The sequence below is a fragment of the Gastrolobium bilobum genome, unplaced genomic scaffold (assembly GCF_033153095.1).
Source record: "Gastrolobium bilobum isolate Gb01-03AN ecotype WA unplaced genomic scaffold, APGP_CSIRO_Gbil_v1 utg5259, whole genome shotgun sequence".
Classification (NCBI taxonomy): domain Eukaryota; kingdom Viridiplantae; phylum Streptophyta; class Magnoliopsida; order Fabales; family Fabaceae; genus Gastrolobium; species Gastrolobium bilobum.
Window position 1 is genome coordinate 151,485 of NW_026898073.1, and position 54,650 is coordinate 206,134.

Here is a 54,650-nt window from a genome sequence, read left to right on the forward strand (position 1 = left end):
TTTGAGTAAATACTCTTTTTGATCCCTAACAAAAAAATACGGTTTTCACTTTAGTTCCTTACAAAAATAAATTAGTCAGTTAGTCCCTAATAAATTCAAAGTGGACCCATTTAGTTGAAATCATGGTCCTTCACAAATTCAAAAAAGATTCATATTAGTCCCTCAAAAGGACTAAAATGGGTCCACTTTGAATTTGTTAGGAACTAACTGACTAATTTATTTTTGTAAGGGACTAAAGTGGGGATCGTGTTTTTTGTTAGGGACCAAAAATGATGTTTATTCTTATTTTTAATTGTGAGAATTTTATGAGATTTCTCAAATCTATTATCATTTCTCTCTATAGTTCATATATTTAATAAGATAAAAGTATTAGTTAATGTTAAAAACCAATTTCTCTCTATAGTGCAATTGCGCAATCCAATAGGGTTAAAGGTTTGGAGTTTGTTGAATGGTTTAAAAATGGAATGGGCCTAAAAACTGGACCTATTACTTTTAGCTGAACTCATTCATGAATTCATGATTGTGCAATTTTTGTGCTCATGACGTTATGCATCTTTGATAATCAAATAAACAATATATACTTGTTAAATGTGAGAGTTAGGATTATTTTATTTTATTTATGATAAAGTTAAAAAAAAATTAAAATTTCTAATTAAAATAATAAAATTATATAATTAAACAAAAGCTTTACAAGATAAATATTATATTATATAAACCATAATACAATACAATATAATATAAATATAAATACTCAAATCAATTGGATTGGCTACAAAATATATAAATTATTTATTATATATTAATATTGATATTTAGATAAACATCAAATATAAATATATATTGATCGTGCAATACTTGATGTCTATCCAAATGTAAGGGTGCTAAATGAACCAATGGCCTTTAGCTCGACTCGTGAAAGCCTAAGTTTATATGTCTAAAATTTGTTATTGGAACCAAGCTTGAACTTGTATAAAAGCTCGTTTAATAAAAAGGCTTCAGTCTCCAATTCAAAAGTCCGGCCTTAGAGCCTAGAGGCTCTTAGGCTTGCCTAGTATACTGACTTTTATTTTTAATTTATATTTTTTGTATTATTCATAATAGCCATTTCTCTCTCTCTCTCTCTTCTCAACCCATTTCACCTAATTTTATTGGTTAAATAGACTTTTTGAATGATTTTGTTCTATATTATGTTGTTTGAATATACATTGAATTTATGAATCTTTGTGTAATTATTAGTGTTGTGGATCGTATATTCTGTTTGGATAAATTTTTGTTGTCTTATTTTTTTAAAATAGGATAAACCGGACTTTTATTTTTTGTAAATAAGTCAAGCCACATACCGATAATTATATTCATAACAGGTAACAGGCTGACACATTTAAATACAGACTTAACCTTTTAAGATCAAAGTTCAACTCGGCTCGGTCCGTTAACATCCCTATTTGATTGACAAGAAAATAAAATAAATTTTTAAATTTACTTTATATCTAATTTTTTAAATCTTAACTATATTCTTCTTATCTTATTTATTTAAAGTATATATTGATATTTAGGTGGCCATCAAAATTATTTAAGATTGGCTAGAAAATAAAACTAATATTTTTTTGTTTACATATATTTTTCATTCAATTTTGATACTGTAATTCAACTACTCTTATCTTATTTATTTAATTATCATATATTGATATTTTGATAGAAATCAAATATATTTGAGATTGATTAGAAATTAAACAAAATTAACTTTATTATGATTAAATCTACATTTTATGAGTTTACTTTTTCTATATTTTTCCAATATATATTATACTTAAAGCTTTCAAACTAATTCAATATTTCCTTATAATAAAATTAGGAAAAAAGTTAAAAAAAAAAAGAATTAGGAAAAAATATAGTGAACACTCTTTATGATAACATAATGGGAGGTATCAAGCTTGTATAACTGCTCAAATATTATAAGGACAATATTAATAGTTGATTACTTGATTTTGATAAAAATAAAGGAAGAGTAATTTTCCTAACCCCGTGACTGTTCGTTAGGAGTGTTCGTGGTCTGGATTGGATCGGTTTTAAAAGCAAAAATCATCTGATCCAATTCCTTCGGTTTGATCATATAATCATCCATTCGGTTTTGATTTTTTTTCAAATCCGATCCGATCCAATCCAATTTTTTTCGGTTTGGATTGGATCGATTTTCGAATTTTTGAAAATCCTAAAATTTATTTCATTATTATTGTGCAAATAACATCTTTTGTATATATTGTCTTTGTAATTTTTTTTTTTGAAATACAAAAACATTAGTAAACTATAATATAATTTTTTTAATTTTGGCAATGAGATATGAAGCTCTACAAAGATAAAATTTTGTTAATGAGATATGACTAGATTTTTTCTTGGGTTTAGTTGGTGGGTTAATGAGTCTTGGGTTTAGAAATTTTTAGACTATGATTAGGGAAATACCCAAGTAGGTAGAGGGAAATTAATATATCGGATCGGTTTGGATTGGATCGGTTCATCAACTCATTCAAAAACCGATCCAATTCAATTAAAATTTGCGGTTTTTAATCGGTTTTTGATTTTTTGGTTTTCGATTTATTCGGTTATCGGTTTTTCTGTTCAGTCACCGCGGTTTGAATCGGTTTGGATCGGTTGATGAACACCCCTACTGTCCGTGTTGAAGTCATATCATCCTTGGCATATATAAGTATGTGCTTTAATAAATTAGAGATTGTTTTTATGTATATGCAATATTATATATATATATATATATATATATATATATATATATATATATATATATATATATATACAGAGGTAGGATCCTTTGATACCGGTGTCAAATTTTAATTTTGACACCTCATCTCAGAGCCGTTAGATAAAAAAAGATCAATGGTGTCACATGCTTGCAAATCAGAGTCATTAATTTTTTTTTGATCTAACGGTTCTGAGATGAGGTGTCAAAATTAAAATTTGACACCGGTGTCAAAAAATCCTACCTCATTATATATATATATATATATATATATATATATATATATATATATATATATATAGAGAGAATTTAGAGATTTTTATTTTTTAAAAAATAATTTGATATAATAAATTTAGAAAAATTAACTATATTTAAAAATAAAAAATATTTTTATGAAAATTTCAATTTTTATCTTGTTTCACATTTTACAATAAATTATTAGTATAAATTAATATAATAAAATATCATATATATTGTGATACTAAACACTAGAAGCAATTAAATTTGGAGAATGTTATATTTACATTTTCTTTTGTTTACAAATTATATTATATATTTCGAAAAATACATTCATTTAGAAATACATTTCTCAAAATACATAATATAATTTATAAGAGTTTATAAATAAAAAATTTATAAATATAAATATACTTTCCGAATTACATATTGTAATTTATAAAAAAAATTATAAATATAATTCTCTTCGTTGAATTTTATCATATTTATATATTATTAAATGTTGTATTACTAAATCGTATGTTACCAAACCTTGTCATATCACAGAAAACGGGTAACTGAAATTAATGCATTGCCCGCGTAAAGCTTAAAAAAGATGCAAAAGATTCAGAGCAGACTAGCAGAAAAACCTGTGTAAGTGGGGTTGGGGGTACAGTAACAGCGAGTGACTTTAAGTAACTATAACTTAGCAACTTTAGTTATCAGAAGTAGTCACGTGGAGGCAAATAAGATACCGTAATTTCGATATTTGTTGATTTAATATAAAATAATTTATTTACTTTTCAATATTTATTTTTATAATAGAATAAGATAATTTTTATGGTTGAGATTTTTGTGCAGTTGATTAAAAACTGTACATTATTCAAGTCCAACGGACTGAAGTAGAAGGACAATGGCTTCCTTAATTCTTCACTTATTTGTCATGATGATATATCTAAAAAAATAATAAATAATACGATACACGGGAAACAAATTGATATATTGTATTTTAAATAAAAATTTATGAATTTATGACTGTTTTGAAAATAATTACACAATATCACACTCAATTTGGGCATCACCAATCACACCTAATTTAGACGTCACTAAAGAGACAGTCACGCCTAATTTAGGCGTCACTCATCAAGTGTTGATCACATTTTTTTTCAGAAAAAAAATTAACAATTTAATCGTAAAACTTCTAAATGCCATAATTTTTAACTTGGGTATCCGAATTAGTTAATTTTTTTTTATTCCACATAACTTTTCGAGATTTACATAATGACACCTCATTTAACATATTTTATCTTTCACAAACATAATTTGAATTTGCAACAATGAGACTTTATCTTATATCATTAGATTGTGACCCAATAAATTAATAATTAATAATTAATTAATAAGTGTGACCTAATAAATTATAATCATTAGATTGACAAAAATTAACGGTTAAGATTTAATAGTAACAAGTAATAAGAAAAAAAAGGTAGTTTAGTTTAATATAAAATAAAATAAAAAGTAATATGACAATAACATGCCCCCAAATAATACAATAATATAATTTATAAAAAAAATTATATTTGATTAAACTCTCAAATCCTAATAGTGTGTTAAATTATTAAAAAATAAATAAGAGAACATAATAAAAATAGCAAAAAGATCAGTAAAATTAATAAGTAATATAATTTGTATGAATCATTAAATATAAATAGAATAATAATGAAGGTAAGAGTTCTTATTTTTATATCGATATAAATTGTCATCATTAATTTCAGATCACCACTTCTAAGATAAAGTCTCATTGTTAAAAATTTAAATTGTGTTTACGAGGTTATCCAAAAAAATTGTGTTTATGAGAGATAAAATATGTCAAATGATATGTAGATCTCGAAAAATTATGTGAAATAAAAAAAAAATTACCTGATTCGATACGCGAGTCAAAAGTTACGGCCTTCGAAAGTTTTACGATTAAATTATTAATTATTTTTTTTTGGAAAAAAAATGTGACACGTGTCAACACCTGATGAGTGACGCCTAAATTAGGCGTGATTTGTGACGCTCAAATTGAACGTAATATTGTACAATAAATGTGTAATTATTTTCAAAACAGCCATAAATTCGTAATTTTTTATTTAAAATACAATAAATCAATTTTTTTTTCCAACGATACACATACTACCAAGAGAACTATGTTTTTTTACATCTACTTATTTGAGAGAAGAAAAAAATGTGTTTTGAAATTCTTTTCCAATCAAATTATTCTAAAATGAAGTGATATAAGAAAAAAAAATTATTGGCAGGTGATATACATATACCAATACCACTAAAAGCCAGAAAAAAATAAAATTCAGTTCTCTGATTCTCTCTGTCCCTCAACTACAACTAACATAATAGACTACTTGACAGTTCTACTAACTAGCTACTAACAGAAAACTTATATAATAAATGAGACAAGGACAAATATTTTCCTTATGCTAAGTTTTTCATTTTTTTTTTTTAAAAAAAGCTAACAAATACTTCAGTACATGGATAAAGAAATTATTTACTTCTCAAATGGTTGAGATTTTGTGTTGTTGATTTAAAACCGTAAATAATTCAAGTCCTACCACAAAGACTTCGTTATTCTTCACTTATTTTCCAAGTTTTATTTTATTTGTAGAATAAAATTTATCTATCTTAAATCCATAGTCTTCGACTCTTCATTAGTATTTTCTATATATATATATATATATATATATATATATATATATATATATATATATATATCATGATACTATGAAGTTGAAGTATTTGGAATTTAACTATAAGTGAGAAAATTTAACATTAATTAAAAAGGAACTAAATAAGAATTATATAATTAAAAAATTCATAAATCAATAATTTGAGGTTTTAAATTAAAACATGATATCAAATTAATTTATGAGGAATGTTTTTCTCTTTTCACACAAGAGAAAATTTGATTCGTGCACATAAATTAAATTCCATGACAATTTATTTTTTTTCAATTGCTAGCCCTACTTTTTTGTTTTAGTAGGAGACAATTCTTCTCATGTGAAAGGAAAAAAATATTCTCCTTGATTAATTGGGGAATTATTTTCTTATATAAAGGAGAGATAATATAGGAGAAAAAAAAAAATGGATCGTATCTATTCGGTTCATTGCACTTTACGACTGATTTGATTTGAAGTGGGTACGAGATTAAAGCTCTAGACTCCTCTCAAATGTAATAGTGAACAAAATAATTGAGAGTTCCCTAATCGCGTAACCGAGGTTTCAAACAAATTATGAGGATCGGCAAGTGCAACCATGAGCTCACTTATGTTATTCGAGTCACCCCGTCAAGGGTGATGAAATGGTTGACATGATAAATTTTATTTTTTTATGTAAAGTAAAAAAGAGTTAAATTGACGCGTAGTTTTTCACCTACATATTACACAAACGTTCTATGCTTAACCCACCTGTAAGAACCAAGGAAAGGTTGACGGATAAATCGCAACACAATACAGGTAGAATGGATATCTTCAACGATATTTTTATACCGACATTTCAAAAAAAATTGACATGTCATTTTTGATATTTTTCTACACTCTGACATATTCTAATATCTAAAAAAATTAATGGATATTTTATTAAACTGATATAATAAAAAATAAAAATGGATACCGAATAAATTTTACATCTTATGTAAAAGACTTTCAATTTAAAAATATTATAATAAATATTTACATCTTATGTTTCTTTACAAAATTAATGGGTATTATAAATTTAGTTTTACTTTTTTATTAAATTATTGAATATTAAATATAGTAGGCATTACATAAATTAAAAATATTATTTAATATTAAAATGTGTCCTAACATGTTAAAATCTGATATTTTTTAATATTAACGTATTAGAATGTCGTGGTGTGTCCCATATCGGTGTCGTTGTGTCGATCCAACATAGTTTATAGGACAAAAATCTTTTGATTACCGGGTCAGTTATTTCTTATTTCCATTGTTGATTTCTTTATATGTGATGATTATAATTTATTAATAATTAATTATTGAATATAATTTAATAAATTATAATTATTAAATGCACTAAAATTAATAATTAAAATAAGGAATAAGACGTTTACAAAAAAAAGGAATAAGATTTATTATTCAAATCAAAAAATCGTTTCATATCTTTATATATGTATATATAAAAGTATATCATATATTTATATTTATATATGTATAAACACAAATTATACTCTCGATTTTAACTATTGATTTTATATATATTTAACTTTTTTAATATATCAGTTATTAAATATAAACGAATTAATGATTTGATATAAGAATAAATGATATATATATTTTTCCACATTTACTTAAATGAGAAGAATAAAAAAGTTTATTGAATTTTTTTCTTATTTTATTATTCTAAAATGAATTGATATAAAGATGAGAAGAAAATTATTTATAATAAATTTTACCCTAAAAAAATGCTGGCAGATGATATACCAGACAAAGCCAAAAATAAAAATAAAAATAAAATCCACTAATAATTCAGTTCTATCTGTTCCTCAACAACTAACTGAATAGGCTAGACAGTTACACGGACAATTAATTGATTGCTCTACTAACTAGCTACTAACAGTAAACTTATCTAATAAATGAGACAAGGACAAATATAATTCCTTATTCTATGTCTTTTCCTTTTTATTTTTTAATAAGAAAGGCTAACAAAAACTTCAATGCATGGATAATTAAGACAATCACACAATGAAAAGGCTCTGTTAAATATCATAGTTAATTATGTGCAAAAAAAATAACAACTGGTTCCCTAAAGTAACGAATACATATCTCAAGTACTAAGAAGAGGAAGTCACAAATAATTAGAAAAATTATTTGTGTTTTTATCCAACAATTTTATTTTTTAGAAATTTCGTTCATAATTTAATATGTCTTCTTTATCATCAAGAAGCTGAGAAAATTTGATTCTTGCCATCTTAATTCTTTTGAATAAAAATTAAATTTTAACATAAGATAAAATAAACCTATTCATATTTCAAGTTCAAATGACAATGATTATGTATGGAGGTAATTGAAATATAAAGCCTTTTAGTTATCTCTACTTAAAAATTGATCTATAATATGGAACGATAAAACATGGATTTTTTTCTCACAACAATTTCATTTAACAAATACATATTCATTATTTAATTTCATAGAAAAAAATTGGTCAATAACATAGTTATAACTGTACAATCAAATTTGTGGTTGTTTCATAAACTTTGCAAAAATGTTGTTATGATGCATCCCAAGCCACAGTTAGCGTACAAGCTAACTATCATAGCTTCACAAGTCTTTAATAACAAAAAATTCTAATACCAAAGGAAAACACTGATATGAATTTATAGTTCCTATATTTTGAATAAATTTCTTCCTCAATTTTGATAGAACCTCCCCTATAATATCGACATCTCAAAATAATACAATTACTATGAAATAAATGAAACAATATTTGTTTGATCCAGAGGATCGAAATGTCCAATTTGATGATTGGTATGTTTCTGTTGGATCTGAATGCTCTCTCACAGGTATTTATGGGAGAGATACTTTAAAGATCAGCGGATTACTGTGCACTATAATAGATGCTAGACGGCATAGCTAATGTGTGTGGTGTGTGCACAATGATAACTAAGAGAGAGAGTTTAGAATGTATGTACCTGATTGACTTAACATTTTATTTATATATGAGTTACCTGATAGAAATGGACTTCTGGGTCTTTTAAGAATATTGGGAGTCCAATTCTTGATTCATTGTTGTCCCACTAAGATTAGTATAATTAAAGAATCTATCCTTAATTTCTCTCTTAGCATTTAGTTCTTTTTGAGCTTTCTAGAATGTGGGCTTGTATGTCACGTCCATAACAATATTTATTCCAAATCAACTAATCAAACAACTCAAGTTTTAAGAAGAAAACTTAACACTATTGAATTTATATATAGATTACAGGGGAATGTTATATTTACAAACTTTTTATTTATAAATTCTTACAAACTACAGTATGTCTGATAGTCAGACTTCAATTAAGAGTGTATGACCAGTTAGACTAAGTGTTGTTTGTAAAAAAAAATTTGTCAATATAACACTCCCCTATATTAGAACCCAAATTGAATATAAGGAAAATAGGTGAGCCTCCGGAATAGTCCTAGAGCTAATATTTGTAAGTGTTACTCGGTTCAACACGAAAGTCATTATTTGAAACATAATAGAGAAATAGTGTAAGTCACACTCATTGTAATGAAAAATATAATAATCTGGACACAATAATATAAGAGGAAGGTTATATTTACAAATTTTTTGTTTACAAACTTAACTATGTACTAATGGTAGTACATAAACCAATTCATGTACTACTCTTAATACATAATTAAGTTTGTAAATATAACATGCTCCAGAATATAATGTATAAAACATAATTGTTCAAAATAGCGGTGCTTAAGCCAATTCAATGTATATGAAGCAAATGGTGGTAGCTCAGTTGGCACATGGGAGCTAAGCATGTGTTTGATTCTCTCTAGTATCACCTTTGGGAGGAGTTTAAAGCCTTAATCCCGAATCCGTCCTGAATCGGACTAGTCGCGAAGCGATAAACCAATTGGAATATTTTCAAAAAAAGATTTATATGAAGCATAAATTTATACTCTATAATAATAATAATAATAATAATAGTAATAATAATAATAAAAGAGTGGTATATACACTCAAATAGACTTGCAAAGTTGCAATAGGTTCCCGGTTCATAGGGTTAGTTCACCCATATCAATCTCGGTTCCTGCATGAAAATATAAAAACAATAATATATATCAAGCTTTCCATTTGAAATCAAGTCAGGTTCACCAAAGCCAACACATATTTATTTTTGTTAACCTAATTAATGTTTTGATCAAGGTTTTCACAAAATAATTTATAAACAAAAATTAAAATATATTAAAAATATAAAGCATTCAATCAATAATTCATATATTATTCCAAATTTACAAACCATAAAAGTAAACATTGTATATTGACTCCGTGATAAATTTATATTACATTATCTCTTAATGAAATAATAAAATAATTTAAAAAAATTAAAAAATAAATAATAAATCAATTCAAAAGAATTTGTTTAAACATAGAAATTTAAATAAATAATATCTAAAATATTTATTTACATTTTCATTAAAAAATAAAATAATTTAAAGAATAATAATTATAAAAAGCTGATTAGACGAAATAATAGTGGAACAATTCCAGAACCTGTAAGGCGCAAAGAATAGCAGACCATTGTGAATAGAAGAAAACTACATATATAATGAATGACTTTAAGTCTTCAACTCTTTTTTGTAGATGAATTACCTGATAGTGATAGGAGTAGGATTCTTATCGCGTTAGAAATATTGTGAAGTCTTATTCTTTTTCTCCTAGCATAGCAATGTGTCAATAGGGCTGTTACCCTTATCTCTTAGTTGTTTATTTGTCGTGGAGTGTTGAAAAATGGGCCCACTAATTAGGTTCATATATAACAACACTTCCTAGATGGATACGTTTCTATATATATATATATATATTGCTTCCATTCGTGGAATCCTCTCACTCTGTTGTCAAGCTAAATTAATGTAAGGGCTTTAAATTGATTGTGCTGTGTGCAGGTGACGGAATTACATGTTTTTGTGTGTGGGATTAAGATATGAGCCCTTAATGTGACGCTTGTGGTCTGTGTTAATTAAGACTAGAATTTGAGAGAGGAGGGTACGTAGGTGTTCGTACTTCGTACATGATTGATGTCAATGATTAAGATTAAATTAGAGTTATTAATTATAAATCAGAACCATTAGATATAAATAAAATCAACGATTAAAATAAAAAATGCAATTCACATACATAACATGTAGATTAAATGATCTCGATTTCAAGTCCTAAATATACTAAAAACTTGAGCCCTAGATATATACCCATGTTAAAAACTAGGTAAGGAGGACTTTCCCCTGCAATAGATTTTTCCAATTCGAATTTAGATTATTCCAAGTCTGATTGAACACCGATGATTTATATAAAATTTCTTTTTTATTCTTTATTTATTTTAATTATCACACTTATTTTATATTTATTTTTTATTTTTTGTTTTTAAGCAAGTAATGTTAGTCTTACACATTTTTAAATTAATATTAAGTATTACTTTATTATATTTTAGATATAAAATTGTACTTATTTAAATAAGATTAAATTTTTATTTCTTAAAATTTGGGCATAGTCTTTTTAATATTATGCAAAAGTTGATGATAATTAAATATATTAATAAAATAATTTATTTAAATTTTAAAAATAATTTTGAAATTTAAATGGTTTTACAAATTCTGAGTCCAAGTACAACCTTCACAATGACTATTGATTGACTTTATTCTGTATGGCCCATGAGCAATTGAGCACAACTTTAAAGCCGATTGAATTGACCAAAGGTATTGGTGTGGTTAGTCTTACAGGTTAGCGTAGTTGTGGAAGGCGTTAAACCTACATTCCCAAGACCTAGCGCGGTACTTTTAATTATGAGTTAAATTAATCATTTTGTTTACATAAAGTTATAAAGTAATTTGATTTTGATTAATTGTTTGTGTTAATCTTTTTAATACATATAATCTAATGATATATTTTCACATTATTTAATGAATCTGATATTTTAAAAATTATTGAATAAATGTCGATATAAAATTAGACATTTTTTTAAAATAAAGAAATGCATATTAACAATACATACTAAAAAAAATATTAACTAATTTTCTCAAATTACAGCTAACAAGGTTACTTACATAAATCCTTCCCATTACTCATTGATTGCTTGAATCAATAATATTAATGTGTCTACCTACCCATCAACATCTTCTAGTACAATATATGTGATATGTTTTGTAGTGATAATGAGATAACGAAAAAAAAAGGGGGACATCTTAAATATGTGAAATATACCACTTATTTTCATTTTATTCCAATTTCCACTTTTATGAAATATCACACCCCAAGCGATAAATAAATGGACCTAAAAAATTTAGAAAAAAGTTTACCCAAAAATAAATAAATTTAGAAACAAAGTTATAGGATTATTTGTCTATTATAATATATTGAGAGTGATCCTCTCATGTTAATTTTTTTTATATGAATTGATTACGTGAATTTTTTTGTGTGTATCTCTCTCTTCATTAATAATAATTGGATATCACACATTTAATGTATGTGAAGAGAGAGATAGATACAAAAATTTAACATGACCAATTCATATGAATTTTTTTTTTTTTTTGATAACAATTCATATGAAATTTTAATCTAAGAGGATCTATTTCCGAGATATTATAACATAATACAAATAATCCTAAAAAAAAATTTCTAAATTTTTTAAATCCATTTATTTATCGCTTAGGGTTGTGATATTTCATAAAAGTGAATCTTCACATGTTAAAATTTCACATGACTCGATTATGTGAAATTTTTTTGTCAATTTTTGATAATTGGACCTCGCATATTTAATGCATGTAAAGAGAGAGATAGATACAAAAATTATATAACTAAATCATATAAAATTTTAGGGTAATCTATTTCTCATGTTGCTGCAAAAAAAATCTTCTCATGTTATATATTATAACTATGTATTCCGACGAGTAATAATTATACTATTAAAGCTATTTTTTTCTCTCTTCAAAAAATGTACGTTGACGTGAAAAGTGAGCAAAAAATAATTTTAATATTATAACTATATATTCTTCGATGTACATAATTATAATAATGGGTGACGTAAGAAGATTTTTTTTACAGCAATATGAAAAAAAAAAAAAGAGACCCAAAATTTTAACATGAGAGAATCTATTCTCCTCCAATATCTAGTTTAGCCCATCCTCTGTACTCTATATCATGTTCCGGAAGAAAATTTATACTCCTGGCCCAACATTGATTCAGCGATCCTTTACCCAAAACAAAAAATATAATTCCATTTAAATTATTTTCTTTTTTTATAATTCCCTTCTAATCCCTCTCATTTTCTATTTTTGGAAGAGAGTACATGCTCTCGGAGAAAGAAAAAAAAATCACTTCTCGCGTTCACATAACAGTTATTAAATATTGATCTAAATGGGGAATATGGGAATAGGCACATTTCTTGATCTAAATAGACTGAGCGTTCATTTAAGAAGTACATGGTGTAGGTAAATGTGCCTGACACCATTGTTCTCTTAATATCACAATCACAATCACAAATGTCAATCCAACAACAAACAAAACAACAAATATGTTAACCAAAAAATAAAATAAAATAAGTGTACAAAAACAACATCATCAATAGCATTTTCTCCACTTCTCTTCTTGAACAATTCCTTCATTCCCTGCTAGCATCATGTACTTATCTCTTCTTGTGAGTGTAGTGCACTCAAATCCCAAAGCATCAGCCAACTGTTTCTGTATGTAGTTTGCCACTTCACAACTAGACCTTCCTCCAGCACATGTAAGTTCTTTAGGAACCTTTTCAAGAATTTGAATGTGATAACTAGGCCTTGGATTCATGAAAAAGAAAATTGGGTCCAAGCATTTCAAACCGCTTGCTGTGGTCCCATAGAACATGCTGACATGAGCATTCATAGCCACAGGAACAATCTCATCAGCCAATTCAGCAAACAGTGAGCTGAACCTTAATAGATATGGTTCTCTACAAGTTGTTCCTTCAGGACACACAACCAAATCCCCTTCTCTAAGAAGCCTTTGCATGGTATCACCATCTTTTCTTCTGTCCCTTGTTAATCTCACTGTTCTTATAGGGGATATGAACTCAGAAACCTTGCTTAAGCTGTATGTGACTGCAGTTAAAGGCTTTGCCAAACATGTGCTTAGGAAAACTGGATCCAATAGAGTCCTATGAGTGCAAACATAGAGGACCCCTTTGTTTGGCTCTGATTTTTCAGGGCTGCAACCTTTGACACATAGATCTATACCACTCCAAACTCCTAATGGCATTGCCCATTCATAAGGAAGGAAAATACCCAAAAGGATTCTATAAATGGCCAAAAGAATTCCAATTGGAAGCCACATAAACATAAAGAGTGTTGCTGAGGGAGTTGGCAAGAATGCTAGTCTTCCATCATGGAATATTAAGGGTTTTGGGTATTTGTCCCTTGGCATCACTGAGCTTGTACTGCTCTTGCCCTCTTCATTATCGTTCACCACATAAGCTTCCTGTCATTGTCATGTAGCTGGAATTAGACATAGTACATTGATAGAATTAAAACATGTCTCCTAAATTAGAATCTAAATGTAATTAGATTTTTACTATCTTCTACTAACAAAAACTAACATGTCAATAAAGGAAATAATAATGTACAATTGATTAATGTAAAAGGTTACCAAAGTCAAGAACATTTAACACGAGTTAAGAGTAACGAACATTTTGGGTACTCAATAAATATCATAGGACTTAATTTAATCCCTTAAAAAAAAATTGAATTGTGATTTTTCTAAAATTCTAAATAGATTTATGTTAGTCCTTTTGAGGGACTTATGTGAGTCTTCTTTCAATTTTTGAAGGATCACGATTTTGATTAACTAAGTTTATTTTGAATTTAACAGGGACCACGATTTCAATTAACTAGTGTATTTTGAATTTCAATTAACTAATTTATTTTGAATTTCAGAGTGACCACGATTTCAACTAACTGAATCTTCTTTGAATTTTAAAGGGACCACAATTTTAACTAACTGATCCTATTTTAAATTTCAGCCTGACCACGAGTCGATTTTTTTTTTTTTTTTAAGGAATTAAAATTGTGCCGTGATTTTTGTTAAGTACCGAAAGCTACTTTACTCCACGAGTTAAACAGTACCATGAGGGAGCTTATAGGTAACAGTAGCTAAGTAATTCTACAGCATTTCTAACTTGAGATTTACCTTGCAAAGGGAGATGAAAAGATGATCATGGACACTTGAGCTTCCGATCCCAATGTCAGGCTTTCTTTCTCCAAAATAATCCTTGAGGGCTCTATGCTTCACAAGTAAGCCAGAGCCAGATAACAAACCGCTGAAGTAGCAGCCAACAGTGTGTAACTCTGTACCTATAACAGCACCGACACTCAAATACTCCTTGAGAAATCCTTCTACCATCAATCTAGGCACACATGTGAAGACAACTTTGGACCCTGCTGAAGCCAAAACCTCATAAGCCTGGAGGTTGAGATTCTCCAAATAAAACTTTGGTAACACTGCCCTTGAAATACTCTCCATGTCCTTTATTCTTAACCCACAAAAGGTGATGAATGTCATGACCCTAAGCTTTAGCTCATGGTTTAAAATCCACAGTAAAGGACAAGACAAAAGCAAAAGGAGGGCTCTGAAAATGCTACCACCTTCAAAGGCAACCAGCATGAAATAAGGAAAGAAAGAGTGGGACCTCAAAAGGACTCTATGTATGTCACAAATAAGTGTTTGTGACCCTCCACCCTCCAAATCACATTTGGTAATACTAGGAAAAGTTGAAGGTTGGTGTGGTGGTTTAGATGACAGATACCCCAAATGGTAACCATAACTTTTCATTTTTCTTGCTGCTCTATAACAAGAGTTAGCAAGCAACTGGTACAAGACCAAGTCTGCAAGCCTGAGGAGCACCATTGGGAACACCATGCTCCTGCACATTTCTTGGTTGATGATGTTTGAAAAGGAACAAGAAATGAAAGGTTAAGAGGGGGTTAAGGAAGTAAATGGGAGAAGGCAATGCTGTGAGGAGGAAGTGTGCAGCAGAGAATATTTATAGTCATTATGAGGGTTCAGAACAAGGAAGTTGACTGAACATTTGGTTAACCACACCGCTGGCATTAACTTCACCTTTCACATTTTCATTTGTTTTTGCTTTTAGATTTTCTTTTTCTTTTCTTTTTCTTCACATTGACCCTCCATGCAAAGTGCCCTCTACATGTTGCCAGATAATCTTTCCTTGGCAACAGACATATATTACAGTAGGTAGGTTAAAATGTTGGTGACCACCTTTGAGAGTGTGTCTTTGGTATATTTTTCAAAAAGGTGGCCAGACACAAAAACTGTACTACCAATTTTAAATGTCATTGGAATGTGTGTATCAATTTGCAAGCTTAAATGTCCATCCCATTCCCTTCATTATATCTTGCCATTTTCTCTCCATAATAGGCCAATGGCAAGTTAGATCACCCACATCATCAGAAAAAGTTGACTTTTCAGAACCCATTTTATAATCATCCCTGGTTGACTACTTGTATCTAGACTGCAGCACTAACAATTTGACTTTGTTATGTTATGATGTATGTATGTGCATTCCCAAGGCTATTATTATTTTTTAATAGATGAAAATTTAGGCAGGATTAAATATTGGTATCTCACCAAAATCAAGGTATCCCAAGGCTATTATTGAATTATACTTTAGTACTATCAAACATGTGGCTCATGGCTGTTTCAATTTAATTAATGATTTTGAGTTCGAGTTACAAGCTATATTAAAATTTGATAGGAAAAATTTTGTCGTTCGTTACTGATAGATAATATCAAAATAAAATAAAAAAATGGGACAGTAATGGGTTTGATTTGAATTGTTTAATTAATCACAGTGTAATTGTAATTTTTTACCTACATAATAATTCTGTTACATACAGTTACACAGAATGCACATGAGAATATTTTATTTGATTAAATCAGTTACACTTAAACTTAAATGAAGCCGTGTGTATTTATGACAGTATTGTGATAATTGTTCATTTGTTCTTGACAAGTGAGAAGCACCTGTACCGAAATAATTTAAGACTTTTGACCTTTTTGCCATTTCATACAAGGTAGGTTAAGGCAGAGGAAAGTTATTAAAAATTTAATGGCATGCCTTAGGTACAAAATCTTCGAAAATCTTACGGTGCTTGTTTCTTTTTTCTGTTCTGTTTGTTCGTGTGACCGTTAGAACACCAATTCATGTCATTCTCATTTTGTGGTTTGGTGAAACCTTAATCATTTGATATGTCTGTTCATATGCACATAGTTTGCGTGGAAACGTTAAGAAGATTCACGAATATCTATGGCTTCTCTTTTCTGTTTTTCCCTTCCTTCGTGAATAAATGAAAATACACATTTCGTTATATTACTTGTTTTAACATCACTGAGTGTTATAGATAACAAAATGAAATCTTCTACATATATATATAACGTACTTATTTAAGTAAAAGTTACGTTAATCGGGATTTTAGTGGAGGAAATAGCATACGTATTATTATTATGATGATGATGATGTAATAGTTGGACGGTTATTAATGAACATTCTCTGGCTTCGTACTATATTTTACTTCAAATCAAACTCATTTACTTCAACCAATTTAATAAAGTTCATTAACTTATTCTCGAGAACAACAATAGCATAAGAATAACCAAACACTATCAAACAGAACGCATGATTTAACAACCACAATGTTTCAAATGGTGATTCTCTCTATCCAATAGTAAAAATAAAAAGTTGGAAAGTATATTAGTATATGGTTAAATATTATGCATTTCAATAAGAACTTTAAATTAAAATTCATGTTAGGGATAAGTATAATAAGGATTTGAGTGGAGACATCCAGTATGCAGACTTTACCACCCAAAAAGTTCAACTGAATATGGATATATCAATTACAGATAAATAAATTATACATGTGATTGATTGGGATCGTCTTCATTCTTGAGCAATGTTGTTAAAATCAAGATCTTAAGTAAAATTGAAAGGAGATTAAAAAATCATAAAACGTAAAATCGTAATGTAAAAAAATCGTAAAAATGTAAAAGCATTTGGAATATTAGTAAAATCATTTTGATGAAAAAAAATCATAAAAACGTAAAATCATAGTTATAAATCGAAATTTTAACAACAATGTTCTTGAGAATTCACGATGAATATAATTCGATGTCGGGTAAATTAAATCTATGTATAGAACTTTCCATTTTTGAGAAAGGTAGAATTTAATTATTATAATTGTCAGATTATTATGAATCAATTTTTTATTTTCAATATTTTATAAAATTAAATAAATATTAAATAGAAATTAACTTCTTTATCATTCCGTTTTATACAATTCATTGGTAAAATCTAATTTCGGGTAAATTAAATTCATATATAGAATTTTCATTTATGAGAAGGGAGGATTTTTATTTTTATTTTAATTTTCGGTAGAAGAGAAGCGTGGCATTTGATTACTATAATTTCTAGATTATTTTGAAGCATTTTTTTTATTTACAATACTTTATAAATTTAAAGAAAAATACTAAAGAGAGGTTAACTTCTTTACCATTCCGTTTTATATAATTATTGGTAAAATCTAATATTAATTATTCTCGTGGTACATCATATTTGCACAAATGTTTGATGAAATATGGCCCATACTTTAATTGCAATTAACGCAATTTGAATTTAATTTTTTTGCCTGGTAAGTTTTCTTATAACCTTTAGGAGGCATGAGGTCAATATTTCTTTGGGATATTAAGGCTGCCTGCCGCCACCTCATATATATATATATATATATATTGGAGAAAAGTTATATTCACAAACATTTATTTATAAACTCTTACAAATTATACTATGTACAAGTACAATATGTACTTTCGGTGATATATAATGTAATTTATAAAAATTTGTAAAAAAAAATTATAAGCGGATCATTCCCTGTAGGGGTGTTAATGGGTCGAGCCGAGCCGAACTTTGGTCTTAAAAGGGTAAGCTTGTGTTTAAATGTGTCAGCCTGTTACCTGTTATAAATACAATTATTGGCCTGTGGCCTGACTTATTTATAAAAAATAAAAGCATGATTTAGCCTGTTAGCCAGTTTAAAAAAAATAAAATTACAAAAATTTATCCAAACAGAATATACAATCAACAACACTGGCAATTTCATAAATATTTGTAAATTCAAAGTGTATCCAAATAGCATAACATAGAACAAAATCATTCAAAAAGCTTGTTTAACCAATAAAATGGGGTGAAATGGATTGAGGAGACAGAGAGGGCTATTACAAGTAGTATAAAAAATATAAAAAAAAAATACTAAGTCAGCCTGATAGGCTCTAAGGCCGAACTTTTGAATTGGAACCTGAGACCTTTTTATTAAACGAGCTTTTATACAAGTTCAAACTTGTTGCCAACAACCAATTTTAGACATGTAGGTTCAGGTCTTCACGAGCCGAGCCAAAGGCCCCTGAAAGGCCACTTGTTTGTTTAGCACCCCTAATTCCCCGTATATATATCACAGTTTTGAAGAATAAGCATCGTGTTAAGGTTAGAAATTTTGTAATATTTCACAATTTTGTAATATTTCAAAATTTCGTCGATTCTTCACTCTCTTTAATTTAGTTGTCATAAAATTTGCACTCTCTTTCACTTATATTAGTAGTATACTTGAATTGTATTTCTTTCTATTTAAAACAATATTTAAAGAATAAGCATCGTGCTAAGGTTAGAAATACTTTCTAACCTTTAATTAGTTTATTTATCTATTAAATTAAAGGAAATGGCCTAATCAGAATAACGTCAAAGTATGATATTTATTATTTGTGTTTTTTAAAATGATCTGCAGTCTCCTTCGGAATTGGATGATGTATTAAATGGGGGCTTTTTTTTTTTTTTTAATGAGTGTCACGATTATCTATTTCTGTATAATGCAGCTCTATTTAAACTTGAAGGGCTGCTATTATTAGAAGCAGAAGTGATTAATAACTTTCTTTATATGCTGATTACCAAGGCAACTAAGCTTTTCTTTGTACCAGTTGCACTGGGTCTGGCCTAGATGTTGACTCTACAGTAGAAAGTTATGGTAATATTCAATATAACAGGGCACCATTGAAAACTAGATTTAAATTATTTTTTATTTTTAAAAAAACTTTTTTTTAACATAACATAATAATGTTGATAGATCTATCTATGTTACTAATCCAATGTAGTAGAAAGAGGTTGTTGTAGAAGTATTTGTTGCAACTTACAATTATATTATTTATTTTGTATATTAAACTAGAGTACATTTATTTAAAAGTATTATAATCTTTTACTTTACACTATTTTAAAAAATGACACTTGTACTCTTAATTTTTATTTTATAAAATTGTAAATTTATTTTATAAATTAATTATAAATAATTTTTATAACTTTAATTTTTTTATACATATTCTATTATCCTCTGAAATCTTATCATTTCTGTGGGGCAATATTTGCAGGGTAAAAATTTGGCGAACAATCATTTTTGGAAATTATGTGATTGTCCATTTTGTGGGACAATCACATGGTTAAGATAATTCACAAATAAAATTTTAATTCATATTAATGAATCTTAACAAGCTGGCAACTAAGAATATCTATCTTTGTAGCAAGAGTGTCACATTCAAATGAAGAGAAAAAACACTACTACAAAGGACTTCCAACATTTTCAAAGTATATACACTTTCAGTTATATTATTCTGAAATAAATAGAGTGGCAAGTATCTATTTAATATATTTACAGTCATTAAACAATTTTTTTACATCACTGACAGATATAGTTCCTTGTTTCCCTTCTATACAAACCCCAGCAAAAGGATAGCAACAAAAAAAAAAAAATAACAAATCCCAGATGGAGTCATCCTGCACAATCTGCCAAGCATGGTTCTGTACCTTACTCTTTTCCGCTGGTTAACTGTCAATGGCTTCTGTACACATCAACAAACTGCTCTCTGTTTCTTTCTTTTGATCATTATTATGAACAACTTACATATTGGAACTCTGACTCATGCCACTGATAACCGGGCTGCTCCTTAACCTTTATACAACACTTCTCTTATCTTTTTTTTTTCTTCCCCTTTTCTTAATAAACCAGCTTTGTACATCTCAATATTAGCTATGCAGTTTATAGCAGTCCTGCAACCCATTTATTACAGCTAGGATCAAGATATCTAGAACAAATAGTTAATCTTTCTCTATCTTTTCTTCCACATTGCCCTTCGGGCTCTCCAACAAATCACCTGAGTAAGAACCATCTGGTTGACGAATGCATACATTCAAATTGCTTGAAAGGAAATGTTCCTGAATGGTATGCAGAGCAAGAGTAAGACAAGCCCTTAAAAAGAATAAAGGGAAAATAATAGAATTAATTGATCAAGGAAAGTAACTTTCAAACGAATAAAAAAAGTTATACTCTGACAACTTAACAATTTCATATTGCAATTGAGAAGCCAAACTTCACTAAGAGCTCAATTTGACATCAACATTGACTATCCTTAAAGCCACATCTCAGAAACTATTCAATTAGCTTATAATTTGAGTTCTACATGCGAATAGATAGTATGCTCAGGTCTGACAATCATGTGAACACGTACATTTAGCAGGTGAAATAAATGATGTGAAATTCTTAAGCAGTTACAATAAATAGTGCAAATCAAGTCTTTTATGTTTAGGTCTGTGAATCGTCTAAGCCGGTACATATGATTTGGCACATTTCACCTCCAACTAATTACTACAACACAAATAACTGACTTGTATAGATTCCAATAATGTGAAAAAAAGTCGAGTCGGATGCACATCCTCAAACTTCCAACAATTATATGAACTCATGAACTTTTAATAAAAAAACAAAAAGATAAATCCCATTCACTTGCTCACAATGAAAATATCTCTTCTCAAAGTGGAGTCTTGAACTTCCATTAAAAGTAAGCCCATCATTTCAAGTTCAATGTACATGTATCTATGCTTTGGTGAAGATCTGTCAAGTCCATGAAGCTTGGGGTCCGCCCCAACTTTGTATCATTCAAAAAAAATCCACATAAAGGAATGACCGAATTTTGTCTTAAAGTAAGAAATTTGAAATCACTAGTGTCAAGCTTACAAGCACGTTTTGCTATTTAAGTCTAGGGGAAAACATAGCTTTCTGCTAGCAAAGCTCCATTCAAAGTGGATCCTTTATACCCACATCTTTGACCTACTCAAACGTAGGTTTCGTCCTAATCACTGTATCTAGAAGTTGAAGGTGAAAATGTATAATAAATCATATCCAATTTTAAACCACTTTTCATTTTAAAGATTTGCAAGACCTCAAAAGTCAGGAACTATGCCCAGCCAGCATTCTTGTAATTATTATAACCATTTGATAGTCAAAACAAACCTGGTCACCAATCTCTTGGCCCTCTGAATGAAAGAGAATTGGCCGACACCGCTTATCCTCACTCATTAGGCTTGAATTTTGAAAATGTGTCACAAGTGCACCCTTTCCCTGGATCCGTGCATATGCCAGGGAAGCAACTTTTTCACTATTAAACTTTTCCCACTTCTTCCCATTAAATGCCTGCATCAATTTCCATGGTAAGACATATAAAATGGAAGTATACAAACTTCTTCAGAACAGCACAAATTTAATTACTGGCAAATCACTGGAAAGTACCAATGAAAACTGTTAGAAATAATATAATATTAAATAGTATTGTATTATTTATTATTCTGTTATTCTAGTAGGTTATTTGGGCTTGGCCCATTAGGTCATTTAACCTCTTTAAATAGAGGTCTTTTGTATAGTTCTATACACAATTGAATACAATACATTCATACATTCTAATTTGGTACCAACGCTCTTTGTTCTGGGAATTTTCGCTTCCGCTAAAACCCTAAGCCCACTGCTTAGGCGTTCTCTCCTTCCTCTAACGTCGTGCGTCCCTCCGGCTTGGTTCTACACTGTTCATGCGGGTTTTTTAAAAAAAATAAATTACTGTTCACAGCATCCGTACAATTTCCACCATTCACCGTCAATACAGTCCACACAGATTTAAATGATCACCGTCCGTACAGATTTACTGTTCATAGTCCGTACGGTTTACTGTTCAACGCGTTCGTACAGTCCTACTGTTCATCGCGTCCGTACAGGCACTGCCCACCGTCCGTACAAACACTGTTCCTGCGTCCGTACAGGTACTGTTCACGCAAAAACAAAAAAATTCGGCCATTCCGAGACAGAACCTTCCTCTCCTCTTTTCAAATCTGGTCATCTCCTTTATTTTATTTTGTGATGGAGGGCTCATGTAATGCGTCCAAAAACACGACTGGCATCATCTCCAGTACTACCCCATCTCCAGAATCTTTGGCATTTTGAAGAACGTTGTTATAGGAAGTACCCTCATTTGAAGCCATTGACTGCCAACTTTGCTCAAACTGATGCTACACCACCTTCTACTGGATTAGTAACTCTTTCAAGTGCCGACTATGAGGCACTTCTGAAGAAGGTTTCTTCTCAACATCCTACTCAAGACACTGGTAATCATGTTGCTTGTTTTTATCAATCATCTCTTGGACCCTGGATAATAGACTCAAGTGCTACTCATCATCTTTGTGGTAATAAAGATCTCTTCACTTCACTTTCTTATTCTAATAACCTACCCCCTGTCACTCTTGCTGATGGCACTAAGGCTCCTGCTAGTGGAATTGGGGAAGCCAACCCAAGACACTGGTAATCATGTTGCTTGTTTTTATCAATCATCTCTTGGACCCTGGATAATAGACTCAAGTGCTACTCATCATCTTTGTGGTAATAAAAATCTCTTCACTTCACTTTCTTATTCTAATAACCTACCCCCTGTCACTCTTGCTGATAACACTAAGGCTCCTGCTAGTGGAATTGGGGAAGCCAACCCAACTCTCCTTTTAACTTTGAGTTCTGTTTATTATATACCTGGCATTCCTTTTAATTTAATCTCTGTTAGCCAGTTGATTCATTCTCTTTCATGTACTGTTACCTTCTCTAAACAATCCTTTTCTATTCAGGATTCGGGTACGGGGAAGACGATTGGAGCAGGCATTGAGTCACGAGGTCTCTACTATCTGATTGCACCACCTTCTCCAGTAGCCTGTTCTCTCACAGAGTCTCCTGAGCTAATTCACAGCCGTCTGGGTCATCCAAGCTTCAGCATATGGTTCCCTTTTTATCCAGTCTTAAGTCTTTAAATTGTCATTCTTGTCAGCAAGGAAAGCACACTCGCTCCTCTTTTGCTAAAAGAGTCGATAAAAGAGCTGATGCTCCTTTTTCTATTGTTCATTCTGATATTTGGAGTCCGAGTCGAACAATGTTTGTTTTGGGTTTTTAGTATTTTGTCACCTTTATTGATGATTTCTCTCGTTGCACTTGGGTTTATTTAATGAAAAATCGTTCTGAATTATTTTCAATTTATCAAAAATTTTGTGCAGAGATAAATACTCAATTTGGTGCTTCTATTCAAATTTTGCGCAGTGATAATGCAAAAGAATATGTCTCTCTTGAGTTTTCTAATTTTTTAGAGAAACGTGGGATGTTACACCAGACCACTTGTCCACACACTCCACAACAAAATGGAGTGGCCGAACGTAAGAATCGACATCTGGTTGAAACTGCTCGTACCCTACTAATTCATATGAATGTTCCACTTAGTTTTGGGCAGATGCTATAATCACCTCTTGCTTTCTCATCAATCGCATGCCCTCTTCCGTACTCAATAACGAAGTTCCACATAGTGTTTTATTTCCAGGAGCACCTTCCTATCCTCTACCTCCACATGTATTTGGATGTACCTGCTTTGTTCATGATCTTACTCTACGAAAAGATAAATTAATATCCAAAGCCTTCAAGTGTATTTTCCTTGGATATACTCGTTTTCAAAAGGGGTATCGTTGCTACTCTCCTGTTCTCAAGCGTTATATTGTCTCGGCTGATGTCACTTTCCTTGGTCAACAACCTTTTCATTCTATCTCAGATAACACAAGTTGATCAAGTTCTTCCTGTTCCTTTTCTTAATTTGTCTTTACCAGTTGCAGGAGACTCTATCCCGGAGGAGCAGCCCCTTGCCTCCATCCCTGAGGACCGTCGTTTTCTCATCTACCAGCATCATCAGCCTGCGCCTCCAGCGGATTTGACCCTTACTGACTCACCGCTTGCTGCTGTAGACTCTTCCCCTCTGGATCCTCCATCAGAAATTACTCCCATTGCCCTTCGCAAAGGTATTCGATCCACTCGTAACCCTCATCCACTTTATAGTTTCTTGAGTTATGATAAACTTTCTTCATCACATTTTACTTTTGTTTCTAGTATTTCGTCTATTTCTATTTCTAAAACCACAGGTGAAGCACTCTCTCATCCGGGTTTGCGTCAAGCAATGATTGATGAAATGCAAGCACTTCACTCCAATGGCACATAGGATCTTGTTCATGCTACTCCTGGAAAGTCAGTTGTCGGTTGTCGATGGGTATTCACTGTCAAAGTTGGTCCTGATGGCACTCTTGATCGCCTCAAAGCTCGTTTGGTGGCCAAGGGATACACTCAGATATTTGGTCTTGACTATAAGGATACTTTTTGTCCTGTTGCAAAAATGGCATCTGTTCGCCTATTTCTTGCACTTGCTGCCATTCATCAATGGCCTCTTCTACAGCTTGATATCAAAAATGCATTCTTACATGGTGACTTGCAAGAGGAAGTATATATGGAGCAACCACCAGATTTTGTTGCTCAGGGAGAGAATTCTAGAATGGTATGTAAGCTTTGTAAATCTTTATATGGCCTGAAGCAGTCCCCTCGGGCTTGGTTTAGTCGCTTTAGTTCTGTTGTTCAATCCTTTGGCTTAACCAGAAGTAAAGCCGATCATTCTGTCTTCTATAGGCATAGCTCTTCTGGCCAGTGCATCTATCTCCTGGTCTATGTTGATGACATCATTATTACTGGCAGCGATCAAGTTGGGATTGATCAGTTAAAGAAGTACTTATTCGATCAATTTCAGACCAAAGATCTTGGCAGACTTCGATATTTCTTAGGGATTGAAGTGGCACAGTCTAGGCAGGGCATCTCCATTTGTCAGAGGATGTATGCACTGGATATCCTAGATGAGACTGGTATGTTGGGATGTAAACCTATTGATACACCTATGGATCCTAATGTTAAGCTGTTACCCGGACAGGGGGAGCCATTGGCAGACCCTGGTCGTTATCGCCGATTAGTTGGAAAGTTGAATTATCTTACTGTGACAAGACCAGACATCTCTTTTGCAGTTAGTGTGGCAAGTCAATTCCTTGACTCTCCTTGTGACTCCCATTGGGATGCAGTTATCAGGATTCTTCGATATATCAAAAGAGCACCAGGAAAAGGTTTATTATACAAAAATAAAGGGAATGCAAAGGTATCTAGCTATTCAGATGCTGACTGGGCAGGTTCTCCTTCAGACAGACGATCCACCTCGGGGTATTGTGTTCTCCTTGGAGAAAACTTGATCTCTTGGAAAAATAAGAAGCAAACCGTGGTCGCAAGGACAAGTGCAGAGGCAGATTATCGGGCAATGGGAAATGCAACATGTGAGCTCATCTGGCTAAAACAATTGCTTAAGGAACTACATCTATGTTAACAGCAGCCCATGAAGCTCATTTGTGACAATCAAGCAGCATTGCATATATCCTCTAACCCAGTCTTTCATGAGAGGACCAAACATATAGAAATTGACTGTCACTTTGTTAGAGAGAAGATTCAATCAGGAGAGATAGAAACAACATTTGTCAATTCCAGTGATCAACTTGCAGATGTTTTCACCAAGGCTCTGAGAGGTCCCCGAATAGATCATATATGTAACAAGCTGGGAGCTTATGATATATACGCACCAGCTTGAGAGGGAGTGTTAGAAATAATATAATATTAAATAGTATTGTATTATTTATTATTATGTTATTCTAGTAGGTTATTTGGGCTTAGCCCATTAGGTCATTTAACCTTTTTAAATAGAGGTCTTTTGTATAGTTCTATACACAATTGAATACAATACATTCATACATTCTAATTAAAACATTTTCTACCTATTAATATTTATTTGTTGAAAAAAGAAAAGAAAAAAAAAAGAAAGAAATCAGAACAACTATATCCAGACATTTGTCCTCAAGATACGATGGCACATTAACGAGACCTTACATCACATACTAAGTAAAAGAAAATAAAAAAATGACCTCGGACATGCGAAAGTATAGAATTTAAACCTTATAGAAGGGGATGATGTGTGAAGGAGACACCATGTTGATGAAAGCATAACCCACGTTACACTTGTTCTGCAAGCAAAAACAAACCTTATAAAATAAGTCATTCAGGAGAAATCACAGGTGATTCTCTTCACCAAGCAGATCTGTAGGATGTGTATACCTTAAAGTCAATTGGTAAGTAGAGAAAGTCATAACTACCGCTGTGATTCTCATCAATTGCAGCAAGCAGCATCTCTGAAGTGTACCTAATTCACAATAGGTAAAAATCATTAAGAAATTCATCACTTACCATTACCACTCTATTCAAATTGCTAGTATAGTGATCACTCAACTAGGATAATTGTTTAGCTCTTACTTGTTAGGAATGTTTTTAATCATCAAAGTAGTCCTTATGTCTTCCACATTCATAATTTTGTCCAGATCAAGCAGGTATTGCTTCTTGCTATCAATTTGGTTCCCACTATTGTCAGGTCGCCTACTTCGACCATATTCAGCTAATCCCTCAATGTTAATTGCTCCTGGTCCAGAATACAAACCATTTCCAAGGAACAAGGAACCATGCCTAGGTAGTGACATCATTCTGAAATTAGGTGAACTCATTTCAGTCGTATTTCTTGGAAGGCCAATACCAACACCTAGAGATGCACGAGCACCCATGTTCATAAAAAATTTCTCATCATTGTGATTCATACTCGCAAACACATCCGAGCTCTTGAGAGAAGTTTCAGGTGACTCTGGAAAGTAACTAAAATGCCTATCAAGAGGAAGGCCAGTTGGAGCAGATCCTACACGATGATGGGGGTGAGAACCAAGAAAAGAACTGTGCCTACCAGTATATGGGAAACCCTGCCTTTGTCCACCAGAATTAAATGGAAGCCGAACAGGAGATGAAGACCAGTCAGATGTGTTTGAATGCTCTGAGTAAGGAGTTGGACTTCCCCAAAGAAATTGAGTGCCAGACATTGTTCCAATACTTGACGAACTTGAATCTGATTCACCAAAAGTAGATATAGGCCTAGGATTTGCATTTATTTTTTGTTCAGGAAAAGATATAGAATGCTGAAAAGCTGCTCCTTGTGTCGATCCAGAGCTTGCAAATATCTGATTTGCATTATTAGCCCTTCCAGGGTTCTTGGCAATTGGTGCAATCTTTGGAGAAGTTGATAAATGAGGGGAAAGAATTGCAGCCAATCCAGGCAAATGGTTGGTATTCATAGGGTTGGCAAAATTCAAAACAGGGGATTTGCCAAAAGAACCTAATGGGTTATGTTCAACTGGACTACCAAATTGTGCCCAGTTACCTGAGCAAAATTACCAACTAGTTTAGCTTGTAACTGGAGATAACTTTCTTAAATGAAAGAACTAGAACTGTGCATGAGAGAGAAGAGTGGATTCAGAGATAATATATTTTACCAGGAGGAGAATTGCCAATAGGTGAACCCACTTGATGTCTAAAAGTTCGAGCTTCATCTTGTTCCAGCTCTTGACTCAGTTGGTGCATCAAGCTAAAAGGAGAAAAACGCCAATTTTTAACAGGTTCAATTATGTACATATTACATTGCCATTTACGTAAGGATATATTATATAATATTAGCCCAACCGAAACTATATCAATAAAAAATTAATAACAAAATGAGAAGAATAAAAACAAAAACGTACAAGAGATGAGAGCTTTAAATCTACAAGATTGAAAAGACAAAAATACCCGGTAAAGAATTGCATGTACTATACATAACCACAAAAAAGGAGGAAGCAATAACATGTAGTTGCCTAACTGGAGTTCCTCAGAAAGCTGGAAAAAAATAATTGTGGAAACATGGCTTACAAGAGTAACAAAGTTACTTCCTTATGCCAATCAACTTTGGTGTAGATCTAAAGTATTTTACACCTTTTGAGTGACATTCACAAGTTGTAGATGGCAAACCATATCAACAAATTATAATCCCTCATCACATTAATCATGCTCATTAAACTTCCTATTAATTTGAAACTTTAGTGTTTCACCGCCATTACTTACGATTAACATATCATATAGTTTTTTAATACACAAGAACCAATCTACTGCTAAATGAAATGCTACCCATTTTCAGTTCATTTAGAATTGGACAAGCAAGCCAATAAAATGAAAGTAATAAGGTTCTGATTTTCTAAGCAGTCACTTGCACGATTTTGCTGAAACCAAAGTCTGTATCTTATTAAAGCACTGCCGCTATTTTTCTATTATGTGAAGAAGTACTAAGACACCAGGTCAAAGGTGAACAATTATGTTTACTGACAGACAAAATATTTATAACAAACTAACAAAGATAAAGTCCAACTTACTTTCGACGTGATCCACCAGGGCGGCTGGGTTCAAGTTTGATGCGTTTCCCAGCAATATCACTTCGATTTAATGCTTTCAGAGCAGCCTCTGCTGCTCTAACATCATAAAATTCAATAAATTTATGGTGTCTCTTATGTGGCGTTTCCCTGATCTGCAATTTTAAGACCAAAAATTACAACTACTCCATGCACTAGAGTCTAGATACAAATTAGTTGGAGATCAAAGAAAATACATTGAGATTTAAAACATATACATAATTAAATTTTTACCTCTTTGACCTCTCCGTAAACCCCAAATATTTGACGAAGGTCATCATTTGATACTGATTGATCCAAATTGAATACTACAAGGGTTCCTTGATTAATATCCTTTTCTGAGGGGTTATCCTGAAACCAGCATAAAAAAAGATGCATAGGAAACAGAAAATATCAAAGATAATTAGTCAAACCCTGAGTTCAGCTATATAAAGCAAACCTTGGGAATTGAAAAATGAATATCAAGTTTTCTTCGTCTCAAGGGCTTGTTTTGTAAAGCACGCATTGCAGTGCGAGCAGCTCGAATGTCATAGTAAGATATCATCACAAAGCCCCTATGCTTACATGCAGTGTACAATGTTCTGATATCTCCATATTGCTATTAAAGACGGGGCAAGAAAAAAAGAAAAGAAACAAGGAATCAACATTAACAATAGTGAAATAAAGGGAGAAAAAGAGGAAGGATCTTTAGAGTTGTATACTAATCAAAATATGTATAAATTGTCTAATTAAAAAGTACCCTACTTAAGCTCCAACTATGTTCTCTCACCAACCCTCCTAGATACAAGCTCAGAAAGTCACTAAATCATACAAAGATAAACCAAGGCTCTCCATACAAACCTCACCAGGACATTCTATATGTATATAACTACAAAATAAAGGCTCGCCCTCAAGCATATAACTTTTAATAAATGAATAAATTATTTTCAGATGAGATGCGTCACAACCATCTACCACAAATTAAAAGGATATTTCCTACATTCAATCTAGAAATTAAATGCCCTTTAGGATTCACCGTTTCATTTAAATATATATCTCAAGGCTGATTTCATAATGTATCCTTTAGAACAAGCAAAAAAGTAAGAAAGGAAAAGAAAACCCTTGCATGCAACAAACCATTACATTTCAACAAATTGAAAACCTGTTTATACAAAAGGAGAAAATTTATAAAAGTGAAGGATGAAAAGTACAACGAGATGATATCGTCCAAAATAGAGAAAGCAAAAGAAACACTGAACTTAACAGCCTCAAAAATGAAAAATAAAATAAAAAATCTTTAAGAAACTCTTTCAAACCATGTGAAGAGCACCAAAGAAAGTCCACAAACACAACCCTATCCCACAACATCTGAACAGGAAAAGAAACACTTTTAAAAATGCATGCATTCCTCTCCAATCAGATATAATAGTGAATATCATCAACCTCACTGCCACAAAGTTTCATATTCTTCAAAACTTTTGAAACTTATTATAAGAATCAATGAAAAACTAAGCAAGCATTTATTATTTAAGAACCTTAGAAGTTTTTACTTTATCATTTATTAAATATCAAGCTTAACAATAAAACTGAAAAATATTGACTCATTCCAACTTTCAACCTAACAAATCCAAAGGTTAACTTCTAAGTAACTTTTAATGCCTACCTACAACCTAAACAGTTATCACCTGAATGACCATATAGAAGCTTAAAGGCCCTAACAAACTTGTAAATCAGCAAGTAAACAGACAGAGTAAGAATGTAACTCTATTGAAGCATGGGCTTAATACAATACCTCATTTGCCATCGTAATTCAAAGACAGACTATATATGTAACTAAAAAGCAAAAGCATTATCACCAAATACATTAAATATTGAGTTCAAAGATAACCATAACTCTCTTGAAGTATTGGTTTAAACTTTAAAATTAAATACCTCAAATAGTGATCTTAATTCAGAGTCCTCGACATTACTGTTGATGTTCCGCACAAATAATGTCCTTGATGGATGCTCTCCATAAGGATGCTCCCCAGCCACTGTTCCTATGCCATTTGGGATTGCATAATGACCAATACTACTTGAATGAAATTCATCAGACAAGCTTATCTTTGATATACCAATACTGAGGCTTTCTTGGGGTTCGAAATCCATTTCAAAACCCCCTCCACTGCCAAAAAGATCATGTTCATCCAGATCCTCCAGTAGGTTGGGCAACATACTCAAGTCAAAATCATCCATTATCCCAGCTAATAGCTCATCTTCATCATCAGGAAGCGTGTTTCCAATTTCATTGATTTCAATATTTTCAAGTGGATCTTGTCCCTCATCCTCTATGTGAACTTTGTCTAATACCGGCAAGTTATCATCAACAGAATGACCATAAGGCTCTGAATCAGTAAAAGTTACTGCATATGGAGAAATTAGAGGAAAACAACGATCTAAGTAATCATCTTGAGTTATTTGAATTCAGATATCAGTAACAGTATCTCAAATTTACGTTTTTCAAGTGGAAGAACAGGAAGTGAACTACAAAATAAGCTAGCATCACTTGAAGCACGAAATGCATCATTCCACTGTGGTATCCCCCATGTACTGCTTCCCGCTTTTTTAGCAACATCAAGCGAGAAAACCTCAGATGGACCTATAAAAACAGCTTAAAAATTTATACTTAAAAAAAAAAGTAAGCAAGAAAGTATGTAATACATATGAAGTACGAGGAAGCACCTGTAGCACCATGAGTTGGCATAGAATCCCAAGAATGTTTGTCCATCCAATCACCTCTATTTACGTATTGTAATGAAAGAAGACAAAGAGTAAGACTTCTAAATATCAATTACTCGAAGACATCATAAAAAAATTGTGAAACAAATGTATCACAAGCCATAACCAATAAATAAATAAATAAATAAAAATTTCTATAATCAATTAAGAAAAATGCATCACAATTTTAGCCTCCCCAAACACAGAAAAAGGAAACAACAAACAAGCAATCATTTATATATCTTATGAAGCAAATGTTACAACCTCTGTTAGCCAAACAGTGTGTTGATCAATACAACTTTTAGAATTTGTTAGCCTACACATTCCCAACTGTGTGAGACTACAGAGTCAACTAAAGGTCCAAACCAAAATGACCCAGTAAATTTAGTCAACTTCAGCCAACCCCAGAAGGGGAAAAAAATTATAGTCACAGTCAGATTATCCATAGCAACCACCAAGACCAAGCCCCAGACCTAAGAATACAGTTATTCACCGACAGCATAAGTTTATTCGTGAAAATAGTGAAGACCCACAAGCAAGACAAACCGATCATGTGTAGAAAAACGAAAATTTGAAAGAAAAAACAAATTTTGAATTACCTCGAACACTTCGTAAGCATTTAAAAAAAGGAATAAGTAGAGAAAAGAAAATAGAGTGAAAGTAGAAAAAACAGAGAGGAAGAAAAGCTGTACCTTTATGGAGGAGAGTGATTGTGCGGTGATCAGGGAAATTGGAAAAAGGAGGGTGAGCTTCGTAGAAGCAGAGAAGTTTCCGTCTTTCACTCTTGTACTTCCTCGTGTACCCAATGGAAAGCAGAGCAAGAGTAACACAGATTTTCCCAGAAAATCAGAGACATCAAAGAAAATGATTGGAGGGAACAACTACAAGTAGAAGAAAATTATTAAGAAACTCTATAATTTTTTGTAAAATGAATAAATAAACTAAAATTATTACCTTTTTTTTTCTATCTCTATTCTTAATTTGTGGCGTATTAGAATATTATTTGGCTTTCGATCGCACGCGCTAGGATTTATCCAAAAAATAAAAAACTACAAAAAATACACACATGGTATCATAATATTAAAAACAGTAATACGCACATGGGATATATTTCTGAATTTTGTGATAAAAAATTGGCAGGTCATTTTAGTGAAAAATAGTACTATTTTTGTATAATGGTTTTATAAAATTAAAAAAAAAAGTTAATAGTTTTCGCAATTCTATTTTTTCAAGTATAAAAAAAACATTTGACTTTCAAAAGATGACGATAAATAATAGAGAGGAAGAAAACCATAAGAAGCTACTATTTAGTAATAGTTGATTAACAAGAGAGAAGAAAAATAAATAATAAATTATATTAATTTAAAATAAACAAAATTAAAAATATAAATTACTCTAAGTTAGATTTTATCATAAAAAGTAATTTAATTTTTAAAATATATAATATAATATAAAAATACAAATTAATAAATTTAGAGTAAATACCCTTTTTGGTACTCAGCAAATTTCACGATGTCCCCTTTAGTCTCTAGCAAATAAAAAGGCTATTCGTGATCCATAAGAAATTCAAAATAAACTCAATTAGTTGAAATTGTGGTCCCTCACAAATTCAAAAAAGACTCATATTAGTCCCTTAAAAGGACTAAAATAGATCCACTTTAAATTTTTTAAGGACCACAAATAACTTTTTTATTTATTAAGAACTAAATCAGATATCGTAAAATTTGGTGAAAACCGAAAATGATACTTACTCGTAAATTTATGAGAGTAATGAGAGCTCGCTTGTGTAAGACAGTCCATAAAACGAAATGGGCCAAGGCCCATTAAGGTTCTCAGTTTCCCGCTATAATTGTCGATGTTCCCGCCATCTAACACAAACTTCACTTCACTTCACTCAATCATTTGCAATTTTGCCGTTTCACAAATACAATAATTTCTCTGATCATATTATTCTGCATAAAAATGAGGCCACAGCAAGAACTTGATTTCAATCCCAATCATCTCAAACTATATTACGGTTAGTTACCCTTTTCTTTCTTTATTTATCTTTTTTTTTTTTTGGAAATTAGTATAATTTCTATTGCTTTGTATTGGGTTTTAATCTCTGAAGTTAAGGGTTTTCTTCTCTTTTATTTTCATTCTTTATTTTCCAGGAAAGCTGTTTCCTTTTGCTGATATATATAGATGGATGTCTTATGGCAATGGTAATCTTTCTATTGAAATTTAATCACCACCAAACGCATGCGCTTCAGTTGAATAACAATGCATCCTGAATTAATTAATTAATTAATTTTGTGGGTATAATTGTAGATGGGAAGCACCCTGGTTGTGATGAATCTTACTCTAGCCGAAGAGAGTTTGCCTTCACGCTGGACAATGATATATTTGTGCGTTTCCAATCTTTCAACAATGCCCTCGATTTCGAAAAATCTATCAAAGATAAGTCCCCTTTAAAGATTGATATGGGACCTGTCTACAATGTCGAGGTACCATGTCATGTCCCCTTCTCTCCTCCAAAATCATGTTGTACCTAAAATTCATTATTATGCTTCAAAATTGTTATAATTCATGCGGTGTTTGTTGATTACTAGCTCTGACTGAAAATAATTATGCAGTTATTCTTCTTCATCAACCTTGTCTTAGTAGTAATGTTGTTTGCTTTGATCTTTTTATTCAGTTCTTGTTTATTTCTCCTAACATGTTCCTTATATGTTGCTCAGCCTGCAAAAAGGCAAGCCTATGCACAGATTGATCCAGTTGAGAGGGAGTTGATTTTTGATATTGTAAGATTTTTCAACTTCGGTCTCCAAGTGAAACCTTTAGCTACTGTCCCCTTCTTTGCATTTCTTACTCCTTTTTTTGGGGGGGTTCTGTAGGATATGACAGACTATGATGATGTTCGATATTGCTGCTCTGGTGCTGACGTTTGCTTGGATTGCTGGCCATTGATGACTATAGTTATCAAAGTGATTGATACTTCCTTAAGAGGTAGTAATTTGCTTCTTACATTGTAAAGGTGGTGCAATATTTGTATTTATATTGTTCATTAAACAGCAAACTTAACCCTTGAAATAATAAGATAGCAGTACTTGTCATATTACATTCAAAGAACATGGAATGGACATAAGTCACCTAGTAGAAATCCTCCCAAATAAAACAAGCTCGCCTCACAAGTATGATCCTTTCAATTCATAGCATAGCTGGGAAGGTGACTTTACTGGATTTGGTCATCCTCAGCATTTGCGGAAGCTGAAAGACATCATTCCTACTTGAATATTTATAACTGTAGGCTAGGCTAGGCTATAGCTTGTACATTTCAACATCTGACTTACCTGAATCACTGTTGTTGCTGGGAAATATATGGCTTCAACAATGCCTAATATACCTATTAGAGGAGGCACAGTGCTTGCGTTGGCCTTCACTTACTGATATTTAATATCATTTGATTTTAATTACGTTTATTACATGCGGTGAGGTTCGTCAGACATCTCTTCTGTATTTGTTTTCATCCCGTTTGTGATTGTTCATATTGCTTAATCTTTATTTCAAAGATAGTTTTTTTCCTTTGTATAAGCCTTCAGGCTCAGATGCTCATCATATATGAAAATAGTCAAAATACTATGGGAGGGATATAGAATATCCAACTTGCCTTTAACTTATATATACTAACTAACTGCGAGGCTAGATTGAACCTATCTGGTGATTGAATTTACTTTATGCCGTACATCATTGCATAAAATCAATGGGGGGAAAAGGTCTCAGCACTCAGTGAAACTGTTGTATTGATTTCTATTTTGGGATTACTGTTTCAGATGACTTTGGTTTCAAACACATTCTCTGGGTCTATAGTGGACGTAGGGGTGTTCATTGTTGGGTCTGTGATGGGAGGGCAAGAAGGTGAGACACTAAAGATTCAAAGGTTATAATTTTTCCTGTAGCTATTTGTGGTCATACACAGTAAGATTCAAATATGTTACCTCTACTGATACAGGTTGACCAATGAGAAAAGAGCTGCCATTGCTGACTACTTTTGTGTATATAAGGTAGTATACTTTTGTAACGACCAGTGGATTTGTCAATACTTGTATAAGTGTTTGTTGATTTCATATTCTGTCCAGGGCAATGAAAATAGTCACAAGAAAGTTTCTTTGACGGGTGCCACTCTTCATCCTTTCTTGGCGTAAGTCTTAATATGAATGATTAGCTTCCTGAACCAGAGCTCTTATTTCATATCCTAAGCAGTGTTTTATTTTTCTAGGACATCATACACTAATGTTCTCAAGGACTTTTTTGAGAAAAAACTGCTTATAAGTCAAAATATTCTTGCTACTGAGGAGAGATATGAGAAGATCCTAAACATGATTCCTGATGAATGTACGTTTTTCTTTCTGCCCCCCTTCATATGAACCTTGTTATGGCATTTTCCTGTTATTATCTTATACAATGCACGATTTAATTTTGCAGCTATTGCTTCTGAACTTAGGGGAAAGTGGCAAGAGGGTAGGCGAACCTCTAGTGCAAAAGAAGACATTAATGTTGTTCGTTGGGAACAGTGCAAACAGTTGCTGCAATCTGGAAAACATAAGGTATAAAAAATCCCTTTTAGGGAATGTAGATTATAAGGTGACAATGGCACCTGCTCTCTGCAATATTTACACGCATAGTTGAAAAAGAAAGAATAAACATGGATCTCGTGAGCAATAGGATTGATCTGTGAATTCTTGCTATGGCCTACTATAGTAGTTACGTGCTTCCTTTGTTTGTATATGATGGTTGTAAATTGTATGATTCATTGCAGGAAATTTTTCCTTGTTTTGCCGAAACAAGCATTATTTGACGTCACTATTGATTATTAATGTTTTCCTAATCTTTTGTTGTAGGCACAAGGGCTGCGTAGGTGCGTTGAAGAGATTGTGTTCTTTTTTACTTACCCCAGGCTAGATATGGAGGTTTGTCTATTAACTGCATATAGAAGACCGATAATACCTTTGACTAACTTTAAGTCTATACTTTTTATATTTCATTAACACTATTTTATGTTTTAGGTTACAAAACATATGAACCATTTGCTTAAAGCACCGTTCTGCGTACATCCAAACACGGGTCAGTATCTAAAAATTGTACATAACCTGTTGAGTTTTTTTTTTAGGTTTAAAAATTTACTGACGACATTTTAATCCTATGGTATTATCTTTTGATTTTTTAATAAGAAAATTTAAACGATTAAACTATCTTCCCTTAAAATTATTAGATAGATTCATTAGCTGATTTGATCTTATGCTTTTTACCTGGTAATTCTTATTTGTTTTAGGCCGTATTTGTGTCCCTATTGATCCAAATCGGTGCGAGGAGTTTGATCCTACTACAGTACCCTCCCTTTCGCAGGTAAATTTGTTCTGCAACGATAATTTTTTGATCTGCAATCCAGGGTGAGAGAGGGAAGCTTCCCTCGGACTCAATTTGCTTAGTTTTCAATAGGGATGTTCTTATTTATTACCTCGGGTAGTAAGACACTTGCATAAAGATACTTGCACCCTTCTCCAACGAATTTTCATGTGGATAAGGAAAACATCACATTTTGACATACCTAAAGCGGGTTAAAATAGACCCGTATTCCACTTTTTTATTAAATCAAGATACTACTTTCTGAAAATTTCTGCCTTTCTGGACATTTCTTATGTTATGGAAATCCTAATATAATGATTTGTAACGTTGCAGCTTTTAGAAGAGCTTAATAATGAAGGCATGAGAGCTGATGTGGATGGTGGTATGTTTATTTTATTCTCGGACAACCTAAGTTTCATTTTTGTAGAAACTTCACATTGCCATCCCCCGTCGGATATAGTGTATATGTGTCTATATATATATATATAGATGATGCGTTCCTTCTAATGCTAAATGCACCTTGTGTTCCGGTACTAGTGAAAGTGATTTTAATACCTTGTTTGATGGCAGAATGGGATGGAACTTCGCTTGGAAATGCCATTACGCTTTTCAGATCGTCATTTTTACAGCCTTTGCTAAAAGCCTGCAAGGTATGGATCACATTTTAATTGTTAGTTTAGTAAATTTTCACCTAAACAACATTTTATTGCATTAAGAAGCTTATGCAATGTACTCACCAAAAAAAAAAAAAAAAAAAACTTATGCAATGCAAAAACCTTGATATTTGTATTATTAATCATTTGGAATAATCTAATCAATTTGAAAAAAAAAACAAATTATGTGATAATACTAGGAATGATGACTTATTTTCTGTTTCTCATTTATGTACATTCTTCCCTGTTTTGTTGGGTGCCTTACGCAAGTTCTTCAAACATTGGTGTTGATGCTTGTAATCTTAATAATTTGATAATAATAATTCATAGGTACAGATTCAGCTGTATATATCATAACTATTTTTGATAATGAATATTGCAGGAGGAGATAGAAAGTTCCTATAACTTAAAATTGCAACAGTCAAAGAACTCCCTCGGTTGGTAGTGTCACGTATCTTGATTGGTCAAGTAAGAGCTTTTGGGGTCACAGTAATTGACACAATCAAGGATGAAATGTTAAAAAATTGACAGCAAATAATTCCTTGTGAACTAACTAATTATGGGCACACATGTTAAAAAACTACATTAGCGCACAAGAAAAAGTTAAAAGAACAAGATAGCAGATTAAAGAGCATTGTAATAAGTAGTATCACTTTTTGCAAATTATATGCTTTCAATGTATTTATTCTAAAAACGGCATTTTTACAGCACAATGATACGTGAATGGATCCGGAGTGGATCTTCTCAATGCATTAAATTTCACATTAGATTTATGTAATAGGTACCATAATTCCATACTTAAGTTACATGTTACCATACTAGGTCTTATTAAGATAAACCATTAAATTAAATGATGTAATAGGTGCCATACTCAACCAGTCAATTAGATTGTTTCACATAAAAAAAATAATCTATTGTGTTATTACTAACATTTAGATTGTTAAGACTCCTAAGATGAAAGATGATTTGGTCGCCTAATTTTTACCTAGAAGGTTTCATGAAGCAGAAAGGCACAAGGCACTGGTCCTTGTAGGATTTGTACATTACCTGAGCAGAAATACGGCAAATTGACCGTACTATAAATATTGGTGAAAAGATTTTCATATTCAAAGCTGATTTGAAATGTTTTTTCATAGTAGAGCAGTCATATTTGTTGATAAGACTAGTCCAGTCAGATTTTTCGACACGTTTAGTCTCGCCAACTGTTGTGACATGTCTCGACTCTATAACTGAAACCCACCCCTCCCTCCCCGTGCGCACCAATTTTATTATTTCTCTCTCTCTAAACTTCTCCCAATCTCTCACTTTTATTTTTCTCCTTCTTCTCTCTGAATTCCTTACTCCTTTTTTTCTCCCAAGCTACCTCATCTCCTCTGCCCTCCTTCTCTCTAAATTCCTTTCTCTTTTTTTCTCCCAGGTTGCGTCATCTCCTCTATTGGAGCATTCCTCTTAGCAGCAAGGGCATTCCTTTAGCTGAGAGGAGTGATAAAATTGGTGCTAAGAGGAACGCCCCAGCAGAGGAGATGACGCAACCTGGGAGAAAAAATGAGAAAAGAATTTAGAGAGAAAGGGGGCAGAGGAGATGAGGCAGCTTGGGAGAAAAAAGGAGAAATGGATTTAGATAGAGGAGGAAAAAAATGAAAGTGAGAGATTGGGAGAAGTTTAGAGAGAGAAGTGATAAAATTGGTGCGCACAGGGAGGGAGGGAGGGGTGGGTTTCGGTTATGGAGCCGCAACATGTCACAAAAGTTGATAGGACTAAATATGTCAAAAAATCTCACTAGACTGGTCTTGTCAACAAACTTGACAGAACTCAACGCAATCACGCCATGTGAGGGGAGTCTTGTCAACTTTGTTGACGGGACTATACCCGTCAGTATAGTTGACAGGATTGACTGTTCTACTATGAAAAAACATTTCAAATCAGCTTTGAATAAGAAAATCTCTTCACCAAAATTTGTAATACGATCAATTTGCCGTAGAAATACTAACAGATAATAGGTGATGAATTAAATCCAAGGATAGGATATTGTGACACACAAATAATGTTATTGTATGACATAAATTATGTTCACTTATTTTAGTATTTAACTTTTTTACGGCCAAAGAAAGGTTCGGGAAGTAGAGATATAAGAAGTTAAAATTTTGATAATTTTTTAAATTATATTTATAATGTACTAAAAGGATATTTTGATTCATGAACACCCTTAAAAGACTCCATTAATTTTTGTTACTATATATGCCCGTGAGATGAGAACAACTTAAATTTGGAGGAATAACAAATCATAATATCACATATTATTCCCTCCAAGTTCAAAATCCAAATGGCGAGAGAGAATTTTCACTGTGACCAGTCCTATCGGTTGGTAGATGCAACCGACAATGGAAGGGTCCTACTCTCCATTAGTTCACGTGGCAACCGTATATTCTCGCTGCCCTCTAATGGTGGTGAGGCATATACCTAATTTTTTATTTCTCTTTTTTCGGTATACCTGTATTCATACGATTTGTTCATGTATTCATGTCTGTAAACTACATTTGGCTGTATCTATACGCCAAAACATAGGGACAGGTCAAATATGTAAATATGCAACCTTGACCTGAAGACAAGAACATACGAATCTGTACGCTACGTAAATCCAAATTCAAACATATATATATATATATATATATAACAAAATAATTTGTAATATGACTGCATATAAGCATTGGTGTAGTCACCTGAAAACAACGTCGTTTTGGTTGGGATAAAGGAAGTTCGTGTTCAAAATTAATTATAAAAAATAGAAATATTATATTTATTTCCACTTTTTTATGGTTATGATTCCTCATATTCAATGCTTTATATTTATTTCTGTCTTTTATGATTATGATTTTCATATTTAATGCTTTCACACTATAAAACGATATAGTTTTATATGACTGCACCAATCATTAGGTGCAGTCACTGTACAACCGCTAAAACCTATAAAAAGATGATTATCATTTCTCAAACTGCAGGAGATAATTTTATCTCCGGCTACCAAATCATAACCGTACAAAGATAGATCAATAGTAATAAAGGAAGAGAGAGAAAAAGAGAATTATAACCATTTAAAGGTGAATCAATTAATATAAAAAAATAAATAAACAAAATAACGTAGTTTTGGAGTGGCCGGAGATAAGCTTATCTCAAGTTGCCGGAGAAATATTTTTTCCATATATATATATATATATATATATATATATATATATATAGGCACACGATAATTTGACATTAACGTTAAATTAAAAAATTTGACATTTTTTATGAATTTTTTATTCGATGGCTATAATTTATTATATATATATATATATTATTTAATAAACATTTTACGTAAATTAAATTTAAAAAATATAAATTTGAACTTGGTTTATTTTGTTTGTTGGAGAGATATAATATAAAATTATTAATGATTTTTTATTTAACTGCTTAAACTTCTAGGCTGAAATGATTCATTATAATTAGGGTTGAGTAACTTCAAAAAAATGATTCATTATAATTTATCCGGAAAAAAAAAAAAGAAATGATTCTTTATATGATATCAGAATTTCCGTGACAAACTCATCATAAAGTAGAACGAAAAAATGGGTCATTGATGAGTATTTACTTGGTAATTTAAACTTTTAAATTAAATTAATTGCTTTGCAGGGGTATTTTTTTTTAGTTTCTTAACATTTTTTAAATTGTTAAACAAAACTGTGATATGTGATATTAAAAGTAATTTTATTTATATATTGTGTTTACATTTTTAGTTGAAATTATTAGATACCTACAAATATCCAATTATCCATAAAATTTTGTGACGAGAATAAGGTGGAGTGAAGGGTGCATTACCTACGCGGTTACCATTCTTAGCCAAAAGTTAAGCAAAATATCGCTAATCATATCTAATTTCATAACACTGAAAAATAAAGTTGTAATAATGCATCCTGCTAAAATATAAAGTTGTAATAATGCACCCTGCTAAAATATGGAATGCAAATTAACCAATTTTCAAACCAAATGAACCCCTTATTTATGTACAATTAATCATAATTTTATGAATTATTTGTTTAATTAACTTCATCAATTATAAAAAATAAAATATAAATATTTGCAATTAAGTCATATATGGGGTTTACATTACTATTAATTATGGCAATATCGTACTATTTTTTATTTTTTGATAACAATACTATTTTTTTCAGTATGTAACTTTTAATATAAATTTTGTATTTATTTATTTTTACAAAAAAAATTGTACTTTTTCTCATAACGCTCCTTTAATATTTCTTTCGTAAAATTTTAAATGATAATTTGGATAGAGCATTGTTATTAAATCCAGCCTGACCAGCCGGTGGAACCGGTTGAATGGGAAATTGGACTATTAATTGGTCCGACTCAGTTAATTAATTGGTCATGTATGTAATCTGATCAAAAACAATTGAATTGGGTTCAACTGATGTTAACCCGATATCAATTTTTTGGTTGAACCGATTTTTGAAAATTTTTACTATGTCAAAATTATTTTGACAAAATATTCTACACAATTGGACTCTCGGAATTTAAAATTGACACTTAGGGAGTGTTTGGTATGAAGAATATGAAAGAATTCGTGGAAAAGTGGTATAGATAAAATATATTTACCATGTTTGGTATGTGTTAAATTTAGCAAATACCAGTATATTATTTTGCCTGTGAAAATAGTTTTGAACTAGACTCTGAAAAAAAAAATGTATTTTGAACCTTGGTATTATTTTAAGGGAAATCATTCTCTTATTTTACATGAGATAACTATCTCATGTTCCTCTCACATAAAAAGTTGTGCCATCACTTTTTCTTTTTTTTAATAGATGATGGGTCCCACAACATCATGTGTCCTCTATAGTAAGAGATATTTATCTCCAACAACATAAGAAAAATACAACCCTTATTTTAATCTAGCTAATGGACAGACCTGCTTTTACAATTTTAAGACCAAATGCCCAAAAAAAATTATAATTTGCAGTACAATTCGATGACTGTGATTCCATATTTGAATATAATCGGTAATTTCACTACAGATTCCCATCAATATTTCATCATCAACCAAATATAGTATTAGTAAAATAACTCAATTTTCTTGGAAAAATTGACGCCTACCAAACATCTTTTTGTAACTTAATCAGGCAAAAAAAATTCACACCATATTTTGAGATATTTTTTTATTCGAAAATAAAAAATTTCTCTCGTACCACATGCCCCCTTAAGGAAAGAAGAGTGAAATACTAACTATTAAACCAAATTATTTCGGTTCTTATATTATTTTTATTTATATATTTATAATATATTTTTACATAAATTCAAATTAAACAATTCTACCACTTACTTATTGTTAAACCAATGATCCATTGATCCGGTATCCGACCGAGTCGATCAGTGATTTGAGTTTAATAACATTTGATAGAATAGAAGTTTGTCTTATATAACTTTTGTTCAAATTATAATTCAAATGAAAAATCAAGGATGCTATTATAACTGTCCCATATATGAGCTACAATATATGGCAGCTCTAGGCCTAAGGTGATTGTTGACGAACTCGGCAAGTGCACCGGTCGTACAAGTAATAAAGTGATGAAGTAGAGTTGTCGATCCCACGAGGACTGATGACCTAGCAATAATTTATTTATTTAATCAAAGTTGGATCAATCATTAAAAGTTTTCTTGAGGATATTGTGATTATATTAAAAGCAGAATTTATAAACTTATTTTTGGTTTTTAATATTTTAGAAATTTAATTCAGAATTAATTAAAGCTAAAAGAAATTGATTTAAGTTTTCAATAAAAAGGCGTAGTTAGGATTCAACTTCCCCTATGGTTTCTTAACGAGTTTCCTATTCTTACGATCACATTCAAGATTAAATTATTAACAGTTCTTTCTATAATTGACTAAATCCCAATCCCTTGGTAATTTAATTCTTTATTCTAATTCAAAGCCTAATCCCTTAGTACTTTTTCATAAAATAAGCATTAACGCAAGAACTCACAGTTATAAAATTCACAAGTCAATCCCTAGATCGTGCAAATTTCAGCAATCAACCAATCAGAATCACATACCAACATCCCTAATGTCATACATGACTCATATGTTTATCTACGAATGATCAAGTCATAAATAAAACTAAGCATAAATATCAGATTGATTGCATAATTTAGAAACAAGAATGTAATTCATAAGAATAAATAAACATTAACTAAGAACCCATTGGTTCTGTATCTTCCTAACTACTAAAAGTAAATTAGCTACGCATAGTGATAAAAACAGAATTTAAAGCTACTAAGAAACTATAAAGATTCATAACAGAAACATAAAACCCGATCTCCACGGTGAAGCTTTGACCGTTTCTCCGCTCCTCAGGTCCGGAACGGAGCTTTTCCCTTTTCTAAGCCGCAACCATCATGAGCTCTGGTGTCCTCCGTCTTCCAATTTCAAGAATAAATGGAATGAGCCCTAACGTGCATTTTTATAGAAATAAAAATTGGTTTTTTAATTTGGACCAGGCTCGCTGAGGATTAATTTTGATTAATTCTTTATTTTTCTTGATCCTTATCCTTTTGCAACTGCCTTTATCCTTCTTGATTGCAATTTGTTATTCTAGTGTGAAACAACCTGAAACAACAACAAAGATTAGGATCTTATCCATTTGTTTGCAATTTACTATCTTTTAATATTTTATTGATTAACATTATATTTTTAGTTATTTTAATTATTATTTGAACTCTTTTTAACCATAAAAACATAGTGTCTTGTACACTTATCAGTGATCGATGATAAAAACAATGAACCTATACCATGATTTTAATTGCCACCATTGACCTTAGTTGTAAGTTGCAGCAAAGTATGAGAACCGTTTTTTTTTTTTTTTTAATAAAATGTATTTATTGTGGAAGTTTGAGATCTAAATCTGATCAAGCTTATATTGTTCGTAGTCTATAATATGATATACAATACTTTAATTTATTGTTACTGTATCACTGTTGTTGTTACGTCACATAATTAACCTCCAACCAGTGAAGCTTGAATTAATGTTATTTTTTTTATTTTTCCAAGCCAATGGTATTAATTTAAAGTTGAATTGAATGAGATGAAGCCATAGATGGAGAGAGAAGGGTTTGTGATTCGCCAACAATACATTTCATGACGGATAAAATGTCCATATTGGAGGTTATGCACAACCTTTCATGCATCCAAACACACAGGTTACTTGATTCGTCTGGTGTTTCTATTGTTAGGTCCTACCTAGCTAGTCTTTTTTTCTTTTTTCTTTTTTGAAAAATAAAATAAAAATTTCATTGCATTAAACTTTCAATTTATTTATACTTGTCTAAAAAGTAACCTTGATTTTCAACAGGAAAAAATAAAAATAAAAAAGACAACAATTGATTAATCAGAAAAATATTTCTGCAATTACTGTAAATAAATTATCTGCATTTATTTTTAAAATAACGTCGTTTTGAGATTGAAAGATTAAAAAATTATAATTACAAAGACTATAATAATCTTGAAATAATTAAAATTACAAAAATATTATAATTTTTATTTTAAAACAACGTCATATTAAATTTATTATAGATAATTTATATGCAGTGAATATAGAAAAAACAAACCGTTGATTAATAATATGAAACCGTGTTGGTTCATGAGGCCATAGCGTGGTTGCGTTAACGTGAAACACGCGTTGCAGGTGCTACGTTGCGTAAGCATGTGTGTTGAGTAGAAAATAGTGTTCCCATCGCATGCTACTCCCTCCTTAATTGCTAAAAGCCTAAAAGTCACTGCAAATTAAAGTCTGTATACATTCAATTAAAGTTTAAAGAATCACTAACGTATTCCCACTACTAAATGCTTTATCACATCAAATAACAAAATATTTATATTTTATTTGTATTATTGATGTTAAAATATGTTGCTCGATACCAGAATTTAGAGTTTTAAACCAATATGAAAAAAACAAAGTGTCGGTGAAATGGTTAAGAAGCATTAATATTGTTTGAAGTATTCTACTCGTTAGCAAAATATGTATATTTTGAAGCATTATTGTTTTTGTTTCTGCCATGGTGATTGATTGATGGATTAATAATTGTTGATGGGTTTGTTTTATTGGACGAAAGAGACATGTTAAAATCATATCTTTTCAGTTCAAAGATTTCAATTTCAATATGAAGTCATTTTTACAATTTTACTATTTGAATGGCCGTTTAGAAAATTGAAAAGTCTACAAATTTTAGTATTATATAAGTTATTTTTTCCCTTCCATAATTGGTCCCAAAACATGGTAGTTAAAATTGAGATTCTATTTAAAATTGGAAGGAGGATAAAAAATCACAAATCGTAAAATCTTAACGTAAAAAAAAATCATAAAAAATCGTAAAAACGTTTAGAATTCTGGTAAAATAGTTATAATTAAAAAAAATCATAAAATCGTAAAATCATATAAATCAAAATTTTAACTATTGTGGTTCCAAGAATAAAATGACAAACTGCATTTTTTTTCTAAGAATGCTCAACGCTATAAAACGAAAATGTACGAATTGACAAGCGATAGTTTTATTGGAAACTGATTTTTTTACCTTTGACTATACTTATTTGTGATTAGACAGCTAACCCTAGGAAATAAAAAAAGTATATAACAAATTAATCGTCTTGAAAAGTTACAAAAAATATAAAACAAAAACAAATTAATATTGTTTTCCGAATTCTGGCCTTACAATGTGCATGTCCAAAGCTCATTTATTCGATGCGAGAAAATAACTAATGGGTATAAGATGATAGCTAATAAATTACATGTATGCTAAGATTACAGATTATTATTATTTTATTATAGATCTCTCTATAGAGATCATCTCCTAGATTAATTATAATGCTATATTGCTATATATTATCTCTGTCATATACTCTCTCAGTTCAGTGAATCGATATATATATATATATATATATATATATATATATATTATCCTTTCCTCTCATTCTGTTGCAGCAACTATTGTACTAAAAAGATTCAACGATTATGTACCAAAAAAAAAAGAAAAAGATTCAACGATTGTGACCAGTCCCATATGTCAAATCGAATTTCGGACTAGTTTGCAATTGTGGTATAAAATTAATGTAATAGAAATGATGTATAAATATTATTCTTAAATTTTTTATTTCAAGAGCTTTGTTTACAATCCTCTTAAAAATATTAAATTTTAAAATATGTAATGCAGATGTGCAAGCTAATATATTCATCTTATTTAAGGGTATAAATAACTCAAATAAAACATATTTTAACATAATTAGGGTAGATTTATATAAAAAGGTTGACCTGGCTTATTAGTTTAATATAAGTTAAATTATAAATTTAGTTTGACTTATTTTAAAAATATACAAAGTCGAGTCTATCAAACTTACTAAACTTTTAAAGATGATATATTGCAAAATACAAATTACAAATTCAAAAATTATAATTATTTTGTTTCTTTTAAATTTACTAACAAAGTCCATCACAATTGGTAGGTGATTGGATCCCTTAAGCATGCTGATAGGAGTTTGATCCCTGATCGAGAGTATAATTTTTTTTTGTTAGTAGAGACAAAATCCACTTCGGTAATGTCTAAGTCTCAAAATAATTAGTCTTTGGCTATCGACTGAGAGAGATCTTAAGAAAACTCAAAAATAAAAAGGGAGGGTTAGAAATAAAAATAATAATAAAATATCATTTTATTTAAAAATATGAGCTAGTCTTGAGACGTAAAAGCCATATTCTTCAAAATAAATACATGACTTATAATAAATTTAAACATGATTCACTTTTTAAATAGGTAAAATCACGCTAAGACAGGCTATCTATTGTTAAGAGATTGCATTATTCATTTATGAAAATAAATTCTAGCATGACAATCTAACACGAGAGAATCTTAATTATTAATGAACAAATCAAAAGTAATAATTTTATAATTTCCTATCATAATTTTTTTTATTCCTTTATTACGCAATTAATTTATCTTTATATGGATAAGAATTTCTCATATACTATGATCATATTAAATAATACGTGAGATGATTCACTCCCTTCATTTATACTCTAATCTTACTAAATTTAATTAAACTTTGAGAAATTATGACTTGGTTACAAAATTGTCGGCATTTTAGCTTTAACAACAATTTTATTTTACTTCTCTCTTCTTCCCAGTTTTCAATTTTTAATAGCCGTTTTAACTCGAGAACATGACAAGGTACAAAAATTTTCAACGTTTTTTACATTATAACCAAATTTGTGATTGATTAATGTAAGCAAATGACTGAAAAGACACCTAATACCCCGACATGGTAAATGCGAGAGAATTTATAAATATAAAGAATGTACGATAATTATTTTTTTAACAGCTTGAATGATAGTTTTTTTTTTAGTTCATAAATGATAATTATTCTAGGTAGATCGTACAAAATATAAATTAATAATTTTAAATTATAAAGAAGATATGTAGTATAATTAAGTTAAAAATTTAAATTTAAAAGGAAAAAAATTAATATGTATTTTTCTCTTTAACCTCTCAAAACCTGCCACGTGTTGGTCACATACCCTAGGGCATTGAACTTAAAAAGGGAACAAGACAGGTAACTCTACAACAGTATGTGCCTTCTTTGATGTCAACAATTGTGTTTCAAGAAATTGAATTTCTAAAGTACCCTCCACATTTTCACAAATTAACATAAATGCCACTTCGGTATTAGAATCCTATATTCCTATCCTATTTTCACAAGCTTCCGCGAAGAAGCATCAAAATCCTCCTCATACAGCTCTCAAATTTTGTCACTCCTTCTTCGGCTGCAACATCAAAAGTTTGTTTTTTTGGTGGAAGCTTGGTACTGGGTATTCATTCAAGAAGAAGGATCTTTGTGTGGGTGTGGGGTGAAAGATGAGTGAGTTTTTGTCACTTGTTTGGAGCTGTGTCGCTTTATGATTGTGGGTGGTGGCTGGTTCAGCAGTTTGGTGTTGGAATTGGAGGAAAGGTGCATGTGGGGTTTCATTTGGATTCTATGTTTCTCGAAGGATTTGGGGAAGAGAATAAACTCAGATTGTGGGCTTGTGATCCGGAGCAGGGGTAGGTGGGGGAAATGTGGCTGAGTTTTCCTGTGAAATTTGACACCTTTTCTTTGTTTTGAGTTTGTTGTGTTGTGCCTCATCTTTACCCAATAGGACCCTTTTGGAGACTTTGCAGCTGTTGCCAGAGAATGCAGCAAGATCACAAAAAAAAGGTGGATTTGTTGTTCTCCATATGCTTATCATTTTCCAAGCCCTAATCATAAAATACTGTAATTTGCTTGAAAAAAAATATATTGCTTTTTCAAGTTTTTATGTGTGACTGAATGCTCATGGTACCCTTTTGTGAGAAAGCTGGATTTAACTGAATGATAAAAGTTAAATCTTGTTTTGTTTTGTGTTGGTGGGTACTACCGAGAATTTTGAGTCCTCTGAAGTTAAGCCTGTGCTGAGTTTGTTCCATGGGGGCATGTTAGCTCTCTCTCATGATATTTAGTCCTTCACGTGATATAATTTCTTTCCCCCACGTTTCTTTTACCTGAGGAGGATAACGGCATGGTTGGCAAGATCTTCTTTTTTCACCATTTATTTTTGTGGTCTTGTCTTGGATGATGAAATTTACATGCTTCCTCTTTTAACTGGTTAGATGGCATTCCCGGGGTTGTTCTTTCCACTTCAATCCACCCTTTTGCTTTTCTTTCTTTCTACGTCTTCTGAGATGTGCTTTGCACGCATTAGGTGCATTATACACATTTGACTCTCCAAAATCATTTTTTGTACATTGGTGAATGAGTGGAATGGGAAGAATTGGACAAGAGAAAAAGGTTTTGGATCTTGAAGTGAAGATTGGTTTTGTCATAAGAATTGTTTTATGTTTAATGGTTTGTCATAAGAATTGTGATATCTTGTTTTATTTTAATTCTATCTATCTGTTTTAAAAATTTGCTTTCCGTTTGTTGCTTCAGCCTGATTTATTAATGTTCTCAGACAATCAAATTTGGGCTTACCTGATTTTTCTGTGTGGAATTTTTTTTTAATATCTTTGCTACAGTGTTCGATGGAGATGGAATTTTTCTCTGAATATGGCGATGCCAACCGGTACAAAATTCAAGAAATTGTTGGGAAAGGAAGTTATGGTGTTGTTTGTTCAGCCATTGACACACACACTGGTGAAAAAGTAGCAATAAAAAAGATTCATGATATCTTTGAGCATATATCTGATGCTGCTCGTATTCTCCGTGAGATAAAGTTGCTGAGGCTTCTTCGACATCCTGATATTGTTGAAATTAAACACATCATGCTGCCTCCTTCTAGGAGGGACTTCAAAGATATTTATGTTGTTTTTGAGCTCATGGAGTCTGATCTGCATCAGGTCATTAAAGCCAATGATGACTTAACGAAAGAGCACTATCAGTTTTTTCTTTACCAGTTACTTCGAGCATTGAAGTATATTCACACCGGTATTCTTCTATACCTAATAGTTACTTTTCATGAATATCTTATTTGAATGCACATTGTGTTACTTATGGTTACCCTGTGTTTGTCACTTTCATAAATTGTAATTGAAACTGCATTGCGCGGCATCTATGAAGATGTCAGGCTCTTGTATATTGTCTTCATAACTGTTGCTGTTGTTGACCTTTTTTTCCACTTTGTTCCTGGATCTTCTTATTTTTGCGTAGTACTTTCGCCAAAATATTTCAGTCATTCATTTGTCCTTTTTGTATTTTATTTTGTCTGGTTTTCAACATGAATTTTCTGGCATTGATGTCAATATTGCTATTCTTATACTTATCAACACAATGCAGCAAATGTCTATCATCGAGACTTGAAGCCAAAGAATATACTGGCCAATGCAAACTGTAAACTTAAAATCTGTGATTTTGGGTTAGCTAGAGTTGCTTTCAGTGACACACCAACAACTGTATTTTGGACGGTATTCCATTCCAACATTATCTCTGTTTGTTTCCTACCTTTTTTCTAGCTTTGCTAGATATTATTTTTAACTTCTCATATCAAAAGCTTAGGTAAAGTAGGGGCTGATGTTTTCTTGCTTAAATAATGCGTACCTATAGGATTATGTTGCTACAAGGTGGTATAGAGCACCAGAGCTCTGCGGATCATTTTACTCAAAGGTATGGCTTTTTCAAGATTATTTTCTTATAAGTGGGAGAGAACCTACATTGTGTAGTCTTGACTCACCATACTCTAATTCATGCTCATTAGCTTTGTATGTAGAAATTCCATATCAACCCATGATTCATGCTTTCTGTTATCTTCTTTTCCATCAATAGCTAAACGTAAGACCTGACTCCTGAGACCAATTTGTTGTTTATTAATAATCCACTTGTTATATCTGTTTCTGTTAGTTTTACATCTGCTAATAAGCTAAAGGTAAGGTGTTGATTGCAGTATACTCCGGCAATTGATATATGGAGTATAGGTTGCATCTTTGCTGAAGTATTAATAGGAAAGCCACTTTTTCCTGGAAAAAATGTTGTCCATCAGTTGGATCTGATGACAGATATGCTAGGGACTCCCTCATTGGATACTATTTCCCGGGTAATTTGTTTTTCTTTTTCCTCTATAGTGGTAGAACTGTTTGTATTGCTTAACTTAATTCCACCAAAATCATGGTTTTACTGTTGACAATCTTTGTTATGGATGCAGGTACGCAATGATAAGGCAAGGAGATACCTTACTAGTATGAGGAAAAAGCAGCCTGTTCAATTTGCACAAAAATTTCCTAATGCAGATCCTTTAGCGCTAAGACTACTGGAAAGGTTACTCGCGTTTGATCCAAAAGACCGACCTACTGCTGAAGAGGTTTGTTATATTGTGCTCTATTGCTTAAGTGTGTGCACTGAAAATTATTTTAGTCAGATAATTAACTGCTGCTTGAGCTTATGCTTTTCCTTTGGACGATAGAAGGTATAACTAATCACAGAGCAAGTATATTGATGTACCATATGTTACTTCCTTGCTTGTGAATTTTAAAGGATGTGATGTTTTCACTTTTCAGGCATTAGCTGATCCTTACTTCAAGGGACTTGCAAGAGTTGAGCGGGAACCATCCTGCCAGCCTATTACAAAAATGGAGTTTGAATTTGAAAGGAGAAGAGTCACAAAGGAAGAAATTCGAGAGCTAATTTTCCGGGAGATTCTAGAGTACCACCCTCAACTATTGAAAGACTACAAAAATGGAACAGAGAGAACTAATTTTCTTTATCCAAGGTTTTTATTTTCTTGGTTTATTTTCAACTGTTTTGTCTTTTTTCCCTTAATATTTTAATTCATATGTTATGTTCTACCCTATGATTCTCTGCTTAGCCTTCATTGGTGCATATTCTTTATAGTGCTGTTGATCAATTCAAAAAGCAGTTTACTCATCTTGAGGAATCTGGTGGTAAAAATGGTCCAGTTATGCCTCTTGAAAGAAAGCATGTATCACTTCCCAGGTAATTCGTTAATGTATTATGTTGTTGACAAAAGGTCACTTATATTGTATTATACTTAAGATATGATTGAAAATTATAGGATAAAAGTTACATATGAGATGCATTGAGATTATGCATATGCAAAAAGAAACTGGTATAGGCAGCTGACTCTGGTGATGCAAGTGAGTTCTAATTTAATCTATTGAATGTTGTTACACAGCAGAATACTGTGTCAAAGTAGTGTTTACACTTTGTAGTCAATGTTGTTATTGAACATATAGTCATATATACCACTGGGCATTTGGGTTATAACTATTCATTCATAAAGAGCATAAAGAATCAAAGATTACATAATCTGAATCTTTTTTTTTTTTTTTTTAATTATTGACAGGTCAACAATTGTACATTCAAATATGGTACCCCAAAAAGAGCAGCCAAATATTGCATCCTGCAAAAACCGGGAAACAGCTGAGGAATATAATAATAATTCCACAGATACAGAAAATCCTGTGCCAAGGTCCATTCAGGGACCGCAAAGGATTCCACTAGGTATGTGATTGTTATCATTATAGTCTGTTAAGTTTATGTGCATTATCAGTAATCAATACATTCAGGGACCGCAAAGGATTCCACTAGGTATGTGATTGTTATCATTATAGTAGTCTGTTAAGTTTATGTGCATTATCAGTAATCAATACGCAAACATTTTTCTTTTCAGCAAAACCCGGTAAAGTTGGTGGTCCAGTTATTCCATTCGAGTATGGGAGTGTTATCAAGGATTCATATGATCCAAGGACATTTATAAGAGGTTCTGTTCTTCCTTCTCAACCTATTCCCCCTGCATATTATTATCAAAGATCTAGTAGCTCTGGAAATCAAGTAAGGTCATCAACAGAAGCTGACAATGGTGTGTCTTTACAAGCAAAACTTGCCCAGCAATGTGTAGTCAGTGCCAAAATAGCACCAGATATAGCTGTGAATATTGATACCAACCCATTTTTTATGACAAGGGCAGGAGTGAACAAGATAGAAAAGGAGGATCGAATAGTCATTGACACAAACTTGTTGCAGTCAAAGGCTCAATATGGTGGTATTAGTGCTGCTGCTGGTGCCACTACTCATAGAAAGGTTGGACCTGTTCAGTATGGCATGACAAGGATGTTCTAGAAGAAGCTTGTCTTGTGAATATTTAAGCCAGGTGGAGCAACGAGTGGCTCTTTTTTAGTGGCGAGGAGTTGTAGTCTCTGGTGGTTCTTTGTGTAACATGACATGGGTTAGTGCTTCCCCAGTAAGAACCGGCTTTCTCTGGTCAAACGCAGTAAACTTTGACTACAGCTATCAATAAACTTTGGAAGTGAAATGAGTCTTATGATTGTACCAAAAAAGAAGAAGTCCTATCATGCAATTCAATCCACACCATCCTTTCTTTCTTTGTCACAGAGATGTTTAGTCACTTTTCGCTGCACACTAGTGTGCAAACTTGGGCAACAATTGACAAAATGAGAACTATAAAGTTTGTTGATTACGGGCAATTTTAATCTTTAAACATGGCGTAAAAAATCTTAAATTGGCAACTTAACTTTTGTCAGAAAATCTGAACTTCATAGCTGATAAAGGCCAGCTTTCTCCTCCAAATGAGTTTAGTATAGTCTATTAAAAAAAAATTCCTTTTGAAAATAAGTCTATTCCAACAAAATAAGATCATTTTCACTAGAAGAAATGAAACTAAAATAAGTCATGTTAAGTGGGCTGTTACGTAAAATATTTTAAAACCTCCTTAATTCACTCTATTTTTTCAAATAAAAACATATACATACACAGAGATAAAGGGATTTTATTGTTTAACTATTGTTGGCTTTGTTATTTTGTATTCGAATTTTTATGTTTAAAAAATGTTTGAAAGTGAGTAACATTATTCAAACAAACAGATTCCTCACTAGTTTCTTTCACAACTGGATTCCATTTAAATTTTTTTTCTCAATGGCTCAGATTCTACAAAATCTTGCTCACCCACGAACAATAATAATTTATCCTAGAAAGTAGGTT

The 54,650-nt window shown here is 31.5% G+C and overlaps 4 protein-coding genes across 6 annotated transcripts; 2 read left to right on the plus strand and 2 right to left on the minus strand.

Moving 5' to 3' along the window:
* Positions 1 to 13,300: 13,300 nt before the first annotated feature.
* On the minus strand, positions 13,301 to 15,628 carry LOC133312641 (glycerol-3-phosphate acyltransferase 1). Its single transcript, XM_061513874.1, has 2 exons — positions 14,900 to 15,628; positions 13,301 to 14,191 (listed from the first exon to the last, which is right to left on the minus strand). The coding sequence occupies exons 1-2, from the start codon at positions 15,626 to 15,628 to the stop codon at positions 13,301 to 13,303; spliced, it is 1,620 nt and encodes a 539-aa protein (XP_061369858.1).
* Positions 15,629 to 20,442: 4,814 nt separating this feature from the next.
* LOC133312608 (protein MEI2-like 2) lies at positions 20,443 to 32,899 on the minus strand. 2 transcript variants are annotated; one of them, XM_061513830.1, is made up of 13 exons: positions 32,759 to 32,899; positions 32,031 to 32,086; positions 31,804 to 31,947; positions 31,242 to 31,711; positions 29,770 to 29,928; positions 29,565 to 29,681; positions 29,295 to 29,446; positions 28,386 to 28,477; positions 27,328 to 28,273; positions 27,133 to 27,217; positions 26,973 to 27,041; positions 22,111 to 22,290; positions 20,443 to 21,035 (listed from the first exon to the last, which is right to left on the minus strand). In XM_061513830.1, the coding sequence occupies exons 2-13, from the start codon at positions 32,074 to 32,076 to the stop codon at positions 20,919 to 20,921; spliced, it is 2,577 nt and encodes an 858-aa protein (XP_061369814.1). In that variant the 5' UTR covers positions 32,077 to 32,086; positions 32,759 to 32,899; the 3' UTR covers positions 20,443 to 20,918. The 2 variants fall into 2 exon arrangements, with proteins under 2 accessions (XP_061369814.1, XP_061369815.1); XM_061513831.1 differs by lacking the exon at positions 22,111 to 22,290.
* A 1,129-nt stretch (positions 32,900 to 34,028) lies between these two features.
* On the plus strand, positions 34,029 to 38,556 carry LOC133312638 (uncharacterized). Its single transcript, XM_061513872.1, has 16 exons — positions 34,029 to 34,083; positions 34,220 to 34,270; positions 34,377 to 34,552; positions 34,787 to 34,849; positions 34,943 to 35,054; positions 35,879 to 35,963; positions 36,058 to 36,109; positions 36,185 to 36,246; positions 36,325 to 36,440; positions 36,531 to 36,652; positions 36,947 to 37,015; positions 37,112 to 37,169; positions 37,378 to 37,451; positions 37,785 to 37,830; positions 38,022 to 38,101; positions 38,487 to 38,556. The coding sequence occupies exons 1-16, from the start codon at positions 34,029 to 34,031 to the stop codon at positions 38,547 to 38,549; spliced, it is 1,284 nt and encodes a 427-aa protein (XP_061369856.1). The 3' UTR covers positions 38,550 to 38,556.
* Positions 38,557 to 48,910: 10,354 nt separating this feature from the next.
* LOC133312635 (mitogen-activated protein kinase 10-like) lies at positions 48,911 to 54,103 on the plus strand. Of its 2 annotated transcripts, XM_061513870.1 has the most exons (11): positions 48,911 to 49,382; positions 50,219 to 50,627; positions 50,976 to 51,103; positions 51,243 to 51,302; positions 51,580 to 51,729; positions 51,838 to 51,993; positions 52,190 to 52,401; positions 52,524 to 52,625; positions 52,996 to 53,153; positions 53,323 to 53,511; positions 53,620 to 54,103. In XM_061513870.1, exons 1-11 carry the CDS (start codon positions 49,359 to 49,361, stop codon positions 53,769 to 53,771), a joined length of 1,740 nt encoding a protein of 579 aa, XP_061369854.1. In that variant the 5' UTR covers positions 48,911 to 49,358; the 3' UTR covers positions 53,772 to 54,103. The 2 variants fall into 2 exon arrangements, with proteins under 2 accessions (XP_061369854.1, XP_061369853.1); XM_061513869.1 differs by having other exon boundaries at positions 53,323 to 54,103.
* Positions 54,104 to 54,650: the final 547 nt, after the last annotated feature.

Coding starts and splice junctions, on each gene's coding strand:
- LOC133312641 (XM_061513874.1), bottom strand. CDS start 15,628: ATGGTGTTCCCAATGGTGCTCCTCAGGCTTGCAGACTTGGTCTTGTAC. Junction 14,192..14,899: donor TTTTCATCTCCCTTTGCAAG/GTAAATCTCAAG, acceptor TGACAATGACAG/GAAGCTTATGTGGTGAACGA.
- LOC133312608 (XM_061513830.1), bottom strand. CDS start 32,076: ATGGACAAACATTCTTGGGATTCTATGCCAACTCATGGTGCTACAG. Junction 29,682..29,769: donor TTCATTTTTCAATTCCCAAG/GTTTGCTTTATA, acceptor TGCTGGTTTCAG/GATAACCCCTCAGAAAAGGA. Junction 28,274..28,385: donor TATTGGCAATTCTCCTCCTG/GTAAAATATATT, acceptor AATTTTGCTCAG/GTAACTGGGCACAATTTGGT.
- LOC133312638 (XM_061513872.1), top strand. CDS start 34,029: ATGAGGCCACAGCAAGAACTTGATTTCAATCCCAATCATCTCAAACTA. Junction 35,055..35,878: donor GATTGATACTTCCTTAAGAG/GTAGTAATTTGC, acceptor TTACTGTTTCAG/ATGACTTTGGTTTCAAACAC. Junction 37,452..37,784: donor CAGTACCCTCCCTTTCGCAG/GTAAATTTGTTC, acceptor GTAACGTTGCAG/CTTTTAGAAGAGCTTAATAA.
- LOC133312635 (XM_061513869.1), top strand. CDS start 49,359: ATGCAGCAAGATCACAAAAAAAAG. Junction 51,994..52,189: donor ACCGACCTACTGCTGAAGAG/GTTTGTTATATT, acceptor TTCACTTTTCAG/GCATTAGCTGATCCTTACTT. Junction 52,402..52,523: donor ACTAATTTTCTTTATCCAAG/GTTTTTATTTTC, acceptor TATTCTTTATAG/TGCTGTTGATCAATTCAAAA.